At 43.8% G+C, this 60,948-nt stretch overlaps 1 protein-coding gene across 1 annotated transcript; it reads right to left on the reverse strand.

Moving 5' to 3' along the window:
• Positions 1-29,367: 29,367 nt before the first annotated feature.
• On the reverse strand, positions 29,368-60,633 carry PCSK1 (proprotein convertase subtilisin/kexin type 1). The gene is made up of 14 exons (XM_040090750.2): positions 60,431-60,633; positions 58,909-59,013; positions 55,387-55,497; positions 52,980-53,126; positions 52,457-52,533; positions 50,780-50,868; positions 46,294-46,466; positions 43,925-44,137; positions 42,637-42,737; positions 41,447-41,680; positions 40,155-40,312; positions 38,384-38,517; positions 36,710-36,871; positions 29,368-32,390 (listed from the first exon to the last, which is right to left on the reverse strand). Exons 1-14 carry the CDS (start codon positions 60,611-60,613, stop codon positions 32,028-32,030), a joined length of 2,250 nt encoding a protein of 749 aa, XP_039946684.1. The 5' UTR covers positions 60,614-60,633; the 3' UTR covers positions 29,368-32,027.
• Between the last annotated feature and the right edge of the window lie 315 nt (positions 60,634-60,948).

Consider the following 60,948-nt stretch of genomic DNA (forward strand, 5'->3'; position numbering starts at 1 on the left):
GACAGATGACACTGACACTTCCAGAGACATGGCTTTCTCCAGTGCCAGCTATGAGTCAGAATAAAAACTCCATAAACCCCTGTCTTGGTTTCGAAAGACAGTTGTCTGCCAGGGGAAACGACAGCCTCCCTTGGAATGGAGAATGTAAACCCCCTTCTCTCTAGTTATTATAATTTTGCAATTAAGGGCTTTTAGGCAAAGATATGGGAAATAGGAGGAACCGTTCTTCACCAGGAATATTAAAAATAAAAGGAAAATACAAATGTAGTAGTACAAAAATACAAGCAAGGAAGCAAACAAGGATCCTGGAAAAAACCATGACAGAGTCAGGGATACGACCTGGCACCCTGTTGGTCAGGGTGTTGGAAGCAGTCCAAAGAAGTCCTCCTGGAGGAACAGATGTGGCTCTGTGGAGTAGCGATGGTCCTGTAGAAAATCCAGTGGTGGTGAGATGGGTCCAGTCTTCCTCGGGGAATCTGTTGGAGTCCAGGGCATTCCTTTGGTTGCCCTGGAGGGTCAGGGACCTGGGCAGGGGGGTCTGGGACCCCAGCCCAGAGCTCAGAGAGACACTGGCTTTGATTTCAGTCCATGGGAAAAACTTCCGACACTGAGAGAAGGTTTACAGGCCACAAGAATGTGAAAAATAGTAGTTTTAGGTTCCTAGCATTGAAGTGAATGGGGACAAGATGGAGAATCTGGGGCGTTGTCTCCTTCTTCTTCTCCTTCTCCTTCCCTCACTCCATTGCTGCATTGACGTGGCACAAAGTAGTTAGTGAGGATTGGATCAAAGTAAAGATGACCTTTTAGTAATAGTGATAGACATTGGTAAGAAATAGCAAACAAGAAATACGTAGTAATTAGTATAAAAGATAAGGACAGCCCAGCTCGGGGGGAGACGTGAGGAATCCATGCAGCTGTGAACATCTTGTCGGACTCCGAGAAAATTGTAAGATAAGAAATAATAAACGAAGTATGCAACGTTGAAAAATCTAAACCTGAGAACTCCATCTCTTCCTTCGGCTCGGCTTGGAGCTGTGAAGGGGAGCAAGGACCCTGAAACCACCTCAATGTTGGGGTAAGCCCCTGACATCTGGCGTCCCTGAGTGGGCAGAAACATCTGGCGTCCCTGACTGGGCAGAGACATCAGTCGTCCCTGGGTGTGCAGAAACATCAGGCGTCCCTAACTGGGCAGAAACATCTGGCGTCCCTGACTGAGTGAGAAGAAGCACCTGCTGACCCAGGTTGGACGACATCTGACTTTCCTGACTGGCACTCCTGAAAAGGAATGCTGAAAAGGGTCGCAGCAACCTCTGCAGAAACATCAAAAAGCTCCCAGAACATCAAACAGCCAAGCCAACAACTCCGGAGAAGAAACACCTGTCTGGCCACAACACCAGCTCACTCCAGTTCGTTCCAGACGACGGCTTTCCACTGGGCCCAGGAACCCGTCACCCTGATATCTGCTGGACGGAGATCGGGACGCCTCTGAAACGAATCGGACCACAGCTGGGGAAAGTTTCACTTTGGTAAGACCTGTGAAATTCAGAACACACCGCGAGATGGGGGGAACTAGTTCCCAAGAGAGAACAATAATATTAGAAAATCTAAAAGAATTGATATCAAAATATAATGCAGTGCTGAAAGATAAAGAGCTCGAAGCCCTGATGTTATGGGTCAAATGTAATTATTCACAATGTGAGACCCAGTCTCTTTTTGAGCCAGGTTTTTGGCAAGAAGTAAACAGAAATCTTTATGATAAGGCCACACAAAAGCAGAAAATACCCACAAAGCTTTTATCAGCGGGAAGAATTATGTTAGAAGTTATAACAGAATATAGTAGAGAGAGCTGCAGGGTTGGACAGCAGCCAGGCAAACAAAGGGAGTATAGCACATAGCCAGGACAGAGAGCTATGCTAACTCCGAGGTCGGTACCTCCCCCAAGGGAATGGGAAGGGGGAGGGGAAAGAACACAGGTATTTCAAGGTCCAACAGAAACCTCGTCAGAAACCCCAAAATTAATGCCAGGAAAACCCAAACTTTTAATACATCCAAGGGAACAGGAGGAATTTGACATGCTTTTCTTTGAAGCAGTCCCAGAACAAACCCCTCATTTATATAGAGAGGGGGAGGGGAGAAGTAGTCCACCAAGGAGCCCATTTACTCCTCCGGGGTCACCGCGCCGACACACTCCTCAGTCGCCGTTGCTTCTTTCCCTTCCCGTGGAAAAACCGGGTGCGAGGGAAGAGAACGGAGTGGGGAAAGAGGCAGGTCAGGCGCCGTTGGAGCAGCGGGGGGGCGAGGCTGCGCGGGGGATGGAAGCCGTGCGAGGGACCGAATCTAACCTATCGCGTCGAAATGCGGCGGGATGCGACGGGGCGTGATCGCAGGGTGCGTCGGGAGATATAGACGCGGGTCGTGATGAAAAGGAGTCCGCGGGCGGAGATTCTGGAGCTGGGGGGATGAGAACAGAGCAGGCAGCTCGGCGCGCGCCGATGACGCAAGCTACGGGAAGTGACACAGCTCAAAATATCGCGTCGCAGAGCGCCAGGAGGGAAGTGCCGAAAGCAGAAGTATCGAGCCGAGAACTACAAACCCCAGAAGGCTCAGCGGCCGGTCCAGGCGCATGCGCGGCAGGGGCAGGTAGAAGCCCAGGGTGCATTTCTATTCGGGGGCAGGCTGATTCCGATGACGAAAGTGACGGGGTGGACCTTGAGCGCCAGACAGGACGGGGCATCCCGTCGGATTCCGCAGGGCCAGGACTGGCAGGGGCGGAATGGGCGGTGACGGGGCGTGGCCGAGGCGGGGAGAGTCTCGAAGGCACCACCCCCAGGCGGCAGGGGCTGCGGAGCCCGACTCCGCCCACGGGCAGCTATGACCTTGAGCCGCCTGCGTGCGGTGATTCAGGGACAGCTGCCGAGGTGTTACGGACGGGTGCGCGTCCGAAAATTTCTCAGATTTTACAGGCTTTTCCAGAACTTAAAAGATACTTGAGAACTCCGAGCCCACAGAGGACAGCTGCCAGCGTGCCGTCATCACCGAGAGGCGGGGCAGAGAGGCAGCGAGCACGGAGATCATCAGTTGCATCCACCGAAGGATCGGTATGGGAGGATGTGCCCACATTGCATCGTTTTTTTCCAATTTCATACAAAAAATCAACTTCTTCAGAACAGCGATTCAAACAGAAGCCGAGAGAACCTTTGCCAATGGTGAGGGATGATGATGTTATTGATGAGGACCACGAGATGTCAATCACAGATGAAGATATAATCAGAATCACAGATCAGAAGGGATCCCTTGTGGTGGTGTGAGAATTGTTTTATTAAGTTATTAAGTTATTTTTGTAAGATTTTAAAGTTATTTTTATAATGGTTTAGTTCACTGTATACCCGTGTTCTGCATTGGTTTTCCCTTCTGCATTGGTTGTTTTGTCTATTGTAAAACCAGACGTTTTCTGTCATTCATCCCTTCCCTGCACCTGTCGCTGTCAATCCGCCCCCCCCCCCCCTCACGGTCGCCTGCCTGTCACTCAGAGACCCTTCCCTGGCTTCTAGAAAACTCCAGGAGGGGTGTCGAGTGATAGGCTGGGGCCCGGGAGACCCCCTCCCATCATTTCGTGGTTGGTCCCCAGTTCCATTGTTCACACCCCCAGTTAACCCCTGATTCCTGTGACTGGCTGACCGGTTGTCGCCACCCCTGTTTCCACCCCCCCTTAAAACCTGTCGCACGCCTGGCCTCAGGGTCTCTCCTGGGCAGCAGGTTGCAGCGTGCAGAGCTCCGCATCCCTCTGCCTCAATAAACCTACGTTGCATCCTGCTCGGGAGAGTCCGCCTTTCATTCAGTTGCCGAGGTCGCTTACGTCATCAACGTGCCCGTTGCTGAGGGTGAGATCCAAGATCCCACAGAGAGGAAGCGGCGCGCTTTGTCCGCCGCCCCGATCATACCACGTTGTCACAGTGAAACTCTGAGCTAGCCTGTGGCTCTGCTGGTCAGTGCGAATTGGACACGGTGACAATCCCTGCCAGGAGAGTAAAGGCACTTGAGCTTACACGACAAGCTTCGTCATTTTTGTTATCTGAGGACTTTATGAACAATTTTTTTCGAAGGTTCACTGAAACAGCATTTTGCCATGACCCCACGTCTTCTTTCTCTCAGATTTTTCTTCCAGGGAAGGAAGTTTCAGAAAAATTTGAGGATGCTCAGCAAGCTCTGATTCCTGTTCAGTGAGTGAAAGAAAAAGAGAAAGAAAAAGAAAAAGAGAAAGAAAAAGAGAAAGAAAAAGAGAAAGAAAAAGAAACAGAAAAAGAAACAAAACCCGAGGAAGTGAAGCCTCCAAAACAAGTGGGTCCTGAGAAAGAAGAAGCAGCAGTGAAAGCAAAAACAAAGGGAACAATTTCAGAGGCAGGCACTGCACAGGCTTCTGCCAAGCCAGAATTTTGTCCAACAGACTGGACAGACATAAAGAAATTTGCATTGAAAGGGGATCCAAAAGGCATAGCTATGCCAGTGACATATGATGCACATGATGCAAACCCAAAATGGGAGAGATTGGATCGTGAAGTCGTCAGGGATCTGATGAAAGCCGTTCGTGATAATGGATTGGGGTCTCCATATTTCAAACAACTTTTGAAAGGGACATTTAGTATTTATGATTTAACACCATTTGACCTCCGATCTCTTGCAACCATGATCCTAAGCGACTCACAATTCATTCTCTGGGAAGCAAAATGGAGAAAAATTTTAAATGATTACAGAATCAAATACCAAGGAGGGGCAAATGCAGGCTTCACAGTGGCACAATTGGCCGGTGATCCACCACTTGACAGTGCAGCTCGTCAAGCCAGCTTTCTTCCTCGAGATGTTCTGACAGACATCAAAGATGCAGCCAGAAAGGCAATGGTGCAGATTCCACCAGCAGGAGTCACAGAAAGTCTTTTTACAGATGTAAAGCAAGGTCCTTCAGAACCCTTCGCTTCATTCATCGACCGTCTCACACAAGCAGTGGACAGGCAAGTCATTGATGAGGGAGTGAAGTCACATTTGATCCGGTGTCTTGCATTTGCAAATGCCAATCCAGAATGCAAGCGAGTCATCAGTGCGGTGCCAGGCCAACCCACCATGGCAGAAATTCTAGAGGCATGCAGCAAGGTGGGGACACCACAGCACGTTGCAACAATTTTAGGAGATCATGTGGAAAAAGCTGTCAAAGAAGCATTTGCAAATTTTCAACAAAGACAGTGTTACAAGTGTGGCAAACCAGGGCATTTCAAGAAGGACTGCCCACAAATTACAAACAATGCAGACTCATCTGATCATTGTTCGGCATGTGGGAGAAGGAAGCGTCGTCCTGCAAGAAACAATGCAAGTGGAGGAACTCAGTCGGGAAACTCCAGAAGGAGCGTGGATCATCAACGCCGACGACACAAGTGATGGTGATGACTCAAGAGCAAGCTCCGCAAGGGTGACAATCATCGGGGAACAGCATTCTGACGCCCTCAGCAGGACAATTTGTAGGATCCCCAGTGATCCAGAGTTATTACCACCCGGGGCGCAATGCAATTTGGCAACTTCCAAAGTGATATGTTTTTTGGATGACAATTATGCAGTGATACCCACTGGTGTCACTGGATCCTCGTGGAAGAGGCAGACTTTCTAATTATAGGTAAGGACAGAAGCAGTGTTTTAGGACTTGTTATTTACCCTTCTGTCATTTCAGCAGATCACAATGATGAGTTGACAGTTTTAGCAAAGCCTCATCAGCCACCATTGATCATTCCCCCGAATACCTCAATTGCCAGGGCAATTGCATTACCACCCCATGCTGCAGAACAAGCCTTGCCAGTGCTCCGGGAACAAGATCCTCCTTCAGGTGAGCACATGGAGGTTCATGCCTCCTGGGTGAAACACATAGGCCGAGACAGACCAATTCTCGTCTGTGAATTGACCCAGGGTGACAAAACAATCGCAGTCAAAGGGATGCTCGACATGGGGGCGGACGTCACGGTAATTTCATATCTTTTTTGGCCCAAGAGTTGGAATTTAATTGCTCCCTTGAGTCCTCTTTCAGGCATAGGGGGGAACACCTTGTGTCTGCAGAGTGAAGATGCGATTGTTGTCTCGGGGCCAGGAGGTAAGACTGCAATCATTTGCCCATTTGTTGTGCAAAGACCCATCACAGTGTGGGGAAGGGACACTTTAGTGCAATGGGGCGTGAGGTTGGAAGTGGATTTTTAGTGGGGGTCACTGTGGCACTCACCACTTTGAAACTGACCTGGAAAACAGACAATCCTGTCTGGGTGGATCAGTGGCCCCTTGAGAGGAAAAAATTGAGTGCTCTCAAAAACTTGGTCAGGGAACAATTGGAAAAGGGACACATTGTACCGACAAACAGTCCCTGGAATTCCCCAGTTTTTGTCGTTCGCAAGAAAGCCCCTGGCTCATGGAGATTGCTTCATGATCTCAGAAAAATCAATGAGGTCATTGAGGAAATGGGACCACTTCAGCTGGGGCTTCCATCTCTCTCAATGATTCCGAGAGATTGGCCACTGGTGATCATTGATCTCAAAGATTGTTTTTTCAGCATCCCACTTCATCCAGATGATGCTCCTCGATTTGCCTTTTCCATCCCAAACGTCAACAGGGAGGAGCCTCTGCAGAGATACCATTGGGTTGTTCTTCCTCAAGGTCTCAAGAACTCTCCGACCATCTGCCAATGGTTTGTTGCACAGGCACTGTGTCCAGCTTGAGAGAAACATCCAGGAGCAAAAATCATTCATTACATGGATGATCTGCTCATTGCTGCCCCGACACAACAGGAATTGCAGAGGGCTCGTGACTGTGTGATCACAGAGGTGCAAAATGCAGGTTTGGAAATTTCCACTTCAAAAATCCAGGAAATTGCACCTTGGAAATACCTAGGATGGAAAATCACTGAACAAACAGTGAAACCACAGTAAATTGAAATAAGAACAGAAGTTAACAACTTACAGGATTTGCAACAACTTTTGGGAGAGGTCAACTGGATGAGATCCATCTTGGGGATCACAAATTATGAACTTGCGCCGTTGTTCAATCTTTTGAAAGGGGACAGTAACATCAAATCCCACAGGAGCCTCACTCCTGAGGCTCGGGAAGCCCTTGAGAAAATTGCTGGAGCCCTCCAGCAGAGACAGGCACATCATTTTGTAACATCTTTGCCTTTCTTTCTTGCAGTGTTGGGGGGAAAAAATACAGTTATATGGGTTGATTTTTCAGTGGGATTCATCACAAAAAGACCCATTGTTGATTTTGGAGTGGATTTTTTTATCTTACAGGTCTCCGAGGACGATCCTCTCAAGTCTGGAAATGATAGCTCAGATCATCATCAAAGCTAGGACCAGGCTGCAAGCAATGGCAGGCAAAGACTTTACAACAATTTACCTGCCTTTGAAAAAAGATTATTTTGATTGGGCACTGCAAAAATCAGAGGACTTGCAGATTGCAATGTTAGATTATTCAGGTGTTTGTACTATTCATTTCCCAAGCCACAGGCTGTTGAAAGCAAAATTAAGTTTCAGAGAAAAGCCAAAAATAAGTGAGGTGCCATTGGATGCAATAACAGTATTTACCGATGGCTCTGGAAAAACTCACAAATCAGTAAGTACATGGCAGGATGACATCACAGGGGAGTGGAAATCAGATATAAGAATAGTACAAGGGTCACCACAAATAGTGGAATTAGCAGCAGTGGTCAGAGCTTTTGAGCTGTTCCAGCAACCTTTTAATTTGATCACAGATTCAGCTTATGTAGCTAATGTGGTCAAAAGACTTGACGGTTCACTTTTGAGAGAAGTTGACAATGAAAATTTGTATTCATATCTATTGTGCATGAGGACATTGTTGCAAAACAGAAAACATAAATATTTTGTCTCACACATCAGAGCACATTTTTCTCTTCCAGGTTTTTTAGCAGAAGGCAATGAGCATGCAGACAAATTGACCATGCCAATTTCAAGGACTTTACCGAACATTTTTGAACAGGCAAAATTGAGTCATGCATTCTTTCATCAGAATGCTCAAGCACTAATGGACACTTTTCACATTTCCAGAAGTCAGGCAAAGGAAATCATTAGTGCTTGCCCTGATTGTCAGCTTGTTCAGCCTCCTACTTCCATGGGAGCAGTCAATCCAAGAGGATTGCACAGTTTGCAGTTATGGCGAACTGATGTCACGAAATATCCATCTTTTGGGAAACTCAAAAATGTTCATGTTTCAGTTGACACATTTTCAGGTGCAGTCTTCGCATCACTGCACACAGGTGAGACAGCACAACATGCTTGTCGACATTTCTTGCAGGCATTCGCATCTTTGGGCGTGCCACAAGAAATCAAAACAGACAATGGACCAACATATATAGGGAAAGTGCTTGACAAATTCCTGAAGAGGTGGGGTGTCCATCATACCTTTGGTATCCCACACCCTCCAACAGGTCAAGCAATCATTGAAAGGACGCATCAAACATTAAAATCCCTTTTGGACAGACAAAAAAGAGGAGAAGCAGACGCAACACCATACATGCGCTTGAATAAAGCCTTGTATGTGTTGAATTTTCTAAATTGCTCTTTTGCAGAGCCAACTCCACCAATCATCAGGCATTTTTCAAACATCACGAGAGCAAAACTGAAGGAAAATCCTTTGGTTTTGGTCAGAAACCCAGAAACAGGACAAATTGAAGGGCCATTCAAATTAATAACTTGGGGCAAGGGATATGCTTGTGTCTCCACAGCAGCTGGGCCAAAGTGGCTGGCGGCGAGGCACGTGAAACCGTACCGAGTCCAGACGCAAGCAGAGACAGACCCCAAGACGGGAGGAAGAGAAGTGGGCACGCAGACATGAGCCGGTGTCAAGACAGCAGACATCCTTTCATTCTACGTGCAAAAGAGACTTTGGGACTTGTTTTCTTGGGGTCTTGGGTGGTGTTGCGTTTCTAGGGATTCCCAGGGAAAAGAGGGCATTGAAAATGAAAGAACTATCCTCGTGCCTCATTCTCTTCTTGGTTGCCTTGAGCAATGCGGCAGTTTTGCCCGTGGCTCAACCAAAAGAGAATGTTTGGGAAACTCTAGCCAATGCATCAGGTTTGGACACCATCTGCCTGACTCACTCAAGACCAGGGAAACCTTTTTCAACTTGTTTAGTGGGGTTGCCAGTGAGCAAATGGCTGATTCCAGAAAACATCCCTCCAGAGATTTCAAAGTCCATTGTAGATCCAGTGGACCAATGGGATGTTTGGACGAAATTCCTTCCTGCGGCTCCTTTTGAACCTCAGGAACTGGAAATTCTTGGATCGGTCCATATGCAATTCTGTGTGAAATTTGGCCTTTCTGGGGTGACAAGAAATAGAACTGTAGACATCACCCCAAACCTCAATTTTTACAGAAATTCATCATCTTGGTGTAATTACACGAAGATGCTGAAGAAACCATCCAATCATGTTCCAGCTCAGTTGCCGAGGGGAAATTTTTTCATTTGTGGGGACAAAATTTGGCCCGCAATTCCTGCAAATGCCACAGGTGGTCCTTGCAGCATTGGAATGCTTTCATTGCTAACACCCGACATGACATTGATGAGAAAACTAAAACAGAGAGGGAAAAGATCGGTTCAGATGTATGATCCAAATTGTGATGATGATGTTCACACATGGAGCAAGGCTCAGAGAATTGCAGTTGCAATTTTTTCACCACAGGCAGCGTCAGGAGCAGCCTTGACACAATTGGATCACGTGGGTTGTTGGTTGAGCAAACATGCCCGAGCTGTCTCTCTTGCACTGAGTGACATGTTGTTAGACATTGATAGTGTAAGACAAGCAAGTCTCCAAAACAGGGCAGCGATTGATTATCTTCTGCTGACCCACGGGCATGGGTGTGAGGAATTTGAGGGAATGTGCTGCATGAATTTGTCGGATCATTCCAAATCCATTCATGAAAACATCAGGCAATTGAAGGAGAGTGTCAACAAACTTGGAGAGGTAACTGGGTCATGGATGAATGGTTTGTTCAATTTGTTTGACCTTTCACCATTGTGGAAGGAAATTTTGAAGATAGTTATATATATTTTAGTAGGGCTTTTAATCCTTCTCATGATTTTGCCGTGTTTGTTTCTATGTATACGGCAAGCCATGGACAAGGTGGCCAAGGAGGTGTTTTTGGTTCAAACAGGAGGGGGAGATGTTGGAGTCCAGGGCATTCCTTTGGTTGCCCTGGAGGGCAGGGACCTGGGCAGGGGGGTCTGGGACCCCAGCCCAGAGCTCAGAGAGACACTGGCTTTGATTTCAGTCCATGGGAAAAGCTTCTGACACTGAGAGAAGGTTTACAGGCCACAAGAATGTGAAAAATAGTAGTTTTAGGTTCCTAGCATTGAAGTGAATGGGGACAAGATGGAGAATCTGGGGTGTTGTCTCCTTCTTCTCCTTCTCCTTCCCTCACTCCATTGCTGCATTGACGTGGCACAAAGTAGTTAGTGAGGATTGGGTCAAAGTAAAGATGACCTTTTTAGTAATAGTGATAGACATTGGTAAGAAATAGCAAACAAGAAATACGTAGTAATTAGTATAAAAGATAAGGACAGCCCAGCTCGGGGGGAGACGTGAGGAATCCATGCAGCTGTGAACATCTTGTCGGACTCCGAGAAAATTGTAAGATAAGAAATAATAAACGAAGTATGCAACGTTGAAAAATCTAAACCTGAGAACTCAGTCTCTTCCTTCGGCTCAGCTTGGAGCTGTGCAGGGGAGCAAGGACCCTGAAGCCACCTCAATGTTGGGGTAAGCCCCCGACAGGAATCCAGTGGAAAAACAGGATACTTTGTGTCCTTCAGTGCCAGTTTTGTCTAGCTAGGAACAGCTGGCTCCTGCCCCACTGGTTGGAGCATCTCACAATGGGATGATGGAATGTGTCATGGCATCGGTGGGCCCTAATGGCCCATTATCACAAGATGTGCCCCCAGGGGATGGAGGGGTGGTGAAAGATAAGAAACACTGCCCCACCTGGATTTAACGGCTGGGCCATTATCAGGAGGCATCCTCCTCCTTCCCCCCTGGAGGAGCAAGAGGAGGACAAAACATCTCCCAAAAAAACAGCCTTCAACAGATGAAATAGAATACACATTTTTAGATTACATAATCCACTATAACCACAACTCCACTGGAAGATTTCCTTCTTTTTCACTCGGTGAATAAGCTTCAGAAGGTTCACTTCTGAATTGTTAGTTGCTTGTTAAGGAAGGGAAGTTATTTTTTATGATTTTTTTTTTTAATGCGGTTTGGAATTGGATAAGGGTCTCCTTCATTCACAAAATCCAGACAAAACTGCTTTTGGAATACGGCCCACTGGGCAAATTCCCAGCCACAGAATTTCTAGATAAGCAAGCAAGGACAATGGTATTTGCAGCCAAAACCCAATAAAGCACGGGACAGCCAAAACATCCTGCAGAGATACAGTCCTCCAGCTGTTACTAGAAATCAACAGAATTCCTGCCAAATGATTATGTATCACTAAGTGCAATCTCTTTGCCTGGACAGCAGTCTACCTCAACTGAAAAAGCAGAAAGATCAGCAAGGGTGCTCCCAAAGGCCCCAAAGATCCATCATATCATTTTTATTTTGCTCATCTGCGTTATGTTCTCAACTGAATGTGTGTGTGCAGTTGAGTTGATAAGAAAAGGAGAAAAAAAAAAAAGGCGGGGGGGGGAGGGGAGCGCTCTTGGCAGGGCCATGACATTCCACAAGAAAAATCACTGGTGTATATTTCATGGACCCCTCTCAGTCCTGTTGAAGTATTATAGTCCTGGTTTAAAATAGACAGGTACAAAACAACTTTGAGAAACAGACTAAAATGGCTTGTGGTTTGGTTTTTTTTTTTTTTTAATGAGGAAAACTACACAAAAGATGATGTTTTATAACATTTTAAAATATACCACATAAAAATTAACAACTGCAATAAATAAGACTTAAAAAAATGTGGTTTGGTATACTAATAATTAGAAACACAGAAATGTAAAAATAGGAATTCACATTTTCATAAAAATACGAAATTACAGACAAAAAGATACATACATTGAACTAAAACACAAAGGTAAGTAAATCTGTACTTTAATGAGCTCTTTTTACATTGCTAGACTTTTTCCCTTCTGAAGAGAAGCTAGGACTTTGCTTGAGAACACTGAAACGACCAAGACTCTGATAATTAAATTCCCTGATTTTTTCTGGTGCTGGGTAAGACATCCTGCGTAAAAGATCCGACTGAAGGCAAAGAAATAGTTTTGTGTGGTCTGAAGCTGAAGGATTAGTTGACTGAAGATCCAGTACCAGTTCCATTCCCTGTCACACTGGAGGGTGTGTTGATTGAAGGCAGAGTAAAAGTTCTGTTTTGAATCATACGGGAGGATGAATCCATTGATGACCCAATGCCTGTTCTGCTGGGTGGCACACTGGAGGGTATGTTGGTTTCAAACACACTGTCACTACTCCCAGATATCACATGGGAAGATATATCCATTGATGACCCAAAACCTGATCTGCCTGGTGGCACACTGGAGGGTATGTTGGTTTCAAACACACTGTCACTAATCCCAGATATCACATGGGAAGATATATCCATTGATGACCCAAAACCTGATCTGCCTGGTGGCACACTGGAGGGTATGTTGGTTTCAAACACACTGTCACTAATCCCAGATATCACATGGGAAGATATATCCATTGATGACCCAAAACCTGATCTGCCTGGTGGCACACTGGAGGGTATGTTGGTTTCAAACACACTGTCACTAATCCCAGATATCACATGGGAAGATATATCCATTGATGACCCAATGCCTGTTCTGCCTGGTGGCACACTGGAGGGTATGTTGGTTTCAAACACACTGTCACTAATCCCAGATATCACATGGGAGGATATATCCATTGATGACCCAAAACCTGATCTGCCTGGTGGCACACTGGAGGGTATGTTGGTTTCAAACACACTGTCACTAATCCCAGATATCACATGGGAGGATATATCCATTGATGACCCCAAACCTGATCTGCCTGGTGGCACACTGGAAGGAATATCGGTTTTAGATGCAGTGTAAGTTTTGTGGCGTGTCACACCAGAGGGTTTGTCAGTTCCAGTCACAGTAGAGGTTCTATGGGGTGTCACACCGGAGGAGAGTACAGTTTCAGGTTGCAGCATCTGGAAATCTCGTCTGTAACTCCGGTCAGGATGACTTTCTGGCCCGTAAATAAGACGCGGATGGCTAGGCTCACTCCCGTGTGCTGGAATAAAACAAAGAATGAGAAACAAATCATGAGAGAATCTACATTTTCTGTTAAATACCTCTCACAAAGGTATGTCTGTGAGGGTACCTATAACCGTTTGCTTCTTGTCTTAAGTGCTTATTTGAAACACAGGGCAACTGGATACAGATAAAAATCTTTAACAGACAAAGGACATTAGCACAAGTACGCTGCCTTGGGAAGTGTTGGAAAACAATAACACTTTATATGAAGTGCTAGAAATACTTCCAGAGATCTCTTACCGTCATCATTATAATTCTTTTTCAATCAAGTAAACAAGCTTATTCTATGTCATTCTTATTGGGGAACACTGGCCCTGCTAGCCACAGAAGGGACTCATTTACTTATGAACATATTTCACCATCAAGTGAAATCAACACTTAATACTCCTCAAATATTAGTCAGGCATTTTGTTTCTGGCAGCATTTAAATTAAGTTCCTGTAATATTCAAACATGTCACAATAGTCTGACAAGTGAAAATTTCACAGAACTAGAATACTGAGTATCAAACAATTTTTGCAGAGAAAAGGCACTTTCTTTACCAAATAACACGTGTGGGGCTGATCTACTGTGTTTCTGAGCCCCTTGTTCTAAGCTACATAATGTGATTTATAATATAAATTTCTTATGGCGTGATTTGTAATATTTGGTTACAACTCTTACACGTGTAAGCAAAGCCACATGCCAAGGAGAGCATTTCCATTGGGATACCTGCATTCCTTCTTATGCCGTATATTCCTTATATACTCGCTGTGCAGTAACGTTGGCAAGTGATATCGAGTTGACTAAAAGCAGGTAAGAATTGCAAATACTCCAGCAAAAGGTAGTCTCTGGGAGACATTACTGCTGGGTGTATTCAGCATTATAGACACATTTCCAGCTTAGTAAACACTGTCGATATGCTTCTCTGGTTTTGCCTCTACTGATATCTCCATCCTTTCATGTCTGCGATCATCTCAACAGCTGGGAAATTCTCTTTTGTGGCCTATCTCTGTTGGGTTTGCATGGGTTAATCTTTGGTGAGGAGGGAAGAAGCCAGCCATGCAAGTGATATTTCTGTGAGGAGCTGGTAAAAGCTTCTTCCATGCCTGGCAAAATCAATTGCTGGCTGCCTCTAAGAACAGGCACATCGCTTAGCTAATTAGAAAAGCCGGTAATGCCTCCATGATAACTTATTTACGAAAGACAAAACCTTGGGAACGCTCTTTTTCTTCCTTGGGTGGGTGGGTAGGAGCCGGGGCCCTCCCGATCCAGGGCCGGCCATGTGGCCAGGACTGCATGGGCAGGATTGGCACGGCCAGGGCGGCGCCATGCAGCCACGGCTATCTCAGCATGGCTCGCAATGAACTTGACTTGCTCAGCTGCTTTTAGCCAGCCGTGCTGCAAAGAGAAGGGCAAAAAGTGCTCCGCATGAAGAGAGGCGATGAGTGGAGGCAGCAGGCGGCACGGCCCGCGTGGTGCCGGCGGGAACCATGCAATCAGCAGTGAGAGGTACGGCGAGCAAGACCCTGATGTGGAGCCCAGGTGGGGCCCACAACCCTTCAACGCTGCAGAATTCTATAAACTTCTCAATTGATAGAACCTGAGAACAAATGAACATAGGAACACGAATTCTCTCCCGAGCCAGAGAAAAGGTGAAGACCCGTGAGGAGAAAAACATGGCAACGCTAAGGTCGGTGCAAACGATGGAGGTGGAGGAGCAGGTTCTGGGTCTCGGGGCTGAAATTCTCCGGCAAAGCCATGGTGAGGACTATTTTACAACCATCTATTTCCCTGTAATTCATTAAGTGCTTGGGGGAATGCAGAATTCACCCGCAGCCTGTGAGAAAAAAGTGCTCCTGTTGGAACATGTGGATGCTGAGAAGCTGCGATCTGCTGGGAGGCTTGAACAGAGAGAGAGAGAGAACCCGTGCTTCCAGAGACAGAAGGAAAAGACCCTTGCCTATTTTATACTAGAACAGCTCATCCTTAAAACAAAACCCCATGAAGCAAATGGACCACAAAAAAAAACCCCAAACAGTTGTGGGAAGACTCGCAGCAGATTTGAGCAGGACTGCTACTGGTGAAAAGTAGAACCAGGTCGGAAAAGTTCACTGAGAGCTGTCTCCCACGGGAAAGACCCATGGCATAGCAAGAGAGATTCCTCCCCCTAAGCAAACTGAAGGAAGACTTCCAGATGTCTTCCAGACAAAGCCACTAAAAGCCCCAATTTGTCTCCCTGCGCTGTCAGTGGAAAGGAAATGAATGGCTGGGGGAGGGGAAAAGTGATTTTAGTTCACATTGTCCTTTTAAAATTCTGTTAATGGATTCTTCTTTATACATTTTAAAGTTGTGAGCCTGTTTTGCCCTTGAAGTCTTTTACTCCTAATCCATATCTCTCCCCATGAGCTTTTTCATTACTCTTTCCCCCTCTTCTGCTCAACTATGGCCGAGGAGAATGAGTAAATTATTTTTCTGTAGGTGCACCGGCATTTAGCCAGTGTCAAGCCTACGACACTATCAGATCTTACCTTACTTACGATCACTGTCAGAACATTCACACATTTCAATCAAATAAACCATCCAACACTAACAATACTAAGAAAAAGTTATAATTACTTGAGGACCATATTTACTGAAATCTGTCCGACACTACTTCCAAGAAAAAAATGCAAGACAGAGGGTAACAAGAGAAGACCCAGTCTGACGAATTTCTACAACTCCAGAGAAAGTGAACTTTAAAAAGCAAGGAAATGCAAAGAACAGAAATGGTTCTAGATGCAAGAAAAGGCTATTAGAAATGTCAAAGTTTCATAACAGAAAGAAAGGAAGAAAGGACGAAAGGAACAAAAGAAGAAAGGAAGAAAGAGGAAAAAAGAAAGGAGGAAAGACAAAAGATTTAAAAAAAAAATAAACCAATCAAATTTCAAAGACCCGCCGACAGCCACTGTAACAGCTCTCCGAAACCAAAAAATTCCAAGCAACCACGCATCCGAATGCAAACTTGAACAAAAAACACCCACAAGGAAATAGGGATTAATAGAAAAAACTGGTGCAGTAAGAATTTTAATCCCTATGTTAGATTTAACCAACCCCTTTCTCCTCTGAAAAAAGTCTCAGAACATTTCTGTCAGCAACAGTTCTGACCCTCCATCAGGATTACAATTAAATACTGTTATATTTGTGTAGAGAAGCTGTGCAGCATGAAGGGCGGTGCTGTCTGGGAACCCACATGCAATTGACTAGAAGTGTTTGAAAAGCAGACTTACCATCAGGAGCAGGAACAGGAGCAGGTGGTGTCCTGGGTGCTTGAGGTGAAACAAGAGGCTGAACTAGATCTGTTTAGAAACAGTTTTAAAAAGCAAAGAATTGCATTGAATCTGTATGGTTGTGGTTGAAAGAAAAAGCTATTAGAAATGTTATGGTTTTAGAAGAGAGGGGAAAGGGAGAGGGAAAGGGAAAGGCAGGGACTGAAAACAAAAATATAGAAATTTTAAAAAATCAAAGGCCCATGCAACCACTGCAACCAATCCCCAAAACCAAAACATTCCAAGCAACCAAGCCTCCAAACGCAAACTAAAACAAAAAATACCCACAAGGAAAGAGGGACTAAAGAAAAAACATTGGAGAAACAATTTTTTGCAGAAACAATTTCGATCCCTGTGATAGCTTTAACCACAACCTCTGCTGAAAAATGCCTCAGAACATTTCTGTCAGCACTAGTTCAGACACTCTGTGATGTTTACAATTAAATATTGCTGTGTTTGCCTACAGATGCTGTACAAACTGAAGGAAGGTGCTGTCTGGGAACCCACAGGCAAGTGACTAGAAGTGTTTGAAAAGCAGACTTACCATCAGGAGCAGGAACAGGAGCCAGTGGTGTCCTGGGTGCTCGGGGTGAAACACGAGGCTGAAAGATATCTGTTGAGAAACAGTCAGTTTTAATAAGTAAAGAAATGCATAGAATCCATATAGTTTTGATTGAAAGGAAAGGCTATTATAAATGCTAAGGTTTAATACGAGGAAGCGAGGATGGGAAGGGAAGGGAGGAATGGGACAGGAGAGAAGGGAGGAATGGGACGGGAGAGAAGGGAGGAATGGGACAGGAGAGAAGGGACGAATGGGACAGGAGAGAAGGGACGAATGGGACGGGAGAGAAGGGATGGGATGAAAAGAAAAGCAAGTAAAGCAAGGAAGGAATTAAGGAAAAGAAATCCAGATAAGAAAATCAAAGACCCCATCACGCATCCACCACAACCACTCCCCAAAACCAAAACATTCCAAGCAACCAGGCCTCCAAACGCAAACTAGAACAAAAAATACCCACAAGGAAAGAGGGACTAAAGAAAAAACATTGCAGAAACAATTTCAATCCCTGTGACAGCTTTAACCACAAATGTTCTCTGCCGAAATATGTCTCAGAACATTTCTGTTAGAACCAGTTTAGACACTCTGTGATGTTTACAATTAAATATTGTTGTGTTTGCCTACAGATGCTGTACAACATGAAGAAAGGTGCTGTCTGGGAACCCACATGCAAGTGACTAGAAGTGTTTGAAAAGCAGACTTACCATCAGGAGCAGGAACAGGAGCCAGTGGCGTCCTGGGTGCTCGGGGTGAAACAAGAGGCTGAACTGTATCTGTTTAGAAACAGTCAGTTTGTAAAAGCAAAGAAATGCATAGAATCTGTATAGTTTTGGTTGAAAGGAAAAGCTATTAGAAATGCTAAGGTTAGTAAGGGGAAGTGAGGATGGGATGGGAAGTGAGGAATGGGAAGGAAAGGGAGGAATGGGACGGCAGAGAAGGGATGGCAGAGAAGGAAAAGCAAGCAAAGCAAGGAAGGAATTAAGGAAAAGAACACCCCCCCCAAAAAAAAAAAAATCAAAGACCCAATCACGGATCCACCACAACCACTCCCCAAAACCAAAACATTCCAAACAACCAAGCCTCCAAACGCAAACTAAAACAAAAAATACCCACAAGGAAAGAGGGACTCATAGAGAAAACATTGCAGAAGTAATTTTAATCCCTATGTTAGCTTTAATCACAATCATTCTCTTCTCAAAAATGTCTCAGAACATTTCTTGTCAGCACCCGTTTAGACACTCGGTGACGTTTAGAATTAAATATTGTTGTGTTTGCCTACCGATGCTGTACAACATGAAGGAAGGCGCTGTCTGGGAACCCACATGCAAGTGACTAGAAGTGTTTGAAAAGCAGACTTACCATCAGGAGCAGGAACAGGAGCCAGTGGTGTCCTGGGTGCTCAGGGTGAAACACGAGGCTGAAAGGTATCTGTTGAGAAACAGTCAGTTTTAAAAAGCAAAGAAATCCGTATAGTTTTGGTTGAAAGGAAAAGCTATTAGAAATGCTAAGGTTTAATACGAGGAAGCGAGGATGGGAAGGGAAGGGAGGAATGGGACGGGAGAGAAGGGAGGAATGGGACGGGAGAGAAGGGAGGAATGGGATGGGAGAGAAGGGAGGAATGGGATGGGAGAGAAGGGATGGGACGAAAAGAAAAGCAAGTAAAGCAAGGAAGGAATTAAGGAAAAGAAATCCAGATAAGAAAATCAAAGACCCCATCACGCATCCACCACAACCACTCCCCAAAACCAAAACATTCCAAGCAACCAAGCCTCCAAAAGCAAACTAAAACAAAAAATACTCACAAGGAAAGAGGGACTAAAGAAAAAACATTGCTGAAACAATTTCAATCCCTGTGACAGCTTTAACCACAACCGTTCTCTGCCGAAAAATGTCTCAGAACATTTCTGTCAGCACCAGTTTAGACACTCTGTGATGTTTACAATTAAATATTGTTGTGTTTGCCTACAGATGCTGTACAACATGAAGAAAGGTGCTGTCTGGGAACCCACAGGCAAGTGACTAGAAGTGTTTGAAAAGCAGACTTACCATCAGGAGCAGGAACAGGAGCTGGTGGTGTCATGGGTGCTCGGGGTGAAACACGAGGCTGAAAGATAACTGTTTAGAAGCAGTCAGTTTTAAAAAGCAAGGAAATGCATAGAATGGATATGGCTGTGGTTGAAAAGAAAATCTATCAGAAATGTTACTGGTTTAGAAAAGAAAGGAAGGAAAGCAAGGAAAGTAAGGGAAGCAAGTAAATAAGGAAAGGAAGGATATGGTAATAAAAATAAACCAAGCAGCAAACATCCACCCAGCGCAACCACTCCACAAAACCAAAAAGTCTCACCAACCAAGCAACCAAACCCAAATGAAAATATCTATGCACATAGGGACCAATTGAACAAACATTACAGCAATAATTTCACTCCCTGGCTTAGCTTTTGCCATCCCCTTTCTCTTCTGAAGAAGTCTCAGAATGTTTCTCTTAAGTCCAGTTTAGTTGCTCAATATGTTTACATTTAAATGTTGTTGTGTTTGCCTACAGAGGCTGTGCAGCATGAATGCAGATGCCAGCTACCAGCCGACATCCAAGTGACTACAATTGCTTGAAAGGCAGACTTACCTTCACTGTCATGAGCATGAGCTGAAGGTGTTTTGGCTAGTTGGTGTCCAGTGTGACCCCAAAAAGATTCTATGCAGAAAAAGTAGTTTTAAAATTAAAATATTTTAAAATGTTTTGAAACAATGAAATGCCCAAATCTGAAATGGTTGTAGTTGTAAGGAAAGGCCATTACAAAAAGCTTACTGGTTTCTATCAGAAAGCAAGGAAAAGGTCTTTGGCAAAAAATGAAGAAGAAAGAAATTTTAAAATGTAACAAAAAAAGATCCAAAAAATCTCTTAAACCAAACACGCACCCACACACCAACACCACTCCCCAAAACCAAGACTCCAACCGAGCAAGCAACTAAACCGAATCTAAAACCAAATATATCCAAGCAATTAAGGAGCAACAGAAAATAAAAATTTTTACAGTAGTAATTTTAATCCCTGTGTTAGCTTTCAGTGTCTCCTTCCCCTTCTGAGAAAAGTCTCACAACATGTCTGTTAGTCCTAGTTTTTCTGCTCCATAATGTTTGCTATCAAGCACTGTTGTATTTGCCTACAGAGGCTGTGCAGCATGAAGGCAGATGCCAGCTAGGAACCCACATCCGGGTGACTCTAATTGCTTGAAACGCACACTTACCATCATGAGCATGAGCAGGAGGTGGACGAGCTGCTTGAGGTAAAACAGGAAGCCAAAAAGAGTCTGTTCAGAGAAAATAAAATTACTTCCAGAGAAAGTAAATTTTAAAAAATATGGAAGTACCCAGAATGAAATGGTTGTGGTTGCAAGGAAAGGCTATTTCAGACCGTTAGCAGTAGTTTCATTGCTCAATTATATTTACAATATAATTGCCTGCAGAAGCTGTGCCGCATGAGGTGTTGGCTAGGAACCCACACCCAAGTGACTCTAATTGCTTGAAAAGCAGACCTACCATCAGGAGCAGGAGAATGAGCAGGAGCAGGAGGTGGACGGTCTGCTTGAGGTTCAATGGGAGACCAAAAGGAGTCTGGTCAGAGAAAGTAATTTTCCTTCAGTGTCTTAGGTTATAACGGAAGATGTAACCAAAAAGTATGTATTCTATTACCATTTATGTAAGCTGTTAAGATAAATGAGGCAGTATTCTTTATCCTTTCTGTGACTCATCCCTAATAACTCCCTCCAGGGGGCTATCTCCACTGATGGGCCATCAAGGCCTTACTGCATGACTTACAAAATTGCATCATCCCCTTGTGAGATGCTGTGCCCAAGGGGGAGAACCAGGCATTCCACCTGGTTATATATATAACCCGAGATTTAGGAACACCAGAGCAGCCTTACCCACTGGATTCCCAGAGGACAAGAGCTACCTAACTACCACTGGACCTTGAGAGGAACACCAGACCCTTCTACAGGATCACCGCTTCAACAGAACCACATCTATCACTTCAACAGGACTGCAGCCACCATTTAATTGGACTGCTACCATCACCCTGACCAACAGGGTGTCAGGTTGTATCCTGATTCTGTCAGTCTAAGCCAGCGTTTTCTGCCTCTATTTTAATTTTCCTATTAAATTGTAGTTCTGACTTGGAATCTTCCACTGGTTTGTTTTCAAACTAGTACGTAGTACACGGTACCAGCTGCTTTGGATTCAAAGTGCTGCCAAAAAGATTCTGTTCAGAGAAAGTAAATTTACTTCAGAGAAAGTAAAGTTTAAGAAACAAGGCAATGCGATAAGTATTCTTGTATTTGCCTACAGATGCTGTGGAGCATGAAGGGACATGCTGGCTCTGGAACCCACATCCAAGTGACTAAAATTCCTTGAAAAGCAGACTTACCAGCAGGAGCAGGAGTTGTACTCGCTGCTTCGGGTTCAAAGTGAACATGCAAAGATTCTGTTCAGAGAAAATAGATTTAAAAAACAGGTGAAGTGGTTGTGGTTGCAAGGAAGGCTATTACAAAATGTTAATAGTTTATGACAGAAAGGTAAAAGACTTCATTAAAAAAATTAGAAAAGAACGAAAGAGAGGAATCAAAATTAATAATAACAAAAATCAAAAACCATAAAAGAAAATACTCACCCAACCACCAGCACTTCTGCCCAATACCAATGATCCAAACTGCCAAGCAACTAAACCCAAACTAAAACCAAAAATATCTGAGCAAATGGGGACCAATAGAAAAAAAAAATTACAGAAGTAATTTTAATCTCTGTGTAAGCTTTCACCATCCCCACTGTCTTCTGAAAAACATCTCAAAAAGTTTCTGTTAGCACTAGTTTTAATGCTCCATTATGTTTACAATTAAGCATTATATTTGCCCACAGAACTTACGCAGGAAGAAAGCTGATGCAGGTGAGGAACCCACAGGCAAGAGACTACAATTATTGATAAAGGAGACTTACCGGCAGGGGCAGGAACAGGGGCAGGGACAGGGATAGGGGCAGGAACAGGAGCACAGGCAGGGGCACCGGCAGGAACAGGAACAAGGGCAGGAACAGGGGCAGAAGCAGGAATAGGGGCAGGGGCAGAGCAAGGGATAGGGGCAAGGACAGGGGTAGGGGCAGGAGCAGGGGCAGGAGCAAGGGTAGGGGCCGGAACAGGGGCCAGAACAGGAACAGGGGCTGGAGAAGGGTCAGGGAGAGGGACAGGGGCATGAGCATCGGCAGGAGCAGCCGCAGGAACAAGGACAGGGGCAGAGGCAGGAACACAGGCAGGAACAGGGACAGGGGCAGGGAGAGGGGCAGGAGCAAGGGAAGGACAAGGGGCAGGAGCAGGGGAAGGAGAAGGGGCAGGAGAAGGAACAGGGGCATGGGTACAGGCACGGGCAGGGGCAGGGACAGGGGCAAAGGCAGAGGCAGGAGCAGGAACAGGGGCAGGAACAGGGGCATGGGCAGAAACAGGGGCAGGAACAGGGGCACGGGCAGGGCAAGGGACAGGGGCAAGGACAGGGGCAGGAACAAGGGCAGGGGCCAGAACAGGGGCCAGAACAGGAACAGGGACCGGAGAAGGGGCAGGGACAGGGGCACGAACAGGAGCAGGGGCACAGGCAGGAACAGGGGCAGGGGCAGGAACAAGGGCAGGGGCAGGAACAAGAGCAGGGGCACTAGCAGGGGCAGTAGAAGGGGCAGGAACAAGGGCAGGGACAGGGGCAGGGCCAGAAAACAAGGGCAGGGGCAGGAACAAGGGCAGGAGCAGGAGCAGGGACAGGGACAGGGGAACGGGCAGGAACAGGGGCACAGGCAGGAACAGGGGTACGGGTAGGGCGAGGGACAGGGGCAAGGATAGGGGCAGGAGCAGGAGCAGGGGCAGGGGCCAGAACAGGAACAGGGGCTGGAGAAGGGTCAGGGAGAGGGACAGGGGCACGGGCAAGGCCAGGAACAGGAGCAGCAGCAGGAACAAGGGCAGGGGTAGGGGCAGGAACAGGGGCCGGAACATGGGCAGGGGCAGGAGAAGGGGCAGGGACAGGGCGACGGGCTGGGGCAGGAACAAGGATAGGGGCAGGAACAAGGGCAGGGGCAGGAACAACGGGAGATGCCGGGGTCAAGAGCAGGGGGTGGAGAAGGGGCAGGGCCAGGGGGATGGGCAGGGCCAGGAACAGGAGCAGGGGCAGGAGCAGGGGCAGGGGCAGGGGCAGGAGCAGGGGCAGGGGCAGGAGCAGGGGTAAGGACAGGAACAGGGGCAGGGCTACTGGCAGGGCCAGAGGCAGGGGCAGAGGCAGGGGCAGGGGCAGGATGAAGGGAAGAAACAAGGGCAAGAACACAGGCAAGGAAAGGAGCAGGGACAGGACCAGGGACAGGAACAGGGACAGGGGCAGGGATAGGGCAAGGGAAAGGGGCAAGGACAGGGGCAGGGGCCGGAACAGGGGCCAGAACAAGATCAGGGGCCGGAGAAGGGTCAGGGACAGGGACAGGGGCACGGGCAAGGCCAGGCACAGGAGCAGGGGCACGGGCAGTGGCAGGAGCAAGGGCAGGGGCAGGAACAAGGGCAGGGGCAGGATCAAGGGCAGGGGCAGGATCAAGGGCAGGAACAAGGAGAGGGGCAGAGACAGCGGCAGGGACAGGGCCAGGAGCAGGGGCAGGGACACGAACAGGGACATCGACAGGAACAGGGGCAGGAACACGGACTGGAACAGGGACAGGGGCAGGGCCTGGGGCAGGGTCAGTGACAGGGGTGGGGACAGGGACAGGGATAGGGACAGGGAGAGGAACAGGACAACGGGCAGGAACACAGGCAGGGGTAGGAACAGGAGCAGGGGCAGGAACAAGGGCAGGGGCAGGAACAAGGGCAGGGGCAGGAACAAGAGCAGGGGCAGGACCAGGGGCAGAAACACAGACAGGAACAGAGGCAGGGACAAAGGCAGGGACAGGGATAGGGGCAGCAACAGAGGAACGGGCATGGGCAGGAACCGGAGCAGGGGCAGGAACAGGGGCGAAAACACAGGCAGGGACAGGGACAGGGACAGGGGAAGGGGCAGGGACAGGGGAAGGGGCACGCGCAGGAACAGGGGCACGGGCAGGAACAGGGGCACGGGCAGGAACAGGGGCAGGAGAAGGGGCAGGTGCAGGCGGCAGGAAAAAGGGCAGGGGCTGGAACAGGGGCTGGAGAAGGGTCAGCGAGAGTGACAGGGTCACGGGCAAGGCCAGGAACAGGACCAGCGGCAGGAACAAGGGCAGGGGTAGGGGCAGGAACAGGGGCAGGAACAAGGGCAGTGGTACAGGCAGGGGCAGGAACACGGGCAAAAGCAGGAGAAGGGGCAGGTACAGGGGCAGGGCCAGGAGCAGGAACATGGGAAGGAACAGGGACAGGGTCAGGAGCAGGGGCAGGGACAGGAACAGTGACATGAACAGGGAAATGGGCAGGGGAAAGAAGAAGGGCAGGGGCCGGAACAGGGGCCGGAGAAGTGTCAGGGAGAGGGACAGGGGGACGGGCAGGGCCAGGTAAAGGAGCAGGGGCACGGGCAGGAGCAGGGGCAGGAACAAGAGCAGGGGCAGGTAAAGGAGCTGGGGCAGGAACAAGGGCAGGGCCAGGAGCAGGGGCACGGGCAGGAGCAGGGGCAGGAACAAGGGCAGGAACAGTACCAGGGGCAGGAACACGGACAGGAACAGGGGCAGGGACAAAGGCAGGGACAGGGATAGGGGCAGTGACAGAGGCACAGGCATGGGCAGGAACAGGAGCGGGGGCAGGAACAAGGGCAGGGGCAGGGGCAGGAACAGGAGCAGGGGCAGGGGCAGGAGCAGGGGCAGGAACAGGAGCAGGAACAGGACCAGGGACAAGGGCAGGGACAGAGGCAAGGACAGGAGCAGGAACAGCGCCAGAGGCACGGACAGGGGCACGGGCAGGGCCCGAAACAGGGTCCGGAGCAGGGGCAGGAACAGGAACAGGGGCAGGAAGAAGGGACAGGCGAAGGACAGGGGCCGGAGCAGGAGCCAGAACAGGAACAGGGGCTGGAGAAGGGTCAGGGGGAGGGACAGGGGCACGGGCAATGCCAGGAACAGGCCAGCGGCAGGAACAAGGGCAGGGGTAGGGGGAGGAACAGGAGCAGGGGCAGGAACAAGGGCAGGGGCAGGAAGAAGGGCAGGCCCAGGAACCGGAGCAGGGGCACGTGCAGGAGCAGGGCAGGAACAAGGGCAGGGGCAGGGACAGGAACAGGGATAGGGGCAGGGGGAGGAACAGGGGCCAGAACAAGGGCAGGAGTAGGAACAGGAGCAGGGGCAGGGACAGGGGGAGGGACAGGAGAAGGGGCAGGGACAGGGGCAGGAACAAGGGCAGGGGCAGGAGCAGGAACAGGGGCAGGGCAATGGACAGGGGCAAGGGCAGGGGCTGGAGAAGGGGCAGGGACAGGGACACAGACAGGAGCAGGAATAGGGCAGGAGCAGGGGCAAGAACAGGGACAGAGGCACGGGCAGGGCAAGGAAGAAGAGCAGGGGCACAGGCAGGAATAGGGACACGGGCAGGAACAAGGGTAGGGGCAGGAGCAGAAACAGGGGCAGGGCAAGGGACAGGGGCAAGGACAGGGGCAGGGGCAGGAGCAGCGGCAGGAGCAGAAGCAGGAACAAGGTCAGGGGCCGGAACAGGAACAGGGGCTGGAGAAGGGTCAGGAAGAGGGATAGGTGCACGGGCAAGGCCAGGAACAGGACCAGCGGCAGGAACAAGGGCCAGGGGCAGGAATAGGAACAGGAGCAAGGGCAGGAACAAGGGAAGGAACAGGGGCAGGGACAGGGATAGGGGCAAGGGCATGGGCAGGGGCAGGAGCAGGGGCCGGAACAGGAAAAAGGGCAGCGACGGGGGCAGGAAGACGGGCAGGAACAGGGACTGGGACAGGGGCAGGAGAAGGGGCAGGAGAAGGGGCAGGAGAAGGAGCTGGGGCACGGGCATGAACAAGGGGCAGGAACAAGGGCGGGAGCAGGAGGTGGGGCAGGGCCAGGAAGAGGATCAGGGACATGGGCACGGTCAGGGGCAGGAACAAGGGCAAGGGCAGGGGCAGGAGCAGGAGCAGAGGCACAGGCAGGAACAGGGGCACGGGCAGGAATAGGAACAGGAGCAGGGGCAGGGACAGGGGCAGGAAGACAGGCAGGAACAGGGACTGGAACAGGGACGGCGGCAGGAGCAGGGGCAGGAGCAGGGACACGGGCAGGGCCAGGAACAGGGGCCGGAGAAGGGGCAGCGGCAGAGGCACGGGCAGGGCCAGGGACAGGGTCGGGATTAGGTCTAAATCTAAAACTCTCTGAAATCAATGGGAAGATAAGTGTTGCAAAGCCAGCAAGATTTAACTGTCTAAACTTTCAAAGCCCCCTACAGTCATGGCTGTCTTTTGCATTACAGGAGTAGAGTTATTTTTCCCTTCGTTCAATTGCAGAAATACAGAATTCTTTGGGAAATCCTTCACCCCCATTTGCTAAAGGGATTACCAAACAAGCAAATTTCCCTTCCTCTTCTGTCCCACTCCAAAACAGCATGCACTATCAATACTGCTATAATGGACAATCCAAGCTGAAATTTAGCTTTAAACTCTGCTTTAGCAAATTAGTTCTGCAGCTTCTTCCTTCTTGCTGTTCCTGCTAAGAGTTGCTGTATTTTAGCATCAAAGAGACTTTACATGGAGTTGTACATGGAGTTGTTACATGTGCACCTGTGCCTATTTTTGTACATAAAAGTGTAAGCAATAAAGTGCTTTCAGACAGACTGCTGCCTGAAATTCATGGATGAAACAATGTTTTTAATAACTGCTGGTATTTTCAGAAAAGTTTCATTCAAGGATGGTGCAACTCTCTGAACGGAGGTAATGGAAATACAATGTAAAAGAGGAGAAGCTCATAGCTGAGAGTTCTTTCTAAATCCTCAGTTTTTAACAGATCTTTCAGGAGCAGTGAATTAGCAGCTGAGCTCCCTGTTGAACTGTGAGACTGAAGTTTGTCTTGACATCCTGTACGTTTGTGGTGCTCTCCACCCCTCCAATGTTATTCTGAAGAGGGGAGTTTCTTCTCAGGGTCTAATGGGGCTGGCTCTCCTCTTTGTCCAGCCCTTATGGATCTGTTTTACATGAGCCCTTCATGCAGCTGCACACGCAGAGCTGCATGCCCCTGCTCCTAAGTGCATTTCCTTATCAGAATATATGGACACTGCATTATGCTGCATGTTTATTTCTTGAAACACTAGCTGATAATGTGGCCATAGTCAAACAAAATGCTACATGCGACAGCAACCAATTAATTTCTTTTAGGAAAGGAATATGACATCAGACAGAAAGAGATATATGCTTAGCTACATTTGATTGGAGGCCGTCAAATAGCTGAAATTATACAACCATTAAGACATATTTTCCTGATAACCACCCTCTCTCATATATTATTTATTTATTTTTCTCTGGTATCTTAGTGGAATTTGGAACATATTAGATCTACTTTTTTTTCCAATAGACATTTAATGCATTGCTGAAAGCAAAATTTCTCATTCTTTCTGGTTACATTATTCTCACAAATTGCAGTCGGGGAAGCAATATTTTTGATGGCTACTTGTGTAATTAAACAGAAGAATGTTCACAGAAATTTGCATTATTAGTGCCTAGTGGGGTTGGAGTTTGAACCTTTTCAGTCTGCAGTTAGCAATATTAGAAAGCCAATTGATTTCTAGCAAAATACACATTTCCAGAGTTTTCCTTTTCTAAAACACTGTTGTGAATGGAATGGCTCCTCAGAGTTTTGAAACGGGACTTCCTGAAAGGAAATACTTGATCAAACAGAAAGAGTTCAGGCTGTGCAGGTACTCTGTGTTGTATAATAAATATTTTCTTCTTTTTTTTCCCTGCAATTTTTCATCTATAATTACTTTCAGAGCTGAACTAACTCAGATGCCAACTTTCCTTAGATTTGTAATGTTTGGAAAACTGCAGTTGCAAAAGCTGGGTTAATGTTGCAGAAAGAGATTCTCAGGGACAGTACAGTGCCTCCTGTTGTTCTGATGCACAAGGAGTTAATTGTGACAGTCACCTCCACAGTGTGATCTGCAAACAAAAACCCCCAATGATCAGGTGTTTCTCCTTCCCCTGAATACGATCTTTTAACAAACAGACCAATCCTCATTTAATCTATGACACTAAGGTAATGCAATAATAAATACTAGACTTAGCATTTTATTTGTAAGGCCCCCCTGCCCTTTTTCTCTCTTAAAAATAGCCTTCTGTTTAATGAAAATGCCTCTGTTTGTTTTCAGAGTGAAGAGGAGAGGGAGAGGTAAGAAAGGGGACACTTCATTTGAAAACTAAATTAGCAAATTTGGAGTTACAAGATGTGACTGACAAGAAACTCTACTTGGGTGTTTGTGGGTGAATGTAGAAAGTTCAAATGCAGCATTTCAAAACGCAGTCAACTTGAGAGAAAAAATACTGTTTAGTATGGAAGCTAGATAGTTTGCTCTAATTTAGGCTTAAATTTCTCTCTTTTCTCAACGCTACCTCAGATATCCATTTTCTGTGTGAATTTAATATATTTCTCCTAAGGGAAAGTATCGATTGAAATCACATTGAAAGTGTTTTAATTAACCCTTTAGGGCATTTGACAAAGCAGATTTTGTAATTGAGAGGCAATTGGTTACACTATTTACAGTGTATACAGGTTAAAAGTCTTGATTCTCTGCTGGCTTGAAACATGAGTAGTGGTGGAGGGAACAACAAATATTTCAACTGTTTTCATGCAAGGAAGTGAGGACCCATGTATTTACCTTGACCCCCTTATTTGTTTTGTTGCATTGCTTCTGACACACACATCTGTGTATTAAATAGGCAGAATTTTTTAACTGTCTAAATTACAGGCAGTGCTGCTGTCAGTGATGTCCACAGCAAACCTTACTTGGCTGCAGTTGTGAGAAGGGAACAAATGAGTGTTACTGGTGAAGAGATCCCTACAAAGCCCTCATTTTCAATACATTTCATTTTTTTTTCCACGGTAATTTCCCCAAGTCATTATTTTTCATTCTAAACTCAATTTCCCATTCCTTTTAAGTCAATAGTTTGACTGTATCTTACTGTTTTCTTTACAAATGTTAAGACCACACACTGAGCTCTGCTAACACATTGTATTATTCTACTAATAGACAAACCTTAACATCACATCACATATAAGTTGCAGTTGCTGTTGTAACATGCCTTTAAAATACGTTTATTGGATGAAATTGTCTCTTTCTCAAGAAAAAATCTGGTTCTTCAATATAATTTATTATGCCTTTTAAAATTCTTCCTGTTCAATAAATTTTTTTCTATATTATAAATACCTGTAATGAAAATATAATTTAAAATTCTGAGAGAAAACTGTTTTTTTTTTTTTCTTTACTTTTACATTTTTCACAAAACCCACATGGGTACCAAGGAAAGATAAACAATAAAAATAATTACTCCTGTACAAGCTGATCTGGGTTGGAAACATTCAAAAGAGAAATTTTAAACTTGTCCTCTGTTGAAACTTTGACTACACCATAGGAACTGATCTTAAAACAAAGGAGGGTATTTTGTTTCCCACCCTTCTAACCTGAAAATTTCTTTCAAGGCCTGATGGAGTGTTGCTAGTACTTTCCTCACTGTAATATACCCAAATGAGGACTGGCTAAATTTGTTATCTGAGGGAACCAGCCTCTAAGCTTCATTGCACAGGACTAAAAGTGGCCCTTACCTCGCCAGATGAGTCTACTCTGAAAATTAAACATTAGAGAAAATAAGTGCTCTCATTTTATAATAGCAGCAATTAGAAATTTTCATGGTTTGCTTGTTCATTGGTTATGCATTGCCAGAAAGCTTTTGCATGGAAAGGACAGCAAAGAGAAAGCTTTCTGATCTGGACCACTTGCAGGGATTTTTTTTTTTTTTTTTTAATTATTTCTCTTCCTAAGCAAATTTCTTAGTAGAGAGGGTGTGGTTCAGTACAAGAGATATTCAATAGTGGAGATACTATCCTCCAACTGTTGACTAGAAGAATATTAAAACATCCTCAAAACCGGCTAAAAGGCAGGCTAAATCCAAGATAGGCATAAAGCCACCACAAAGATTGGTTTTTAAATCTTACATTTGGTAAGACTATTTTCAAGGTTGTCTTTAGAGAAGTACTTTTTTTATCCACAGAAGACTTAATTAGTTACAATAAATATGTTTACCTTTAAATTACAGAATTGAGTGTGAAGTTTGAAAAACTTTTATTTGAACTGATGGATTATGAGCAAAGTGTAATATTCCTGTCTTAGAGATACTTGCATAATTTTAGGGAATAGACAGTGAAGAAGAATCTAATCAAATATATCTAGAGAGTCTGCAAAACATATTCCAATAGTAGAGAAGAGGAAGAAAAATAAAAAACAGTCAGGACTTTTTTGGGTTTTCTTTAGCACTTCAATGAGATAACTATCCCCTGGGAATCTTCATTTCCTTGTTCTAGATCCCCTACCTTTTCTGAGCATCCAACATGGCTTTCTTTTTTTTTTTTTCTTTTTCTTTTTTTTTCTTTTTCTTTTTCTTTTTTTCTTTTTCTTTTTTTTCTTTTTCTTTTTCTTTTCTTTCTTCCTTTTTTTTTTTAATATTAGAAGCAAAATAATATATCATTTTGTCTCTATTTAAAGAGGTATGTGTGGAAAACTGCAAGAGTTACTCACACTAGTTGCTTTCTGACAGCCACCTCTGCCTCAACCTTTTCTTTCCACTCCACATTCCATGCTCACCCTTCTCAGGGTATTTATTTTTCTTTTTTTTTAAATCTCAGACAAATTTGCCTTGTCTTCCTAGATGCTTTGAGAATTTTACAGTCTTAGGGTGAGCTTTTCTGCAACAGCTACCCTGTCTCTTCCACTAGGCCTGACTATTTGCAGATGTAAGCATCCCAGAAGGCAGCTGTACTACTTTGGAGACCTAACTGAGGGTCCACAGGTAGAAGGTTGGAGCCCAAAGCTCATATAATTGACACAAAGAGATCAGTACTCCATCAGGTGATTCATAACTGGTGAAAAGAAAGCCAAGTGCTCTGAAGTGAGACTCTGTCCTGATTAAACACATAGGGCCTAGAAAGACCATAAGACTCATAATTCAGGCACTTCACTTGGGTAAGTTCCAAGTCAGCTGAGAGGATGCCATCCCATGGTCTGGAATGCCTCACTGGGGGCTCTTTTTAATTAGTTTGTTTCTGTCCATAGTCTAAATTGTGAATAACTTCATCAGTGTTCACTGATACCCCAGTCCAACCCCAGCCTCCCAGATGTTCCTTTACAGGAGAACAGAAGGGCAAGGGAGCACTGTTTGGAAAAGGAGCAAAACACCTATGATGGCTGCAAGTATTAAATCAGAATAAATGACAAATATAACAGAGACTGAAATATTCACGACAAATCCATGGATGAGAATATATCCCCATAGCTTTGGCAGTTCGGTTCAAAACTGCTTGGTAATTCAGGTTTTGAATCCTACTGCATGCTGAAGTGAAGAGGGTGGAAGAATAAGTAATGGGAAAATTGTTTAAAATAGTGTTAGGGTTATCAGGGGAGTACTATTGCATTTCATGCTTGAGGGGGTAAATCTACTCTGAAGAAAGATTTTTAAAAAAGATAATACTAAAAAGTGTAATTTTCCTGCCTTATCCCCTTGCACCCGGTTTTTTTCCCTTTCTTGATATTTGTATTAAATATGAAGCAATCAAAGCAGCAATCACACAACTACAGCATACACAGATTTTTGGGAAAAAAAGAAAACAAAAAAACAACAAAAAAACCCCTACAGGTGGGGAGAATGAATATTTCCAACTCAGTGCCAAACCCTACAGTTAATTTCCTTCATTTATGATATCAACCAATGCTTGCAGCAGTCTATCATCTCTATGCTTGTAAGGTTTGGCATTGTAAAAAAGATCAACATAGTCACTGTACAGACTTTCTTCTGAGCCTCTCAGCTGGGAGGGCTTGTTCAATTTTTTGAGGGCTTGATAGAAATGTTCATATGGAATGTTTAACTTCTTGCTTGCAGTCTTCTTTGGCACTTGCTTCTGATCCATCTGTCTGCTAAAAGCACTTTGGAGTAAATGCAGCATGGCCTCTGATGGGATTTTATCTTCTGCTTTGTCACTACTGCTGCTGGTATCTTCTGCGGCTTTGGGTTTTTCACTCAGGCTCTCCAGTGTGGTACGGTCCTAGAATACAGATTAGCATGAAAAAAAGGTCAGGTGTCAATGAAAGACTGACTGAATTAAGGTTTGCTCTGCCTGGTGATCTCCATCTATGTCCGAGCAAATGTTACTTTTCCATTCAGGAGCCACTTAGGCACCTAGAAAACAAGCAGACCATTATCAACCAAAACAAACCATCAGAAGGACTATCGTGTATAAAATTTATCTCCCCACAATACAGGCTGTCATGGGTTGGCACAGTTTTGTTTCCGGAGAAATGTGGAAATGTTTTTCCCTGCCAGGACATTAGCGTTGCTTTGGGGGGAGGGGGAGGACAAGGACCTATCAGAAAGCTAGCCAAGATATTGGCAGCTAGTTCAGCCCCTGAAGATGCCAATGTGACTTTGGGAAGTGCCCGTTTAAAACCCTCATCCCCGCCGGGTCGGCCGCTTCCTTCTAAGATGGCCATGAGGTAACATCGTGGGTGGCAGGGGATCCCGGCTCAGGCCCCATTGCCTCTGGGCAGCGGGGCCGGGCCCGGACGGGCCCCGGGAGCCGCTGCCCGGACGGGGGGCGGCCCGGGCCGGCTGAGCCCCTTTCCCCGGCTGAGCCCCTTTCCCCCGGCTGAGCCCCTTTCCCCGGCTGAGCCCTTTCCCCGGCTGAGCCCCTTTCCCCGGCTGAGCCCCTTTCCCCGGCTGAGCCCCTTTCCCTGACTGAGCCCCTTTCCCCCGGCTGAGCCCCTTTCCCCGGCTCAGCCCCTTTCCCTGGCTGAGCCCCTTTCCCTGACTGAGCCCCTTTCCCCCGACTCAGCCCCTTTCCCCGGCTGAGCCCCTTTCCCTGACTGAGCCCCTTTCCCCGGCTGAGCCCCTTTCCCCGGCTGAGCCCCTTTCCCCAGCTGAGCCCCTTTCCCTGGCTGAGCCCCTTTCCCCAGCTGAGCCCCTTTCCCCGGCTGAGCCCCTTTCCCCCGCTGAGCCCCTTTCCCCGGCTGAGCCCCTTTCCCCGACTGAGCCCCTTTCCCTGGCTGAGCCCCTTTCCCCGGCTGAGCCCCTTTCCCCCGGCTGAGCCCCTTTCCCCGGCTGAGCCCCTTTCCCCGGCTGAGCCCCTTTCCCCGGCTGAGCCCCTTTCCCCGGCTGCCGGCGGCAGAGAAGAGAGAACAGCTCAGCAATGCCACATGCCCGAGGCTGCAGCAGAGGGGGCCAGGCCATGGCCCAGCTCAAGAACGGCTGGCAGCAGAGAAAGAAAGCCTGCGGCTTTGTGGCGGCTCCGAGCCGGTCCGCCCTGGATGAGACCGGGGGTGGAGGAGAGGACATCCACCAGCCTCCTGCATCAGCACAGCTTCACAGCTTTGCATCTCTGCAGCCCCGCAGCCCGGGGCAGAGAGCACATGGCCACTGCAGGCCTGGGCAGATTTCACCCTTTCCTGGCAACATGGAGCTTCTGAAGCACAACCGTTCCTTGAGAGAGAGAAGAAAGACAACAGAGGGTACGTATGAAGTCAGTGGATTAGAAGTGAAAGAACTGATAATATTACTGGAATGGGATTGGAGAAGTGGGCATTTTTAACCGGACTTCTCTGGGGTGAACTATGGAGAAATGGACTGTGCTCTGTAATCTTAATGCTGTCAGGGGGAGGGGGGGGAATGCCAATTCTAATGAAAACTGGGGACCGATGTGTTTGAGATTTAATTGAGAACTTTAAAGCCCTCGCTCCTGGGTTAGAAGGAGGTCTCAGCCTTTGAGACAAAGATAATTTTAGACTAGAAGAAGGATTCTTAAACAGTACCCCAAATACACTGAGAGGCCCATAGGTAGCCGAGGGAAAGGCTGCTAATGGATGGAACAGCACAATCTGCAAGAACTCCGGGCGGCTGCGGACTTGTGGCATTGAGAGCCACAGGACTATTTTGTCTTGTGGCGAGTATCTCCATGAGACTCTAGAGAGACTTTTCTCCCAAAGTAATGAAAGATTATGTTCAAATGGTGAAACTGCCTTAAAATCACAAGTTGTGTCTTTTCTATGTTGTTTTGTAAGTTAACAGTTTGAAGGGGGGAAGACTGGTTTTGGAATTCTGTTTTTAGGGTTTTTTTCTCCAACTTTGTTTTTCATTCTTTTAGTGTGTGTTAATAAAACTATTTGTTCACTTTTTAAGCTTAAGCCTGCTTTGCTCTTCTCCTAATCTCTCTCCCACAAAAAAAGGAATAAACACTATGACCACTACACTAAATTTAGCAACCAGAATTTAGCGAACGTAAAACCACTACTGTTGGGGGTAAAGTTTGGGGTGGTTTGTTTTTGTTTCGTTTTTGTTTGTGGGGTTTTTTTTTTTCTTTCTCTATAGAATCTTTTCCCCGCTCCCGTAAGTTGCTAAGAGACTAAATACTGATGCTTAAAGGGTGCTTGACCCACACAAAAGGAGGGCAGTAGACACTTAGTTTGAGGGGGAGGGAAAGGCTCGGGACTCAGGGAGCTGAGGGTGCCCTTCTTCCGCTCTCAGTTTCAGAGAGGACAGTCGGGTGACTGCCAGCTGCGTGGGGTCCACTGTTGACAGAGGCTCCGGTCCTGGGAATTCTATCATCTGCTGGAGCGCCCAGGCATTCAGAGCTCCTCCCCTGCCCTGCTGGAGCTGGGTCAGCCTCTGTCCAGCCATCACAGTTTCTTCAGCACAGCTCACTTTGCCTGCTGGGACACCCCCTACCTGCTGGGACAACCCACCCTTTCCAGCCATCAGCCCCGGAGTTTCCACCGTTTTGGCTTGGTGCTCTCGGGGTCCCAAGAGATCAGACTGCCCGGGACTTGTGAGACAAAGCCCCTCGGGGTTCTTGGTTCTGTTTATTTTTATTGTTATTGCTGTAGGTTTTGGGTTTTGTTTGTCCTGTTATATTTACGAGTACAGGACTGTTATTCCTTTCCCCATAGCTCTGACTGAAAAGCCTTTTTATGCTTCTAAATTATAATAACTTGGAGGGAACGGATTGGAATTCCCCATTCCCAGAGACGCCCCACCTCTCCCTAGCAGATACCTATCTTTTCAAACCAAGACAACTACATTATTGGTGTTTCTGTCCAGTTACATTAAATTAAAACCATTACGTAGGCATTTATAAATTCAGACTCCACGTTGGCAGGATACTACGCATCATATTACGCCAGTATTTGTCCCAGTCTTAAGAGAGATTTCTAATTGTGCCATGGAACACAGCACTCAAAATGAAGAAACATACGTGCAGTGGTGATGGCTGCTCTGATTGTGCCTTGTACCCTTAAGAAAAGGACAGAACCAGTATTTTCACGTAACCTTCTCTGTAGATGATCTCATCTGAGAAAAAGTGAAGTATGGCTAATGGGTGATCATAACACATCAAGGAGATTTTGGAAGAGCAGTCCCAAATACAGGTTGACAGAGCAGTTGGTAAGAGGCATGATCTTGTTTAAAGGTTAGTATACGCTGGCAGAGCTTCCTCACTCAACCTAGAACTGTATTTCTAACTGAACACTCATTTTATATTCATGTAATTTTTACCATGTCCATCCATTTTCTCCTACAGCACCTGCTGAATCCACTTTTACTTTCTTCCAATTTCTCTTCTTGCCCAGACCTGGCTGCCAGACCTGGGGATATTTATGCAAGAGATTAAAAAACCATTATCACGCCCACCTTTCATAACCTGTCTGAGGAAGGTTAAACTGTCTGTGCGTTACAGATATCCTAATTACTTAATGGGAAGATAATTTGATGTGATGGGATTATTTTCTGAATCTGGTGATGTAATCAAGCACATTGAAAATATGCATTACTACCATCCTGTGCATCCTGAAACCCAGGGTCACTCTGCCTTGTTGTATTTTCAGATCACTATTATCTGTAGGGTAAACGGGGTGCTAAAGGATATAACAGCAACATCCACTGAGCCAAACCATTTGAATGAATGAATCCCTGACTTTCATCAAACCCTTTGTCCCTCAAATTCCTTCCAAACTCACTGGAAGCACTCCAGGAAGCAAAGTTCCTTTAGAATGTGACACTTGTTGTCAGTAGAATAGCCTAAGTTTCTTGTGTTTTTCAGAGCTGTCTTCTTCCCTCCTACCACTCAACTGCATTTGCCATAGAGTTCCTTGCTTTAGGAGCAATTTCCTGTTATCATCCTAAACCCCTTAAATGTTGCAATTCAAAAACAGAGACTAATAATAATATCAGTTATCGACATGCAAAATTATGATATACACTCAAAACCAGTTGAGTTAGACTAAATGAATACAAAATGAATATATGTCTTCTTACTAGGCAAAAAAAAAAATATAGAAACTGAAAAGCATGTAAAGAATAAATGTAATATAACTCTACCTCTATAAGATCTGTCATCTTCTCCACTCCTCTTCTGTCATTCTGCACAGCATTATAGTATGTATACACACGTGGCTGCTTCATGTGTTCAGGCTGCGTAGCAGTGCCATGCAAAATCAATTTCCAGTTTACAATCCTCCCCTCATTTTGTATTCGTTTGGACTGAAAAAAACCCATGGCATCAGAATAGGTTTTCAGGACATAGGAGATCAAAATAGACACTTGAATGCAAAGTACACAGAAGCGACCCAAGCAAACTATAAGGCTTTCAATACCAACCTACAGAGTATGATTCATAAGCACAAAACCCGCAGATATAGTAGTGACAGAATATATTAGGATGTGGGATTTAATACAATAACTTAACCACTCAAAATACTCACATTTTGACATAACTTAATTATTGAAACATCATGTAAGAATCAATCGAATTTTGTCATAAAGCAGAATGCTAGAAGTACCTGAAGTAGTATTTTGCATCATTTGAACTTGTTCACTAGGCCATTCCTTGGTAATTTCCTTATAAAAGTTACCATTAGAAATGTGAAATACTATTCTTTGCTATTATGTGTTGTACAACAGCAATCTGAAATACAGTGTGTGGAAGAAAGCAGCAAATGTTTATCTATAAATTTTGGTTGCAATGCTTCAGAAGTAGAAAGTGTAAGAGACAAGCACAGAAAACACAACCTTTGAGGTGAGGAAAGAGTGTATTATGCCTTGAGGACAAAAATCTTGCTTCACATTTCAGGAAGCTCTCTCTTGAAATGGGAGCTAATTTACAACCAAAATGCTCTTCTTAACTTCGTTCCACAAAAATGCATTAAAAGAGCAGGACATCTGTAACCGTGGGGTTATCTATAAGCCTGCAGTATTAACGCTACACTGCTGATAGTAATATTTACTCCTGGTGCCTTGTCCATCTGTTCAGTCCTTGCAATAGCCTCCTGTGTACAGTTTGAAGGCTCAGTGTCTAAGAGGAAGCTTCCCAATTTTGGCAAGATCTGATCCCTAAGGACAAACTTATTAATAGACAACTTCAACGAGATGAGTGAGCTTGATCACTTTCTTTTTGAAGGGAATTATTTTTCAGTTGCCTACTCAGCAGCTTAATTCTGGTGTCTTGCTGTTGTAATCCATATCCCTAGGTGGCTTTAGTAAACTGATGTATTTTGTATCTGTAGACTGCTTGGCTTTAATCCTTAAACATTGTTCAGCACTACGTGCTCTCAGAAAGAAATTAGGGAAATGTATACATCACAATAGGTCGCTGAGACGATTGCTAAAAAATCAATTCAAAAGGTTTTCAGTTAATGAAAACTGTGCACATGGACCAGGAGAAGACTAGATCCATGCTGTGTTCTTTTCTGAAGAAAAGGATTTCCAGTTAACCGTATGCTAATTTGATTGCATATTTCAATCCAAGAATCACAGAAAACTTATCAAATGATTAATTTTGGTGACATGTGTCTGCAAAACACAATCATGAATTTTTTTTGACAGGTGCATGTCACTGAAATGAGATTGGTGTTTTGCATTTACATAAAGAACAAGACAATCTGACCCTTTCTTTTTTCTTTAGTCTTTGTAAGTCTTTGTAGGTATGAGTGATCATTTCATCTGTGTTAGCTCCCAAACACAGCTACTTAGCTACTTAGCTACAGGCAGACTTACCATATCAGTAACTCTTAAAATCCAGGTGCCTGTTGGATTTTCCCCCCATGTGTGGACAGACATGAAGTCCCAGTTCTTGAAGCCATTTGGAGATTTGTCTCTCTGTCTCTCAGCCAGTAAGACAGTGCTGGTCCCTGTGTGGGTGGAAGATCAACACTCTCATTGTCCATGCACTGCCTGGTCCTACTTTTCATATTTCATATTCAGCTTGCACAGTGTCTAGAGCAGAGGTGACCTGGAAAATACACTGTTCAGCAGTGGCTCCTTTAGCACCAGCTCCTGTAATTATTTTTACAGCAGTGCTTAGGAGTGCACAAGCTGTTAGGTCACACCAAGAAGGTACATCTTGTTCAGTGTTCTATCTCTGGCACGAAAAGCTAGTGAATGCTCATAAAAGAAGCATAAGGAGAAGATGTCGGGCACAACCAGTCTTTCCTACAGATGAGCTGTTTAAGAAACTTCTGAAATGGAAGTTTTTAAGGCAAACCAGCTCATGCAGTATTACGAAACCACAGTCTTATCATGATTTCATCACTGGGTTGTTTTTGGTTTTTTGTGGTTTTTTGTTTTGTTTTGTTTTTGGGGTTTTTTTTGGCGGGGTGGGGGTTTTTTTTGGGGGGGCGGGTTTGTTTGTTTGTTTTGGGTTTTTTTGGTGGTTTTTTGTTTTTGTTTTGTTTTTTTTGTTTGGGGTTTTTTGTTTGTTGTTTTGTTTTGGTTTTGGTTTTTTTTGTTTTTTTCTGAGTGGATGTATATTGTTACAGCCTGGTCCTCCAACAAGGTGAAAAAAGCATTTGCATTGTTATTATTACAAAAATGCTGCAGCTCACAAAGCATTTCTGCAGCAAAAGAGGTTGTACTGCACAGGAGGAAATTTGTTTGGCTTGTTTAAATAAAAGGAAAAGAGCGATGGAGCAATATTTACATAATAAGGAGCAGTGAAGCCCCAAGGAGCCTTATTACAATTTATAGATATATTTAAATGTAACACCATAAATATAGAAAAAGAATGTCATACATTTGCTACTAATGTTTGCAGGAATGTAGAAAAGTAGCAAGAAACAAGAGAAAACCAATTTAACCATGAAAGCAAAATGATAGTGCAGTGGAGGCAGCAGTACTTGATGATTGCTACCTAGAAACAAGAGTAATTAGATCAGCCTGATATTTAAATTCATATGTGAAACCTTGTCATTTTTTTCCTATTAATACTAGTTGATCTAACAGACTTTACTCTTAGCTGTTTATATTATATTTTGGGGTTTTTTGTCTTATTGTGCTGCTTCGAGGAATTATCAAGACAGCTTGCCGTATTCTAGCTCATTTAGTACAGTTGTACTAAGGTGCCTAACAAAACCACTTTGTTTTTCTAAATACACCAGTGGCGAGATGCATGAAATGAAACCTAAGGATTCAGATATCCTCAGTTAGAGTATTAGGCTGCTAAAACACAGGAAGTCTGATAAGAATTATTGATCTGTAATTCATTGGCTGCCCGGAGCCCTGAGGTTTCATAGGTTCAGTTACCTCTGTGAAAACATTCTGAGCCTTCATTTTCTGAAGTTATGATTTTCAAATCTCTTTTCACAAAAACAACCCAGAACAGATGAAGCTTGAAGTGGGGTCTCTATAGCTCCCTGGATGCTTTGTCCTCACTGAATTTGTCCAATGATATATTTAGCTCTCTTTAACCACTGAAAACCACTTCTTTTTTCATTAAGTAAATGCTATACACTACAGCAACACAAACAAAATGTGTCTTTGCCTCCCATACCTGATGGAGAAACCAGAGTGACATGAAGATCACCTCTACGGGAATACTCAATTGTTGCCTCGAGCTGCACATGCTCCAGAGATGCAACGGAGTTCTCTTGACCCTCACAGGCTTTTGTGGGAATTTCAATGATGACTTCTTCATTTGCTCTTAATAATCTGTCAAAATTGAAGTAGTTCTTTGATTGCCCACAGGAGCTTTTGATTCTGGGTCATGAAGTGTAAATAACATGTTTAACAGCCATTTCAGAATGATGAGAAAGGAAGAGTCAATGCCAGCTCAACAAAAAAAGGTAATGTCTGCTGTTCTTGCTCTGCACAGAGGGAGACTCTGCATAGCTTTCTCTGCACAGTTCCCATTACTTCCAAACAGAATGGAAATTTAAATCTCCACGTAAATAATTCTAAACTCAGGATGATGGGATCATAATGTAACATACAGGACTGCAATAAAAACACGTAATGAGCAAGTGTGACATACATCAGTAGTGGGTCAATATTCTGTGAAAAAGACAGAGTCCATAAAAACAATTTGATAGTAAAATCACATAAATAATAAGATTCACTCCAAAACACTGCAAAATATTTCTGTGAACAGACCTTTGTTGCATTCACGTGGTATAATTTCAGCCTTTGACATAGGTAATTTTTTCTGGATAAAAATCTGTATATGAGAACATGTGGAGACAAAAAGAATCTAGATATCCTTATTGATTATCAGCTCAGTGACTAATGGTAATTAATCTGTCTGTTCAGGCTCACTGTGCTATAGGCATGTGGCTGATAAGACTTTTCTGTGGGTCTTTGGGACATTTGTGTTTCATAAGAGAAGCTACAGACGATTAAAGCTCAATATATCACCTTGATTTCAACATATACAAGCCTGTCATAGGACAAGAATTGCTAAGACCCAATACAGACACATTTATTTTTTAAAAATCTTTGTGAGACATCAATATCTTTTATGTGTCTTCTAATGGTTTCCTAAAAATTCACAGCCTTGCTGATTGGGATCAGCCTCACAGTATCATCCTTCATACACTGTCTGAAAAAGCAGACATAATAATTTTGGTCTTTGTTAAGGCTTCATGCTAGTACTTTCTATCAGTCTTACACTAAAGAAAACAAACCAAGAAGTAAATGCTTCCCTGCCTCTGGGGAATACAGTCTGGTGAAACTGAACAAACCAAAAGAAGTCCCTTATTCTTGTTCAGAGCAACCTGTGAAGAATATGATCCTTCAGGCTTTATTACAATAGACACCAGCTTGGTAACTGGTAATGCAAATCCTTACCTGGGTTCAAAGCTCTTATCTTTGACAATACACTCTCTCTTTTCTGGTACATGTTTCCATCTTTTGGGATCAGCTAAATCTACCAAGGCATTGGCATTGAGTAGCCCAAACCCAAACCGGCTGTTGACCATCAATCCTGCTCCATTTTTTTTCCATCCTGGATTTCCAGCCAGTGGATCATATTCTGAGGTCCACACTACCAAGTGCTGCATATCCCTCCATGTTAGACCTGGGCTGTTCGGAAAATGTTGCTTGTTAGTTGTTTCAGGGTTATCCATGATTTTTCTATCAATTATTAGACTGAAACAGAAAATGCTTCGAATGTATACGGCATCCCACTGTTCTATAACACACAGCATATTGCACTTATCCTCACAATACATCTCCAGGCAGACAAGATTTCTGTGTCCATGAAGAACAGGTATCTAGGAAGAGTAGAGTTCAATCCTCCAAAACAAATCAAATATTTTAAGTTAGCTATCAATACTAGATTTTCCCATCCATCTTTTTAGGACCTGGACTTTGGATATTTGACTCCATCTGTGACTCACCCTATACCATTTAGAGTATCTAAGTGCTTTGGCTCCCATCACCGAAGGGTTGTGCAGTAGAAAACAGAGCTGAATCTACACTACAAGAGTATTAAACTTATGCACCACTGCCTAATGTGTTTTCTGTGGAAAAAAACCAGCCATTGTCCTGTCCTTTCTTATCTTCCCCAAGATTTAAATTCTGCCTACCTGCCCTACAGGATCCAAACCTGGCTGCTCCCTGCCTGCTCTGACAGACAAGCTTGGGCACCTTCCTTTTTGTGCCTCATCACTGGCAGAAATTTTTCTGTAATATGGCTGAGGCTCAGTTTAAACCCCTGCAGACTATTGTCTTCAGATCACATTCTCCTGAATCCATGTGCACCCTCACTTTTACATGCATCTGACCAGAAATCAGTAAATGATTTTGCCAATACACAAAATATCCCCCAGTCATCATGATTTACTCACATAGGTTCTGCTTTTCTAGGAAGGTGTTGGGGCAAGTAGCTGCTTATTTTAGTCATCAGCCTGAGCAAGTCTGACTGACAAAAAGTGCAGCTGCACTATGAGTTAGCACCTCTTAAAACAGGCATTTTGGGGAAGGTGATGGGGTGGTTGAGAGAGGGGAGTTTCAAAGCTGACGGTGTGACATCTTACTTTGCTTCCAGTGCCAGAGCAAAAATTCCTGCTGCCAGAGGTGCAGATGCAGAGGTCCCCGTGTGAGTTTCTGTACATTCATTGTGAAGATCAACACTTGTCTTGACAGAAAATGAAACAAAAGCAAAAGCAAAAACAAAACCCACAAAGCCCACAAAACAAAACAAAACAAAACAAAACAAAAAACCAAAAAAAAAAACACAAAAAAACCCCATAAATAAACAGTTGTAAATGCAGTCATATCCATACTCACAAACATAAGTACGTGTCCCTTACTGGGTGTGTATTAATACACTCCTCACCAGCAGAAAACGTGATGAGTGTTTAAATCTGTTCATATTTCAACCCAATCTTTTTACTTCAACTATAATTTTAGTATCAAAGCATTTTGTGTTGGAACAGAATACTCCCACACTGCATATCTTATTTTAGTTTAAAGTTTCACAGTAAGTGTTTCAGGCTTACTGGTGAATCATGAAAACAGATCATTGTGTTGGGCCTAGAACATTCAAAATTACTGCTTACTAGGAAATTACTCATAGGATTAGTATTGGTGTTCTGCTCCCTCTTCAGCAGAAGAACTATAATTTGCAACGAATAAACACCAAACTCATCAGCCCATGTATCTAAATCTCAATTATAAAGAGAAGCCACTTAGTAAGGAATGAAGTCCAGGCTAACTTGGAATGACACTCTTTTAATCCTCATCAGTGCAGTGTATTGTAAAATTAGCATCTACCAGGGCTGGACAGAAATTACAGGTATTTCGGTATTATTGTACCACAGCAATTTGATTCAGCACAATTAAGGAAGGCTCACAGACTTCTATGCCTGCTTGCTGAGTTTGGAAGGTTCGGAGGCACTGTTGTTGCTGTCTCTCGCTTAAAAAAGGTAATGGCAAAGGTATAACAGAGGCCCTGACATCACAGGTTTTCTTTTAACTCTGAATCTCTATTCATTTGCCCTTTGTGAAGAATAGTGCCATATCAAACCATGCAGAGACCACTTTCATACACAAACAGCATTCACAAACCATGGACAAATTCAACATGTTGATTCAACTGCATCAATAAAATGATTTTGTTTAGCTGTTGCTTTAAGGTTGAAGAATACAGGAATACAATCACTTTTTGGGTTATAAATCCCTTAAAGTTTTCAGATGAAAGCACTAAGCACATAACATACAAAATAAAGCTGCCACTCAAAGCCAAGCATTTAAGAGGTTTCATTTGTTATTTGCATATATTGTACCTTTCTATTAGTTCTGAAACTGGTAAAAGCAACTTACAATTCTTTGGTCAGTATAATCCCCACTGCTGTATGCTGTGGCCAGAGTTGAAGAGCACTTCTCTGCATACCAGGGAGAAAGCCCTTGCTGAGAAGCACTGCTAATGGAGATTGTGTATATGCTATCAGTGTAACCATCACAGTCACAGTTGTCACCCTGACGACCTCCATTCCCTGAAGCCCACACGAAAATGGAGCCTTTCCCATTTCGGCCCTAAGGGGAAAAAAAAAAAACAAAACAAAACAAAACCAAACACCACAAAACAGTTACCGAAGAGATTTCAGATCTCACAATGTATCCTTAACAACTTTTTTCCTCAAAAAGCCTAATATAGCAAACATGGAAGAGGAGCAATTTCCAAAAGTGCTGCAGAAAACAAGAGAGAATAAACCAGCTGTTTGAGATATCCCACTGCTCGCCCTACAGCACAGCTCTTAATCTCACTGGCCTAGGGTTTAGTTTTCCAGATACAGCAACTTTCCTCAGGTTTTCAAGTTAAAAAACAGAGTCTGTGTTCAATGAGTAAATTTTTCCACATGCTGCTGTTTGATTCTCACCATTTCTAGAAAAATTGCCTTAAAAAAAAAGAATTGGCAAGTCTTTCAGGGTTTATTTAATTTTCCTTTCCTGTACTCACAGAGGTATGGGTTAGGAGTATGAATGATGGGCACATCTCTTTTCTCTCACAGATCCATGGGTCAGCAACACCAGCCTCCAGGGATAACCATATAAAACATCACAGCTATCGCAGAGGAAACATACATCACTATCCCGTCCTAAGCTCTACTAGATCTCCCGAGGAAAATAAATGTTTTGTGTGACAAGCAAAATTTCATGTGTTGTTCATTATTAATATATATGCACATACATGTTCGTTATTAATATAAGCACATTTTAATATTCCGTGGCAGTTGGAATACAAAATATTTTTTTATTATTCCACTCAGGTGAGATTTGCAGTTCTTTATGCAAATGCTAAGATATTTACAGCACTTACACATTAAAAGCAAAGAAAAATAATATGTACTCTGTGACAAAATTTTAAATTTGGAAAGGCAAGACATATCAACTGCAGAAAATTATATAGCGTTCTTGAAAACAAAGACTGCATTCCGAAATAGCTCTGGTGTATCCCAACACCTGCTCTGATTTCCCTTAGAATGATGGTAACACTTCCTTGGTTCTTCAGGTTAAGCCTGTGCTCAGGTGCTCCACCAGAGCAGCAGTGAAGAATCCAAGGATTAGAGTTGTTGCAATCCAAACATGGGCTGACTTTAGGCAGAATGGAGATCAGACAGACCGTTGCAAAAGGAATGCTTGCATCCTGAGAGATAAATGGGTACATTTGTTCCCCATCAGAAATAAAACAAACTGGAAAAAAAGATACATTCTCCACCAAAGAACCTGCTTTTTAAGAATAAGACCAATGAATATTTGTTGCCTCATTTCCACCTTTAATTATCCCTGTAGTTTTACTACCTACCTATGGGCATATAACCTGTTACAAGCCTCTCCTCTCCGTCTCCATTATTTCCTCAGAGTATCTTTGTCAGCTGTCAGCATCTGAATTGTTCTCTCCTTTTCTCCTTCTGCCTACTGATATTAATGGCCCTTTACCCAAAATTTTCTGTTTGCTTGTCCTTCAAGCTATTTCTCTCTTCTCCCCTCTATGATTCAGTCTTCTTCTCTTTATTAGTACCTGTCCATCTTTAGACATCTTTTCACCTCATTGGCAAGAACTAAGTAGTTTACTAATAAATTCATGGCAGCTCTCAGTTTGCACCCAATTTATCACCCAAACAGATCCAAAGAGTGTAACAACAACAACAAAAACAAACAAACAAACAAAAAATTGCTCCCAGTACTCTTCAGCATTTGTACTGTTTGCATTTTAATTGGATCATGACATGCACCAATTTATAAATTAATGCAATTAGCACAATACAAGCTCATCCACAGGGTGCTGAAATGCATCACTATTTCACACAGCAAACTGTTCATGAAGCAGGAATTTTACATTAAATTTTATGGGCTTTCAGTGCAGAAATCCAATTACTGTTCGGTGTAAAACAAGCAGCAGAGAAGGGTGGGTGTAGGGTGAGAAAAAGGCAGCAAAACTAAGGATGCAAAAAAAAAAGCTTATCCATTTAGCAGCTAATAACCAGTTTAGAAAGCCCTAGTGGTGTTTTCTCAAAAATCCCTTCTATCTGGAAATTTCTCTCACATGTACTATTAAAATGTATTGTGTCCATTCAAATATATTTGAGCAAAGACAGCACAAACAATTTTCATTTCTTCTCTGGTATCAACAATTTTAAAGTTCTCTTCTCTGCTAAATTTTTGCTTCCTTTTTCTCTGAAGTATCGTACCTGGTTTATCCCATACTCAAAAGCCTTCTGTGCCAGTCTCCCAGGTCCCTCCACAGTTTTGCCATCATCATTAGGGCCCCAGCTTGCACTGTAAATATCCACATGTTCTGGATTGAAACCAATGGAACTGGCCTCAATAGCATCAGTAACTATTCCATCCAGCATTCGTATACCTTCACAGGAAAAAAAAAAAAAAAAAAAGCAGACTGGATTACTTTCTGTTCCCTCCTCCTTGTCTTTGTTAGCTGGTTTTAATGTTACCAGTAAAATTAAGCTATAAGTACTGCAACCACAGCCAACTGTTGTTCATGCAAGCAATATTCAGAACAGCTCCTGTCAGTGTAAAACAGTACTGTTAGACTTTATTTGCAAAGCTCAGTGTTTCTCTACAAATGTAAAAAAAAAAAAAACAACTTAAATTCTTGTTAGTCTCCTATTTATTTCTTTCCCTCCTTCTACAAAGACCCAAGAAGATGATGTCTTGCTTACTGTTCCCATTTTTTCTTACTGCTTTCTCTTTCTTCCTCCTTCTTCTCTCACATCTGCAACAAAGACTTCTCAAACTGCTAAAATGCCACTGAAATAAAATAAGTTTTACCAACGTTACTTTTAAGAGTTCTAAGAGCTTTAGTTCAAAGATGTAGTTCTGAATTTTCTGACTAAAGCACTTGGCTCTAACAGTAATTAAAGGTTTTGCTATCTCTGTGATGCTGCAAATTCACTAGCTCTTCAATTTGCCCCACAGAAAAAAAATCTCACTGTTTTTCTACTGCCACAGGTTTTTTTCTACTGTGAGCAATCCTGAGATATCTAGTCATTAACAATTTATTAGAATCTGCATGATCTAATCTCCTTCAGAGCAAGCCTGGGCTCAGTGATACTGAAAATTCAGGTGCAGGCAGTGGTTCATCTGCACTGGATCCTTTGCTGTGCAAAGCAGTGAGGCTTCTACCACTGTCCAATGCTGGAAGACAGCATAAAAAGCAGAAATCTGGCAAAATTCCCACTGTGGCATGGCTCTTACAGCAACAGCAGCAATATATATAAGACCCACAGCAATCAGGATTCAGCCTATGTCTACAGGCAATAAAGATGTCTGGGCTCCCTTGGATTTGGCAGGTTAGTACTACAATGCAGCTGCGCTGTTGCTGGCAGTTGGTGAATTATGAGTACTCATTTTCTAATATTTTCCACAAAACAGGGGTTCTGCCAAAGCACAGCAGGTAAAATGTAGCCATTCTATTAAAACAACAACAACAACAACAAACCTCCAACCTTACCCTTGCAGCTCAGGATCCTTTTTTTTTTTTTTTTTTTTTTAATGCTATCAAGCAGGGAAAAAAAGGCTGCAAGCATTGTTCTTTTCTTCTTTTCCCAAATGGTTGACTTCTTAATACTCCTAATGCCTCCAAGATAAAGCTGAGCTTTATTATTTCATATTCATTAGTGCTAAAATCAGACAAAGGAGTTAATCCACTCTACCACAGCTGCTCCATTTTCACTCACAAAGCTGGGAAAAGAACCGAGGTCTATCCTGTGCCTCAGCTACTTAAAACACCACTTACCCAGGATTGTCTTAAACAGAGAATGACTTGGTTACTCTTTTCTCTGTTGGTTCAGAATTGCCAGATTCTCTCATGCCAGCAAAGATCTGCCCCTGTGAAAGTGACTGCAAGCCCCAGGTGAGAGCTTGCAACACATAATGAGATAGTGGGAATGCAAGCACTAATGTGCACAAGTCTGCAAATAAATAAGTAATAAGGGGAAAAAAAAGGAAAAAAAAAAAGAAAAAAAAAACCAAACCCAAGCCCAACAAACAAACAAAACAAACAAAACAAAACAAGCCACCAACCAAACAAAAAACCAAACCAAACCACAAAACACAAACAAAAAACCCCAAACCAAACCAAACCAAACCAAACCAAACCAAACCAACAAAAAAACCAAACCACACCCCAAAAACAACGACTCTACACTGATGAAAACAGCTGAAGGAAAAAATCACTGCCTTGCCTTCCTGATCGTCAGAAATCCTGATGGTTCAAGTCAGCTCAGGGATTTGATGACTGCAGTGATATTCCCCTAAGCAGATTCCAATTCTGTCCTCTTGCATAAACTCTTTTATTCTTGCTCCCATCATCAGTCCCACAAAATCAAAAGCAGGCAAAGCCCCAGGTAATTTCAGACACACATATATGTATCTGCCTAGCAGAAAACTATTTTTAGCAACATGTCGCTATGCACGAACTCTCAGCCCAGTCCTTTGTAAAATGGAGCTTCTTAATAATTTAATTTCCATGGCAGCACCATGGAAATATCATAACACAGTGGTAGGGTCCAGTAGGCATTGAAAATGCACATACCCTGCTTTATACCGGAGGCGATTGATACACATTTCTCAGATCCACAAAACCAAGAGCTAAATGTTAAAGGGCACTGAAAGGTGTCACTTTTAAAACTGGAATTAAGAGTATTTTTTCTTCACACGGTGCACAGAGAAGCTCATGGTACTCCCAGCCACAAAGTACTAGGGAGGCTAGTCAACGATTCAGAACAGGCCCAGGCATTGATGTGACTGGAGAGAACATTCAGGATTGCTAAACTCAGTACTTTCACAGAAAACAAACAACAAAAAAACTTAATGGAATGTTTTGTTTTACCCTCAAGGCAAAGTTAAACCAACCTGTGATGCTGAAAGTTAGAGAACAAAGTATTCCACATTGTCAGGGTTTCTTTCCCTAAAGCAAATACTGCCGATGATCAGAGAGAAGTCACTGGCTGGACCACTGATTTGTCCAATGTGGCAACTGCTACAAGCTAACAGCCACTTAAGGAAGTCATCCTGAACAAATGTCAAGTAAAAGTGTGCAATGTGTCATTCCATGGGTTCAAAGGAAAAGAAAAAACAAAAAGAAAAGGGAAAAAAAAAAAAAAAAAAAAAAAAAGGGTAAAAAACAGCGTATGGAGAAATTCATCCTGTAGAGCTTAGATCAAAAAAATTTCCATTGTTTGGCCACTCCAAATTTATCTGAATCTTTTGAAGACTTCTCTTATCTTCCATTGCTCTTTGAATATATTTTTCTTCCGCCTGTCGTAATCAGTCTGGTCACATCTAACAGCTTACAATTTCTTTCAACTTTTTGTGATGGTTTTAGCCACACTTTTTTGCTAAACCTATATATTTTTCCATTCTTCCTCCTCCCTCACCAAAGTGTATGCTGCTCACTGGGTAATATGGACTGCTGGACTGCTTTTCCTGCTGTTATTTCCCTTGTCTAGATAAATCATCCCGCACAGATCTGTAGTTTGCATTTGCAAATGAGCACAGATCATATGCAAATAGCTGTGGAAGAATCTCCTCTGTAGAAGCAGGAGCCTTAAAATATGGGCAGAGTGAGATTTCAGACATCTTTGCAGCTACATCCCTTTTGCCTTCCTTTGAAAATCTGACATCTTCATATTGTGAGTGAGATATTTTATTTAAACAGATCATGACAGCATAATGCATTATGGCAAAGGCAAACTGCAAAGCTGACATCCATGAGAGCTCAGTGGAGTAACTGGGAGCCGACAAAACTCCACACTGAAATGGTAGGAACGCCAGTTATGGGTGTCAATTGCCACCCATCATCCCGTCCTTTAAAAGGAAAAGGAGGGAATAATGGAAAAAGTAGGACTCTACAAATAACTTCCTCTGAGCTAAATAACCATTTGCAACAGATACTTGCATCATGATTATTTTATAAACAACTAACAGATTGACTCACTGATGAAAAAACAAAACAACGATATTGATCAATGGGTAAGAAATACTCTACTTATTTTCTAATTTAACCTACGGTGACAGTAGAGAAGGAAGGTGTTGAAACACAAGGACAGTAGTTTGCATAACTTGACTGACATGACCTTTGGAGTGTGATTGTGTAAATGGAAACAATATGCTGCAAATATGGATGGGTGTAATTTTGTGTACTCCTACTTTCACTCTACTTAATCCCTCTCCTCCCCTGGATAAACGCTAATAAGTAATTACTCCTTCATTCCTTAAAAGGTATTGTCTTAACTCTAGGTAAATAATAAGTTGTTCCTATTATTGTTGTTGTTGTTCTTAATATTATTAATTGTTGTTAATAATATTAACATTATGATTACTAGTTTCATTGCTATCATCATCATCATCATCATCATCATCATCCCTGCCTATACTGTTGCTGCTGTTATATATTCTGCCAATCTATCTATTCATAATCAAATTCCAGACTTTATTAAAGAAATCCTGTTGACATCCTGTTGATTTTTGAGTTCAGCATTACAGGTGTCACTCAGCACTGTTTCCAGGCAGGATTTTGAAGCTCATAATACTGCAACATAAATGTTTTCTGAAAACGACCAATCATTCATATTTCAGATAAATGGTATCTGGCAACACTCACTATCTGTCTTGTTTCCATTCATATTAAACATCTAATTATTTTTGTTTCCTTACCTCCAACCCTGGAGTTGTAGGCTACTCCGACTCCGCATTTTCTGTTGTTGGCTTGCATGGCAATTTCTCCTGCACACCGTGTTCCATGCCTGAATAAATACAGCAAGAATAAAGAACACATCATTACAGTTTCGTTGTATTGTACAGAAAGACTCTTCAAGGGCCTCGATTTGTCCACATTCTTCCTTTCAATGAATGCATTGCAGTTATTGAAGAGCTTTTGAGTTGTATCTACATGATACAAAAATACTTATTTATCCTGAGCTTCATTAAATATAATTTTACCTACTTAAAGCTCAAAGGAATATTTTCATGAGATGATAAATGTTTTCCTTAATCGCACTGCAGATACCAGTATTTTAGTAGAGGGAAAAAGTGGCGTAAAATTACGGGGCTAGGAAGCTGTCTTCAGACAGAAATATGATAGAAGTATTTCTTAATCACAGTTTGGATACTTTTTTCCTAAATGACTGCATTTACTTAGGATTTCAGAAAGTGAGCCTTTAAAGTATCCCCTTTGCTAATTTCTTCTTGTAACAAACTATTTTCTATGCAATTTTTTTTTCCTCATGGGTGATTCTAATTCCTCAATGCAGAAAGCCGTTCTGTAAGTCCCAAGGTAAGTGTTGTATTATGTAATGCTACAGATTCTTATTCAATGACATGCTTCAATGCTTCTCACCTGAATTCCATTTACTTATTAATAAAGATTAGAGGCAATACAGTTAGATTTAAGAGATAATGACATCATAACAGAGAATAATGGATTCTTTCTCTAAAATAACACTGTAACAAAGTAGAAATGCCATTTTTTCAGATGTCTTATTCATGGGATTTTTATCCTTAGACTGATTTTTTTCCCTTCATACAATGATTTATGTTGTGAATGCTACCGTATTGTCTGATAGGAAACAGGGAAGCAATGCACCGGTTTCTTGCTATCTGTACTGAGTTGTGGCATCCTAATTTGTTTAAGAAATTGACTGTTTTTTGACTCCAGCTTCTAAGGAGGTTTTTCCTGTTCTCTTTCTTATGGACAAAATCTGTAACTGGACTACAATGGGTGTGCCCAGATCTGACAGACCCATCAAGAAACGTTATTTTTCTAATTCCAATGAAAAGCAGACTACTGAAGTACAACTCTACTTTGGGAGGTGTCATTACAGAAACACACAGAGACACATGAAGAGATTATTTCCTTCAACTTGTAGAAAAACATCATCACCTTATATGTGCAAAGACATGAAGAAATTCAGGACATCATAGGGAGATTACAATTATGAAGTTCTTCATCTGGGAATTTTATCCTAGTGTTTATATAAGCATTATGTGAGAATGCTTCCACAAACTGGAACACAGAAAGGTCCTGAATACCCAGTAATGATTCTTTACATTGAGGGCAACCGAGCACTGCCACAGGTTGCACAGGGAAGTTGTGGCCTCTGCCTCTTTGGAAGTGCTCAAAAGCCATCCTTATCATCCTGGGCAGCAGGCTCCAGAGCTCCCTGCTGGAGCAGATGACCTTCAGAAGTCCCTTCCAAGCTCAACCATCTAGTGATTCTTCGTTTTATAAAATAACTACCACAGGAGAAACACAGAAATTTCTCCACTATATCTTCTAACACACAAACCAACACTAATGTTTTGCTCTCTTCAGACAACTGTGAAGCTACTCACTTGTTTTCATTTGTTGGGTCATATCTAGGAAAGGGATCATGATCATTGTCATTGAAATCATAACTTGCCTTTGGGTCCTACAAAGAAAAGCAGAATTAATTCAGACAACTGGAAAAGGCATTTTTAAATTGCATACAAAATGGGTTGTAGACTCTGTATTTATTTATTTGATGTGCCTCATATTGACAGCAATCAAGCTTGTAGAATTTGATGGCTATTAACCATTCCACAACCTTTTCATGGAGCTTTAATAATTTAGCATTAAATCACTGCATAAAAATGTGTCTGGGAACAAAGGAACGGAAAAACAAGACAACAAAATACCCACCCCACTACCATTGCTAAGTGACATTCAGCTTCCTGTGACACAGACCAGGTTCCAAATCACGCCTAAGGCAAATATTTCAGTCTCTGTACGGTGGGAGCTGACTTACAGAACAGACAATGAGCTGGGGAGGAGCGTCTGTTTATCAAATTTACAACTGGTTCATCTATTCCATAGCATTCTAATGCTCAAACTTACATAGTTAGCATAGATGTCAGTGTGATTCCACTCCAATCCATCATCTAGGACTGTGATGACAACTCCCTTGCCTGTAAATCCCTTCTGCCACACAGGAATAACATGGAGATCCAGTTTGGGCAGGGATGGAGTAATTCTTGTATCTTGCTGTGAGACAGAAGGGATTAAAATATATCAACATTTTATCCATTTATACCAAACAGGTCCAAACTCATGTTTTGAAGATGCTGTAAACAATTTCAGCCTGAACATGTGCATTTTGCTCAAATTTTGCAAATACAAAACAAAAATTAGTTTCATTAAATACTTGCAGCACTGAAAGATTTACTCCACTGCTTGAATATACCTGAAGACCACTTCAGAACAAAAACCAACTTGTATTTTTGGTAAGTAGGCAGCAGAAACTAAAAGTGAGAATGCACCAATATATCTTGGAACACTGGGTTAATGATCAGACCTGCTAATGTTTGTTCTTTCCATTTGATGAAGAGCTAAGACAGTGCCTGCAGTACAGTGAACTGGATTTCCTCCAAGTGTATCTTCTCCTTGGACATTAAAGATAGCCAGAGCAAAATAATTAATGGGAAAAACAATTAAGGTTTGGTTGGGAACAACTGTGTTGAATCACGATTTTCTCTTGACTACTCACATTGCTGCTCCTGTGGTAAATCAGCTGGAAATATGAATCATGTATAGCCGCCTTTTCCGCAGCAAGTTTTTGAAGAGTATCTCCTAGGTGTGTCACTTTCCCCCTCTAATACTAAATGGGCAGTATATACATCTAATTTAGAAAACATTCTTACAGCTACCATAAAAACACAGATGTAAAAAGAAGCACTTTCTTTCTGTTCCTTTGTGCACAATTATGTTAGCTGATGGCAGGTTTATGTGGTTTTTTTTTTCCCCAAAGAAAAATTGCATAAAATACAAGGAGTAGGAAAAGAAGCTTGTTACAGCGATAAAATTTCTTTCCTTTTTTGCTTTCTGCATCTGGCTGCTTTGATTCAGGAAAATATTTGAGATTTCAAGCTTTGTTCTCTTGAATCCATGAAATAATATTTTTTCTTGGTGATGTGTGAAGGTACACTGGATAGAGCTAAAATTGTTGCCATCAAATCACAAAAATGAGGTTATAGTCAGTTATTCACTGCAAGGCAAAAAACATATTTTGGAGGAAAATATATAACGTATTTATGCATTTCATCAGGAAAATTCAATGTGCATTGCAAACAAGGATAAGCAGCATGTTTTTCTTTCTCATGTTTCTCATGTTTCTCATGTGTGAAAACTAGAGGGAAAAGCCGTGAAAAAACATAATTAGGAGGGAAAAGAAACTAAATCTTCTGGAGAGCAGAACGTTGCCCTTCCCACCCCCACCCCCCCCCCCAGATTGCATTTATGAATCCTGGATGTGTTTGTGTATTTGTCTGGTGTGTCCTGCTTTTTTGAATACAGGAAAGGAAGCAAACTCACATTGGGCTTCAAAGAAAAGATAAATTCTTACAGATAGCAAACTTTTTTCTGTTCAAAAGAAGTCTGCAGGAATCTTCATGGAAATATTTTATGCTATGTGGTTTATAACTTATCTTCCCTAGCTCAAATGAAGGAAAGCAGCCTAGAGCTGGGTATGATTTCTCTAACATGAACTGAGGAAAAGTACTATTTTCCAGCTACTCGAGCCCCATTTGTGCTTGACTTTTCTTTTTGATTAGTTATACCTGCTTTTAATCCCATCCCTATTCTGAGTGAAAGCAATGAATCCTAGACTGAAGGTACAGTTAGATGCATAATGGAAACACAGGCTCTTTGAACAAACCATGTAAAATCTAAATGATCAACTGTATTTGTCAAATTACATACACAGAAAGAAGCTATGGAGCCCAGGAAATTATTTCCCTGAGATTTTGAGCATGTGAGCAGGGTTTAGACACTCTCTAATATATAAATCCTAGTCCATGTGGCTGAAGGTGCTTGTCACATTCATGCAGATGCTTTTGTTTCCATCTGGTGTATGTATTCTGCACTACCAATTTTAATTAAAAAATACACGGCCAGGTCCAGATATGGTAATGGAGTTCTTACACAAAAGCAGCAAATATTTTAAAATTACCATTAAAGTAATTTTCAACTGTTAACAATTTGTGATATCACACCCCCCTCCCTCCCTGCCCCCTCCAATACTAAACAGCAGCTGAATTGGCATCTAGAACCTTTGTAGAAGCGATGCTCCACAGCAGAGAGAAGGTTGCCTGAAAATGATGCACAGAGATCACTCATTTTTACAGCATACACTAACAAAAGGAACTCTTCATTCATTCCCTTCAGTGCAATCACTCTGATACTGGTAAAATAGTGCAGCTGATGGCACAACCCCCTTCCACAGTTCCACAAGGCAACAAATTCTTACCAGATACCACTGCCGATTCCACATAGGGTCATTGAAAAGGCTTTCTGCTGAGTCTCTCACAAAGGCACGCTTAGTTCGCTTTTTTTCATACTGCTGCTCTGCCCAAGACACCTATAATTATTTGTAAATATATAACAAGTGAACCTCTTTAATTTGGGACTTTCTTAACCTAGAGTATAAAGGCTTCTGTCACACAGAGAAATTTTGGTGCCTAAAGCAAAATGAGCAATATTCAGTACAGAGAAGAGGATTATTTAAACTGTAGTACAGTGAGATTTAGGGAAGAGAACTTGGTGAAATCACAATAGTGTACAATCAATTAAAAGAAACTCATTAAGTGGAAGTTAACAAAGAACTCCTGTGAGTTTTTACATCAAAGTAAAAAGTGAGGTTTTACATCAAAAGCTTTTTTACAAGGCATTTTTTTACATCAAATAAAACCATATAATGTGTCTAGAAGATCATCCCAGCAATGGTGCTTACTGAAACAAGGAAAACCACAGCCTGCTTCTTTTTTCTGCTTATCTTTTATTCACTCTCCCAATTTCCTATTGGGAATGAGAAGGAAATAAGAAAGATTATCTCTGGCTATTGTCTAGCAGTCATAATGATGCTGTTACTCACAGACCAGCTGGACCTCCAAGTCTCCTTCCTAGCGGTGTTTTTAAATGTGGTTAATTAGCAAGCTATGAATATTAGACTAACTTCATCACTGGCATAATTCCACTTAAGGCAACTGAAAGCCAAAATACTCCAGCATACTTTGATAAAGCATCAAACGAGTTGCACAGCCTTTGTGCACAGACTCAACAGTCTCTGAGGCACTAAGTTTATTTTATATGGGTATCATCCTTGAATGTATTACTGAACCCAGTTCAAATGAAATACTGATGATGATGCCTCTCTCTGTGCTGCATGCTCCTTTTGGAAAGGGAATAAAACATTATTCGTAGTTGGCCCTTGCACGGTCACTCTGATGCAGATACTGTTGGTCCTTTTCATCCAAATTCCAAGCAGGCAAAGCAAACTCAGCTTCAGTAAGATTGCCAAGATCCTGTGACAAGCCTCATGGAGTTGCCTTGGATCTAATCTTTTACTTTCAAGCTCTGAATGGATTCTGTTCTGTTTACCTACCCTGACTGAACAGTTTTATGATCCTGACATCTACCACCATATATGAAATAATAAGGACACAGAAGTTACGATTTAAAAGTATGGTTTCATTAAAATGCAATTTTCTAATGAAAGCCTGATGAAAATTGACTAAAAGAACATAAATCCTTCAAAATGGTAGCTGCATTAGGCATGTTTACTACTTTTTTTTTTTGCTATATGTTTAGTCCTAACCCCCCTACAAACCTTGGTCCTAGAAAATGAGTATACACATGCAAGCATAGGTATTTTAAACTGTCCTAGTGAAATCTCAGGCCATACATTCTTGTGCACATGTTGGAGCAATAACCTCTATCTTTCTTTCCTGCACACAGCAAAGCTTGACCTCTTCACCACCCAACAGTAATTAGCAATTGACAACTTCCATGCTTGTTATTTTTTTTTCACTTTTGAAGGGAGATGAGCTGAAACTCCCAAGCACATATGTCAGGCAAACAAGCCAAATGTTTATCACTCAGCAGCTGAGGTTCCAATGGTCTCCAGCAAAACCTGAATATCCCACACCAAATCTCCAATCACTGATGTATAAAGCAGTAAAAAAATCTTGATTTACATCTACTTGCAAGAAAGTAAATTTGGAAACTAGTGCAAATATTATAAGAAGCTAGGTAACCAGATAATTTTATCCCTTCAATATATTCACAGCCTTTATCTGTTTCACAACAAACAGTACAGGAAGTAGATAAATATTCAGATGAGAGCCAAGTTTTACCACAGCTTTCACATTTAACATGCCATAAAATTCATGAAGGTGTTATATGAACAAAAAGAGGATTCCCTTTTCTCTCCCTTTTTAAAGGTTGAATCTAAATCTTTTTTAAGTAGGCTGCTGCTGAACAAGAGCAGCTTTTTAGAGCAAAGGTCCCTGTGTAACTACACAGCATTACATGATTGCTTTGTGTTTATACACTAACATAATTCATAATTACATCTAATTTATTCACAGAGTTAATTTGCGTGCTGGATGGTAAATAAAATGGAAATTGCAGTAAATTTAGCAAATCACCTGAAGCATTTTGAATCTAAGAATGCAAGGATACAATAATGTCTGGTAGCAATATAATACAATCACATCCATTCTGCTAAAATTTTATAATGTGATGTATTGAAGACTCTCATTCTTCCCCATGTAACAGACCTATTTGATGCAGTAAGTTCAAAAAGGAGAGACTGCACCCAAAACTCTGATCTTGAACATTGTACTACAATGACATGGGTCATCTGGTCATATATGTAGGCATAAATTGGAACTAGTTTAGACTGAATCTGCAGGTTTGAACTCATTAAAAATAATCCAAGTTAGGATTATTTCAACTTTAACTGTTAAACCAGTTCTTGTTTGCAACGGATAGACAATGTACAGTTTTGAAACAAAACAGGCAAAACAAATACCCTGTCTTGCCACACAGACAAGACTCCTATCTGACATTTACATCTAAAACCTCCAAATAGATTACTCATTCTGAAGTGATTTGTCCTTATATGATAATTTTCTGGTTTTGACAACTAGGTTACTTCATGGTTTGGACAGCTCATGTTGTCACAATGATTGCTGCAACAACCCTGATCTTAAAATCAAATGTTTTTGTTGAGAGGTTTCCCAGAAAATACTTTGTAAGAGAGGCTTACAGCTTTCTGGTCTGCTCTTTAAATTTGTCATGCACCCCAGTTTTTCATTATGCTTGCAAATAGAAATGCTTCTCTCTGAAATAAAGCCAGACAAACAAGGAGTCTGCTTCACCAGTGAGTTGTACCTTAGACCCCTGGCTCTCCAGTTTGTCTGTTCTCTGATTGTAGTGGCATATCATTGTAACAAAAGTCTGCAAGTCTGGAATGTGTGATGGATCCTTTGAGAAGGGATTTTAGCTTGTCGTAGAAGCCAATCCAGCAGGACCTTAGCCCTTCTCCCCTTCTTTTTTTTACTTAATATTCAGTCACTTTAAATCAAACCTAATTCAGATGGTAATTGCATGGATATGGCCTAATTAAACTTAGTGCATCTATAGATTTTTACTTTGAATCCAGACCCTTGGTTCCCTGTTCACATTTTCATCAGTGGCACATCAACATCTGAAATTCCGGTGCGGCCCATCTTAAATCTTAATTTGGAAAGCTCTTGTAAACTTTATGGTAAGGGAGATTCAGATTCTGCCTGTGAATGACAGAATAGTTAAGTATTATTCAGCACGACTACGGATGGCTGAATATATTAGACTTGCAAAATGAAGAAGGTTTGCCTGTGACCTCTATATGAAACTAGCAGTAAGGAGACAGAATAAAAATGTAAAAATAAAAACAAATGAATTAAAAAAAAAAAAAAAAAAAAAAAAAAGGAAATTTAACACTTACCCGCTCATCATCAGAAAGTCTCTTAGTGATATGAATAGCACTTCTTCGGGATCGTCTTGGGTGACTTTTATGTCTGAATAAGTAGTGGTTTTTCAGTGATCCAATCTGTAAGACACAGACATGTTTTAATTATCAGGAGGTATTTCCCCACTGTGAGCAAGTACCAACAATCACAACCTGAAAGAAATCACTCTGCCTAAAAGACAAAAGAGGGAGAAACTAGCCTTCAGATATTTTAATCCAAGCAAGGAAACACTCTTCAAGTAACAAGTGCTTCTCTCAGCCTGTGTGCTGCTAGAGGAAGCTGGAGGAGTAATTTCATTTGGGCTACTCAAGTGCAGTCATTACTACTACAATACTCGAGTTACACAGCACTAGTGTACTAATGACCGCAACACTCATAGACACACCTTGGCACGGCCACATTTCAATGGACGGGTCGCACACTAGTTTTATCTTCTTTTCCTGGGTGTCAGCTGGACAGGTGTGAAAAGCTTTGCATGGCTTCAGACACCTCGCTGCGGGGCCGGGTTGTACAGGCACCCGCTGTAGCAGCGTTTTCACTGGCTCAGCAGCCAGCCACCAGGCATGCCAGTGCACCCTGCTGACTTTGAACACCCCGCTCCCCTAAGGACGGGCTCTTTGATAGCATATGTACCGGATACAAAGGCAGAAGAACAGAACGCACAGAGGCTGGATCACGCCTACCGGTTTGGGAGCGCTGAGAACACGGCCGTGCCCTAACGCGGGGCTGGGCAGGCGGTCAGAGGGGGCTGCTCACAGACAGCACCGGGGGCACGGAGGGGACCTGACCGCGACCCGGACCACGTGGCCGGGCCGGGGGCAGCAGGGTCCCAGCGCTGGGGGACGCCGCGCCTGGCACAGGACCCTCGTCGGGCGGTGAGAGGAAGCTGCTCCCTCACGGCGGTTACTCATCCCTGACAACGCTGACGTCACGGCATCCCAAAAAAGCGCCCGAGGGATGGCTGGAGAGAAGCCCCGCGATGGCGATGGAGCCGGCGGGGCGGATGCGGCGCGGGGCCGCAGCCGAGACCGCCCGCGCTCTCCTCCTCCAGCCCGCACTGCCGGGGGAGAGCCGAGCGCCCTGCCCGGTTCCCTGTGGCACAGCAGGGTGCCCGGTAGATCTCCGCAGGGAGAGCCAGCTGCCCTGCCTGGAGCCCTACAGGGAGAGCCGGACCTCCCGCCCGACCTCGCCCGCTCCCGTCAAGGAGAGAGAGGTCCCCGCACGGTCCCCGCACGGTCCCCTGAGGAAGAGCCGAGTCTCCCTGCCCCGACCCCTCTGAAAAAAGCCGTCCCTGGCCCGGCGCCAGGGGCGGACCCGGACCGTGGGAGTCTGCGGTGGGGGACCGGGAGCTTTATACTCCCCGGAGCCCCGCAGGCGGCAGCCGGGAACAAGTTTGAGGGAGAGGGAAGGGAGGGAGCCTCGCGGGATGGGAAAGGAGCCCCATGGCAGAGCATCCTGAGGGATGTGCCGCGGCGGCTGTCCCCCGCCCGGCCGTACCTGCCCCACCAGGTCGTAGTCCAGCTCGTCCGCGATGGCCCTGGCAGCGTCGGGGCCGGCCGGGATCTCCGCTGCCCACTCGTTTAGGAAGAGCCGCCCGGCGCTACCTCCTCGGGGCAGGGACCAGGCTGCCAGGACCACGGCCAGGGCCGCGAACCGGGCGGCCCAGCGCCGCCCGGCCATGGCCGCGGGACGCGGGAGGGATGCGGGCGGGCGGGATGCGGGCGGGATGTGGCGCCGCGTTGCTACGCGATGGCGCGGAGCAGAGCCCTGCCTGCCTGCCGGCGCGGCTGCCCGAGGCTCACAGACCCTCCGGAGCCGGAATGGAAATGAGTGTTTACACGTCAAAACGACGACAGCCATCCTGACGTCAAGTGTACCTGGCCCCCGGCCAGGGGGGTGGGGTGGGGGGGGTTGATTCCTAGGGGGGCGCAGAAGCGAGCGGGATGGAGGCGGGAGCGCGAAGCCCGGCGGGTCCCGGGGGACGGGGGGAGGGGGGGATGACGGGGGTGGCGGCG

This window comes from Hirundo rustica, chromosome Z (assembly GCF_015227805.2).
Source record: "Hirundo rustica isolate bHirRus1 chromosome Z, bHirRus1.pri.v3, whole genome shotgun sequence".
Classification (NCBI taxonomy): Eukaryota; Metazoa; Chordata; class Aves; order Passeriformes; family Hirundinidae; genus Hirundo; species Hirundo rustica.

Coding starts and splice junctions, on each gene's coding strand:
- PCSK1 (XM_040090750.2), bottom strand. CDS start 60,613: ATGGCCGGGCGGCGCTGGGCCGCCCGGTTCGCGGCCCTGGCCGTGGTC. Junction 46,467..50,779: donor CTACAACTCCAGGGTTGGAG/GTAAGGAAACAA, acceptor TTTCCTGTGAAG/GTATACGAATGCTGGATGGA. Junction 38,518..40,154: donor CACTCTGGTTTCTCCATCAG/GTATGGGAGGCA, acceptor CCACCCACACAG/GGACCAGCACTGTCTTACTG.